Genomic DNA, 72,089 nt, shown 5'->3' with positions numbered 1-72,089 from the left:
TTGAGGTGACAGTTAAATTGAACGGACAGACTGCAAAATTGCCACTATATGTGGTAAAGGGAAATTACCCATCGCTACTGGGACGTGCGTGGCTAGAGAAAATCACACTGGACTGGCCTGCAGTCCACATGATGTCAAAAGGGGAGTCAGGTCTGACTGCAGTGTTAAACAAACATGCAGAACTCTTCAATGGGGAACTTGGGAGCATGAAAAAGATCAGCGTGAGACTGGACATTAAACCTGACAGCAAGCCGCAGTTTCACAAAGCCATACTTGTACCCTATGCAATTAGGCCAAAAGTTGAGGCTAACTTGGAGGCCTTAGTAGAGAATGGAGTCCTGGAGCCTGTGAGCATGAGCAAATGGGCCACACCCATTGTTCCTGTCCTGAAAACGGATGGATCTGTTCGAATCTGCGGGGATTTTAAAGTGACTATTAACCCGGTGCTGTCTGCGGAACAGTACCCTCTTCCCCTCATTGACGATCTTTTTACGGACCTGGCCGGAGGGCAAAAGTTCAGCAAAATAGACTTATGCCAGGCTTATCTACAAATGCATGTCGATGACAAATCAAAGGAGCTGCTGACAATTGTGACACACAAGGGGCTATACAGGTACTGCCACCTTCCGTTTGGAATTACGTCGGCCCCTGCTCTATTCCAAAGGGCAATGGATCAGATTTTGAGTGGACTGCCAGGAGTCCAGTGCTACCTGGACAACATCCTTGTCACTGGGACAAATGTTGAGGATCATCTTCTGAACTTGGATGCGACACTACAATGACTGAAAGAGTACGGACTCAGAGTTCGTAAAGACAAATGTGAATTCTTTCAGTCTTCAGTTGAGTACCTGGGGCATGTTATTAACGCTACTGGCCTGCATAAGGCGCCGTCAAAGGTCAAGGCGATCGTGGAGGCCCCAGCACCCCAGAATGTGAGCCAGTTATGTTCATTTCTGGGGCTACTTAACTACTATGGGAAGTTTATTCCAGACTTAGCAACATTGCTGAAGCCATTGCATCAGTTGCTATGTCAAGGCAAAACATGGAAATCGACTGAACTGTGCAACGAAGCTTTCGCCCAAGCAAAGAAAGCATTGCTGAAATCGGAGGTCCTGACACACTTCGACCCAAAGCTACCCATGCAGCTAGCATGTGATGCATCACCATATGGTGTGGGAGCAGTCATATCCCACATCATGCCTTCGGGTGAAGAGAAACCTATCGCCTTCGCATCACGCACCTTGAACAAGGCCGAGAGTAACTATGCGCAGATCGAGCGCGAGGCCTTGGGAATCGTTTTTGGAATTCGAAAATTTCATCAGTACCTGTTTCGGAAAAAGGTTCACACTCCTGATGGACCACCGTCCATTGACTTCAATCTTCGGGCCCCACACCGGAATTCCGTCTCTCGCTGCAAGCAGGATGCAAAGGTGGGCTTTACTGTTGTCAGGACACACATACGACATCAAATCTGTCACTGCAGTTCAGGTGCGAAGGTACACCTGCAATGATCCAGTCCTGTCTGAGGTAATGGATGATGTCATTCAAGGGAGAGCTGTAGGAGATTGTCCTAGTTTGAAACCTTACGTTTCAAAAAGAAATGAACTCGCCATCCAGGCAGGTTGTCTTCTTTGGGGACGCCATGTCATCATTCTGCCACCTCTGAGGGAACCTATACTGCAATAACTTCATACAGGCCACAGTGGGATGGTTCAGATAAAGGAAATGGCAAGAAGCTACTTCTGGTGGCCAGGTCTCGATGGGAATATTGAGGAGAAAGCCAAAACATGTTCCCCATGTCAAAGGGTCCGGAATGTTCCACAGCTGGCAACCCTACATCCCTGGGATTGGCCTGCAGAAGTGTGGCAGCGAGTACATGTGGACTTCGCCGATCCTTTCGAAGAGAAGATGTTTATGGTGGTTGTGGATGCTCGTAGCAAGTGGCCAGAGGTCGCTGTAATGAGGTCTACCACGGCAGAGAAAACAATTGAGAAACTTGGTGAGATGTTCAGCCGTTATGGCTCACCAGAACAACTCGTAAGTGACAACGGTCCACAATTTGTATCACAGGAGTTTGCAACCATCCTGCATGTGAATGGTGTCCAACACATCAGGCCTGCACCCTATCTTCCCTCTACTAACGGCCAGGCAGAAAGGTTCGTGCAAACTTTGAAGCATGCCTTGAAGGCATCGCAAAGTCAGGGCTCAATCCACCAACGTCTGAACAGCTTCCTGTTGTCCTACAGGAACGAGTCGCATGCCACAACCAAAACTTCCCCCACTTCGCTCATGATGAAGAGGCAGTTGCGGACAAGTTTTGACTTGCTCAAACCTCCAAGGGCAGAGCAGGTTGTCCATCGTCAACAACAAGCTCAAGTTGAAAAGAGAGAGAAAAGAGCCAAGGAGAGACGGTTTCATCCGGGAGAGCACGTCCTAGCTCGAAACTACAACACTGGACCGAAATGGGTTCCTGCTCTGGTGATCGCGCAGACAGGCCCTGTGCCTTACATGGTTGAGACTGCTGAGGATGTCGTCTGGAAAAGACACACAGATCAACTGTTGCTAGGAGCAGAGACAACCACAGAGGCTCCAATGGCTGGTTGGCCTGAACTGTTTCCGGATGATACCGCAAACCAGCATCCTTTGCCACAGTGCTCTTCTCCAACACAGGAAGTCAAAGAGACTGTTCCACCTGTGCAAACTCCTGACTTTCGACTGATGCAGGCACCTTCTCTATCTAGGCCTGTGTCAATGCCTACTGCTGTGGAAGCCAGCGATGACCGCCGGTATCCTGACAGAGAGCGGCGGCCTCCAAGACGCTTGGGTCTGTAGGCTTAGTGACTTACCCACAAGACTGGGGCAGAATAAACCCCAGGGTAAAGTCAGGGGTTGAGGCAGTCTACCTCTACCCCAGGTTAGTTGAGTGCATTGAAAGTAACTTACCTGTTAAGGAATAATGTGGACCTTCCATTTAAGAGGGGAGGAATAGGTTATGTATTGTGTGTTCTCCTCCCACCTGTGGTGGCGCTGTCACAGCAGATAAATGGTTGGGTGTTCTCTTGGTTAAGTTTAGCTCTCTTTGTTCGGAACTCTCCAGAACTTCCCTTTCCCTTCCAATAAAGCACTTCATGTTTGAACCTCTGAGTTCTGAGTTCTAATTGTGTCTAGGTAAAAAGGTACCGACACAGCAACACTGAACACAGGGCCCCCACTGAACACAGGCCCGCACTGAACACGGTGCCCCCACTGAACACAGGGCCCTCACTGAACACAGGGCCCACACTGAACACAGGGCCTACACTGAACACAGGCCCGCATTGAACACAGGGCCCACACTGAACACAGGGCCCGCTCTGAACACAGGGCCACCACTGAACACAGGGCCCCCACTGAACACAGGGCCCCCACTGAACACAGGGCCCACACTGAACACAGGGCCTACACTGAACACAGGCCCGCACTGAACACGGTGCCCCCACTGAACACAGGCCCTCACTGAACACAGGGCCCACACTGAACACAGGGCCCACACTGAACACAGGGCCGCACTGAACACAGGGCCCCCACTGAACACAGGGCCCCCACTGAACACAGGCCCGCACTGAACACGGTGCCCCCACTGAACACAGGGCCCTCACTGAACAAAGGGCCCTCACTGAACACAGGGCCCACACTGAACACAGGGCCCACACTGAACACAGGCCCGCACTGAACACAGTGCCCCCACTGAACACAGGGCCCACACTGAACACAGGGCCCGCACTGAACACAGTGCCCCCACTGAACACAGGGCCCACACTGAACACAGGGCCCGCACTGAACACAGTGCCCCCACTGAACACAGGGCCCACACTGAACACAGGGCCCACACTGAACACAGGCCTGCACTCAACACAGGGCCCCCACTGAACACAGGGCCCTCACTGAACACAGGCCCATACTGAACACAGGGCCCACACTGAACACAGGCCCGCACTCAACACAGGGCCCCCACTGAACACAGGGCCCTCACTGAACACAGTGCCCCCACTGAACACAGTGCCCCCACTGAACAGAGGGCCCACACTGAACACAGGGCCCCCACTGAACACAGGGCCCACACTGAACACAGGGCCTACACTGAACACAGGGCCCACACTGAACACGGTGCCCCCACTGAACACAGGCCCGCACTGAACACAGGGCCCTCACTGAACACAGGGCCCACTCTGAACACAGGCCCGCACTGAACACAGGCCCGCACTGAACACAGGGCCCTCACTGAACACAGGGCCCACACTGAACACAGGGCCCGCTCTGACAACAGGGCCTAGACTGAACCACAGGGCCCACACTGAACACAGGGCCCTCACTGAACACAGGGCCCACACTGAACACAGGGCCCACACTGAACACAGGGCCCACACTGAACACAGGGCCCACATTGAACACAGGCCCGCACTGAACACAGGGCCCACACTGAACACAGTGCCCCCACTGTACACAGTGCCCCCACTGAACACGGTGCCCCCACTGAACACAGGCACGCACTGAACACAGGGCCCACACTGAACACAGGGCCCACACTGAACACAGGGCCCACATTGAACACAGGCCCGCACTGAACACAGGGCCCACACTGAACACAGTGCCCCCACTGAACACAGGGCCCACACTGGACACAGGGCCCACACTGAACACGGTGCCCCCACTGAACACAGGGCCCTCACTGAACACAGGGCCCTCACTGAACACAGGGCCCTCACTGAACACAGGGCCCACACTGAACACAGGTCTGCACTGAACACAGGGCCCGCACTGAACACAGGCCTGCACTGAACACAGGGCCCCCACTGAACACAGGGCCCCCACTGAACACAGGCCCGCACTGAACACGGTGCCCCCACTGAACACAGGGCCCTCACTGAACAAAGGGCCCTCACTGAACACAGGGCCCACACTGAACACAGGGCCCACACTGAACACAGGCCCGCACTGAACACAGTGCCCCCACTGAACACAGGGCCCACACGGAACACAGAGCCCGCACTGAACACAGTGCCCCCACTGAACACAGGGCCCACACAGAACACAGGGCCCGCACTGAACACAGTGCCCCCACTGAACACAGGGCCCACACTGAACACAGGGCCCACACTGAACACAGGCCTGCACTCAACACAGGGCCCCCACTGAACACAGGGCCCTCACTGAACACAGGGCCCATACTGAACACAGGGCCCACACTGAACACAGGCCCGCACTCAACACAGGGCCCCCACTGAACACAGGGCCCTCACTGAACACAGTGCCCCCACTGAACACAGTGCCCCCACTGAACAGAGGGCCCACACTGAACACAGGGCCCCCACTGAACACAGGGCCCACACTGAACACAGGGCCTACACTGAACACAGGGCCCACACTGAACACGGAGCCCCCACTGAACACAGGCCCGCACTGAACACAGGGCCCTCACTGAACACAGGGCCCACTCTGAACACAGGCCCGCACTGAACACAGGCCCGCACTGAACACAGGGCCCTCACTGAACACAGGGCCCACACTGAACACAGGGCCCGCTCTGACAACAGGGCCTAGACTGAACCACAGGGCCCACACTGAACACAGGGCCCTCACTGAACACAGGGCCCACACTGAACACAGGGCCCACACTGAACACAGGGCCCACACTGAACACAGGGCCCACATTGAACACAGGCCCGCACTGAACACAGGGCCCACACTGAACACAGTGCCCCCACTGTACACAGTGCCCCCACTGAACACGGTGCCCCCACTGAACACAGGCACGCACTGAACACAGGGCCCACACTGAACACAGGGCCCACACTGAACACAGGGCCCACATTGAACACAGGCCCGCACTGAACACAGGGCCCACACTGAACACAGTGCCCCCACTGAACACAGGGCCCACACTGGACACAGGGCCCACACTGAACACGGTGCCCCCACTGAACACAGGGCCCTCACTGAACACAGGGCCCTCACTGAACACAGGGCCCTCACTGAATACAGGGCCCACACTGAACACAGGCCTGCACTGAACACAGGGCCCATACTGAACACAGGCCTGCACTGAACACAGGGCCCGCTCTGAACACAGGGCCCCCACTGAACACAGGGCCCACACTGGACACAGGGCCCACACTGAACACAGGGCCCCCACTGAACACAGGGCCCACACTGAACACAGGGCCCGCACTGAACACAGGGCCCCCACTGAACACAGGGCCCACACTGAACACAGGGCCCGCACTGAACACAGGGCCCCCACTGAACACAGGGCTCACACTGGACACAGGGCCCCCACTGAACACAGGGCCCACACTGAACACAGGCCCGCACTGAACACAGGCCCGCACTGAACACAGGGCCCACACTGAACACAGGGCCCGCACTGAACACAGTGCCCCCACTGAACACAGGGCCCCCACTGAACACAGTGCCCCCACTGAACACAGGGCCCACACTGAACACAGGCCCGCACTGAACACAGGCCCGCACTGAACACAGGGCCCACACTGAACACAGTGCCCCCACTGAACACAGGGCCCACACTGAACACAGGGCCCCCACTGAACACAGTGCCCCCACTGAACACAGGGCCCACACTGAACACAGGCCCGCACTGAACACAGGCCCGCACTGAACACAGGGCATACACTGAACACAGTGCCCCCACTGAACACAGGGCCCCCACTGAACACAGTGCCCCCACTGAACACAGGGCCCCCACTGAACACAGGGCCCCCACTGAACACAGGGCCCACACTGAACACAGGCCCGCACTGAACACAGGCCCGCACTGAACACAGGGCCCTCACTGAATACAGGGCCCGCTCTGAACACAGGCCCGCACTGAACACAGGGCCCACATTGAACACAGGACCCGCTCTGATCACAGGCCCGCACTGAACACAGGGCCCTCACTGAACACAGGGCCCACACTGAACACAGGGCCCGCTCTGAACACAGAGCCCACACTGAACACAGGGCCCACACTGAACACGGTGCCCCCACTGAACACAGGGCCCGCACTGAACACAGGGCCCGCACTGAAAGTGTAGAGAGAGGAGGTGCATGGGAGTTGGGGAAGGTGAGAGAGAGAAAATAGTGAGGGGGATGTGTAGAGAGAGGGTAAAGGGTAAGGAAGAGAGCGACAGGCAAAGAGGGGGAAATACAGGGGAATTGAACGGAAGGAGAGGGAGAGATTGGGAAGGGCGAGAGAGCCTGTTCTCGTGTTCGTCTCGGAGCAGTTTCATACTTAAAAATAAACATGCTTTGATTAACAAATATTGCACAGGCACCAGTGAGATTTGAACTCACGACCCACTGGTTTACAAAACCAGTGTTTTAACCTCTGAGCCATGGAGCCACCTGCGCTCGATTACTTCTCATTTCAGTTAGTGCTGTGTGTTTGAAGAATGAGGCAGGGCGCAGTTCACCACTCAGATTGTGTCTCATCCCCCGATACCTGCCTCAGGCTCTTCAATAGTCACCTCTCAACAACAATAGAGCAACTTTCACGTACTAAAACGTCCCAAGGCAACTCATTTACACTCTATCTCTCTCTCAGTCTCTCTGCCTCCTTCTTTCTATATTTCTCCCTCTTTGTGTCTCTACCACTCTCTCTCTATCTTTCTGTCACTCCCTTTCTACCTCTTTCTCTTTTTCTCTGTGTCTCTCTCACTTTCTCTCTCTTTCTCTCTCCCTCTCTGTTACTCTCTCTCTCTCCCCTTCGCCCTTCCTCAGTCTCATTGCTCTTCCTCCATCCGCCCTTCTCTCATCTATTCTCTCGCACTCTCCCCTTTCCCGCTCTCTCCCCTTCTCATTCTGTCTCTTCCCCCCTTCCACCTCTCTCCTTCCCCTCTCTCTATCTCCTTCCCTTTCTCCCCTTCCCTTCATTCTTCCCTTCCCTCCGCCTCTTCCCTTCTAACTCTGTCACTCCCTCTTCCCTCTATCTCCTTCCCTCCCCTTCTCTCTTCTCTCCCTTCCCACTTTGTCTCCCCTGTTTCCCCTCTCTCATTTCCCCCTCCTCCATCTGCCTCTCTCTCCCTTTCCCCTCACTCTATCTCGCCTTCCCGCTCTCGGCATCCCCCCTCTCCAACTTCCCCTTCCTCCATCCGCCTCTCTCCCTTTCCCCTCATTCTCCCTCCCTCTTCTTTCTCTTCTCACCCTCTCTCCTTTTTTCACACTGTCTCTCCGCTTCCCACCTCTCTCCTTCCAGCTCTCCACTTCCCCTCTCTCTATCTCCTTCCCTTTTCTCTCTCCCCTACACACTCTTTCTCCCCATTCTCCTCTCCCTTTCCTCCTTCTACTCTCCCCAAGAGGAAAGGACAGAGTGAGAGGGGGAAAGAGAGAAGAAAGGGGAGAGAGTAGGAGGAAGGGAAGTGGTGAGAGAGAGGGGAAAGTGCCGATAGTGGAGGTGAAGGGGAGTTGGGGAAGGTGAGAGAGAGGCGGAGGGAGAGAGAGGGTTCTTTGCAGCCGAGAACGAGAGTCCCGAAGGCTGTGTTGCCTGCCCGGTGCCAGGGTTAAGGACATCTCCTCTGGGCTAGAGAGAAACTTGGAGTCGGAGGGGGAGGATCCAGTACTCGTGGTCCATGTTGGTACCAACGACATAGATAGGACAAGGAAAGAGGTTCTGCTGAGGGAGTATGAGCAGCTAGGGGCCAAATTAAAAAAAAGAACCACAAGGGTAATAATCTCTTGATTACTACTTGAGCCACGAGCAAACTTGGCTAGGGTAAATAAAATCAGAGGGTTAAATGCGTGGCTCAAAGACTGGTGTGGGAGAAATGGGTTTGCTTCCTGGGACACTGGCACCAGTACTGGGACGGGAGAGAGCTGTTCCGTTGGGACGGGCTTCACTTGGCCAGTGCTGGGACTAGAATCCTGGCAAATTGAATAACTAGGGCTGTAGAGAGGGCTTTAAACTAATTAGTGGGTGGGAGGTTTCAAGAGAGCGAAAAATAAAAATGTCTGCGGAGACGGCAATAGAGCAAGGTAGCAGTGGGGGAATTAATAACCAGAGTGTGTCAGGAAGGGACAGAATGTATAAAGCTAAAGGTAAAGTAGCAAAGGGGGTAAAAGCAGGAATAAATTGACACAAAACATATTTAAAAGTTCTTTATCTGAATGCATGCAGCATTCGTAACAAAATAGACGAGTTGATGGTAGAAATAACTACACATGGTTATGATCTGGTGGCCATTACAGAAACATGGCTGCAAGGTGACCATGACTGGGAATGAAACATCCAGGGGTATTTGACAATTAGGAAGGACAGACAGGAATGAAAGGGAGGTGGGGTGGCTATGTTAATAAAGGATGAAATCACTGCAATAGTGAGAAATGATATTGGGTCAAAGGATCAGGATAGTGAAACAGTTTGGGTGGAGATAAGGAATAATAAGGGGAAAAAGTCACTAGTGGGCATAGTCTATCGGCCTCCTAACAGTTGCAACTCTATTGGTCGGAGTATAAATCAGGAAATAGTTGGGACTTGTAATAAGGGAACAGCTATAATCATGGGGGATTTTAACTTTCATATTGACTGGACAAATCAAATTTGGCAGGGCAGCTTGAGGAAGAGTTTATAGAGTGCATTAGGGATGGGTTCCTTGAGCAGTATGTTACTGAACCAACCAGGGGGCAGGCAATCTTAGATCTGGTCCTGTGTAATGAGACAGGATTAATAAAAAATGTCCCAGGAAAGGATCCCCTTGGAATGAGTGATCATAGCATGGTTAACTTCCAAATTAAGTTGGAGGGTGAGAGAGTTGGATCTCAAACCAGTGTATTAAGCTTAAATAAATGCGACTATGAAGGTATGAGAGCAGAGTTGACTAAAGTGGACTGGGAAAATAGATTAAGGTGTAAGACGGTACATGAGCAGTGGTGTACATTCAAGGAGATATTTCACAACTTTCAAGAAAAATATATTCCACTGAGGAAAAAGGGGCGTAAAAGAAAAGACAGCCATCCGTGGCTAAGTGAAGTAATAAAGGATAGTATCCAACTGAATACAAGGACATATAAAGTAGCCAAATCTAGTGGGAGGATAGAAGATAGGGTAGCATTTAAAAGCCAGCAAAGAATAACTAAAAGATTAATTAAGAAAGGGAAGATAGATTATGAACGTAAACTAGCAAAAAATATAAAAACAGATAGCAAGAGTTTCTACAGTTAAATAAAAAGAAAAAGGGTGGCTAAAATGAATGTTGGTCCCTTAGAGGAAGAGACCAGGAAATTAGTGGTGGGGAACATGGAGATGGCAAAAACGCTGAACAAATATTTTGTATCAGTCTTTACAGTAAAGGACACTAAAAATATCCCAACACTGGACAAACAGGGCGCTATAGAGGGGGGAGGAGCTAAACACGATTAAAATCACTAAGGAGGTGGTACTCGGTAAGATAATGGGACTAAAGGCGGATAAATCCCCTGGACCTGATGGCTTACATCCTAGGGTCTTGAGAGAAGTAGCGGTAGGGATTGCGGATGCATTGGTGGCAATTTTCCAAAAGTCCCTGGATTCAGGGAAGGTCCCTGCAGATTGGAAAACTGCTAATGTAACGCCCTTATTTAAAAAGGGAGGTAGACAAAAGGCTGGAAACTATAGACCAGTTAGCCTAACATCTGTGCTTGGTAAAATGTTGGAGTCCATTATTAAGGACGCAGTAACAGGACATTTGGATAAGCATAATTTAATCGGACAGAGTCAGCATGGTTTTATGAAGGGGAAGTCATGTTTGACAAATTTGCTCGAATTCTTTGAGGACGTAACAAATAGGGTGGATAAAGGGGAACCAGTGGATGTGGTGCATTTGGACTTCCAAAAGGCATTTGACAAGGTGCCACACAAAAGATTATTGCACAAGATGAAAAATCACAGGATTGGGCGTAATATACTGGCATGGGTGGAATACTGGCTATCTAACAGAAAACAGAAAGTGGGGATAAATGGTTCATTCTCGGGTTGGCAATCAGTAACTAGTGGTGTTCCGCAGGGGTCAGTGCTGGGACCCCAACTCTTCACAATCTATATTAACGATTTGGAGGAAGGGACCAAGTGCAACATATCCAAGTTTGCCGATGATACAAAGATGGGAGGGAAAGCAGTGAGTGAGGAGGACATAAAAAACCTGCAAAAGGACATAGACAGGCTAAGTGCGTGGGCAGAAATTTGGCAGATGAAATATAATATTGGGAAGTGTGAGGTTATGCCCTTTGGCAGAAAAAATCAAAGAGCAAGTTATTATCTAAATGGAGAGAAACTGCAAAGTGCTACAGTACAAAGGGACCTGGGGGTCCTGGTGCATGAATCACAGAAGGTTAGTATGCAGGTGCAGCAGGTGATCAGGAAGGCCAATGGAATCTTGCCTTTTATTGCAAGGGGAATGGAGTATAAAAGCAGGGAAGTCTTGCTTCAGTTATAAAGGGTACCGGTGAGGCCACACCTGGAATACTGCGTACAGTTTTGGTTTCCATATTTAAGAAAAGATATACTTGCTCTCGAGGCAGTTCCGAGAAGGTTCACTCGGTTGATTCCGGAGATGAGGGGGTTGACATATGAGGAAAGGTTGAGTAGGTTGGGCCTCTACTCATTAAAATTCAGAAGAATGAGAGGCGATCTTATCGAAACATAGAAGATTGTGAGGGGGCTTGATCGGGTGGATGCGGTGAGGATGTTTCCACTGATGGGTGAGACTAGAACTAGGGGGCATCATCTTAGAATAAGGGGCTGCCCTTTTAAAACTGAGATGAGGAGAAACTTCTTCGCTCAGAGGGTAGTAAATCTATGGAATTTGCTACCTCAGAGAGCTGTGGAAGCTGCGACATTAAATAAATTTAAAATGGAGATAAACAGTTCCCTAGCTGATAAGGGAATTAGGGGTTACGGGGAGCGGGCAGGGAAGTGGACGTGAGTCTAGGTTCAGATCAGCCATGATCCTATTGAACGGCGGAGAAGGCCCAAGGGGCCGTATGGCCTACTCCTGCTTCTTATGTTCTTATTAGGGTTAAATAGCAAGGGGGATGTGTAAAGAAGAGAGAGACAGGCAAAGAGGGGGAGTACAGGGGAATTGAACGGAAGGAGAGGGAGAGGTGGAGATTGGGAAGGAAGAGAGTGTCTGTTCTCGTGTTGGTCTCGGAGCTCCTTCATACTTAAAAGTAAACATATTGTGAATTAACAAATTTGCATAGGCACCCATGAGATTTGAATTCACGACCCCTGGTTTACAAGACCAGTACTCTTACCCCTGAGATATGGTGCCACGTGCATTGGGTTGCTTCTCATTCCAGTTAGTGCTGTGTGTTTGAAGAATGAGGCAGGGCGCAGTTCACCACTCAGATTGTGTCTCATCCCCCGATACCTGCCTCAGGCTCTTCAATAGTCACCTCTCAACAACAATAGAGCAACTTTCACGTACTAAAACGTCCCAAGGCAACTCAGTTACACTCTATCTCTCTCTCAGTCTCTCTGCCTCCTTCTTTCTATATTTCTCACTCTTTGTGTCTCTACCACTCTCTCTCTATCTTTCTGTCACTCTCTCTCACTCCCTCTTCACTCTATCTCCTTCCCTCCCCTTCTCTCTTCTCTCCCTTCCCACTTTGTCTCCCCTGTTCCCCCTCTCTCATTTCCCCCTCCTCCATCTGCCTCTCTCTCCCCTTCCTGCTCTCGGCATCCCCCCTCTCCAACTCCCCCTTCCTCCATCTGCCTCTCTCTCCCCTTCCCCTCGCTCTATCTCGCCTTCCCACTCTCAGCATCCCCCCTTCCTCCAACCGCCTCTCTCTCCCTTTCCCCTCGTTCTCTCTCCCTCTTCTTTCTCTTCTCTCCCTCTCTCCTCTTTTCACGCTGTCTCTCCGCTTCCCACCTCTCTCCTTCCAGCTCTCCACTTCCCCTCTCTCTATTTCCTTCCCTTTTCTCTCTCCCCTACACACTCTCTCTCAATTTCGCCTCTTCCCTCCCCATCCTCCTCTCCCTTTCCTCCTTCTAATCTCCCCAAGTGGAAAGGACAGAGTGAGAGGGGGAAAGAGAGAGGAAAGGGGAGAGAGTAGGAGGAAGGGAAGTGGTGAGAGAGAGGGGAAAATGTAGAGAGAGGAGGTGAATGGGAGATGGGGAAAGTGAGAGAGAGGCTGAGGGAGAGAGAGGGAAGATAGGTAGAGAGAGGGGTAAGGAAGAGAGAGACAGGCAAAGAGGGGGAGTACAGGGGAATTGAATGGAAGGAGAGGGAGAGATGGAGATTGGGAAGGGCGAGAGAGCCTGTTCTCGTGTTGGTCTCGGAGCTGTTTCGTACTTAAAAGAAAACATGCTGTTGTAGGAATGGTCAAATTCCTATCTAGAGATTGAGTCCGATGCAGGCAATCAATCAAAAAGGTTTTTAATTTCAAACTAACGAGTTTAGCAGATTGATGCAAGAGAACTATGAATACAGGTCTTAACAGGTCAGAAGCTCCACGAGGACTGCCTGGGCGGTCCTGTGGATGGCGTCATGACATCATCACGTTATTCCCGCGTTTGGGTGATCACGTGATTAGCGGCATGACATTTTGGCGTTTGCTTGCACTCTTACAGGGACCGCGCCCTGTACATGCAAACAGTATATACAATGGTACAGATTCAGTTTGTAGTGAACACATCATTAAAGGGAATTATGTACAGTTGTTCAGAGTCCCTCAGTGGCTCTGCCACATGTGCCCCCCCAGAATTGTCTTTAATGGAAAAAGTCAAACGGTTAGGGGGTCTGACAAGCCTGTCAGAACGACTCCTGTATTCCCGAAACAGAAGCTGTTGGATGGCGGGCAGTCTGCCAAGTGGTTGTACTTGCTCTGGCGCGACGACAGTGGGCTTCCGACCCCATCTCGGTGGCTGTGCGGTCTCGATGGGATGGTCAAGGTCCAGGTGTGCCGGCTTCAAACGGTCAACCGAAATGTGGTCCAGTTTACCACCGACATCCACCTTGAAGGTTTTGTCTCCTGCCTCTAACAAACAGAAAGGACCAGTGTATGGGGCCTTGAGCGGATCCCGGTGAGCATCATGGCAGATGAACACGTAATCAGCTTGTTTCAGCTCCACTGGAACGTGAGAGCCCTGAACCCCGTGATGCGATGTGGGAACCGACGCGAAACATCTGGCTGCTTCCTGGTGGCTGATAAGCTGGCGTGAGGCGGACCATGGCTCCGTTGGTGTTGACAGGAAATCCCCTGGCACTCGCAGCGGCTGACCATAAACGAGCTCTGCCACGGAAGCATGAAGATCTTCTTTGGGGGCTGTGCGAAGGCCCAACATGACCCATGGTAGCTTGTCTGCCCATCCAGCATCTTGGAGGCTGGCCCTCAGTGCGGCCTTAAGCGATCTGTGAAAACGTTCGCACAGACCGTTCACTTGTGGGTGCTAGGATGTGATGATGTGTAACTTGACACCAAGTCCTTGAGCCACCGCATTCCAGAGCTCAGAGGAAAACTGCGGGCCCCAGTCCGAAGAGATGTCAGCAGGCACCCCAAAACGGGTGACCCATGAAGGCCACGCCCGCCGAAGTAGTAGGTGACAGGGGAACCGCCTCTGGCCATCTGGTGGTGCGATCTACTATGGTCAGGATGTGCGTCAAACCATGGGAAGGTGGAAGTGCTCCTACCAGGTCCACATTGACGTGGTCAAACCGTCACTCAGGAACTGCAAAGGTGGCCAATGAAGCCTTGATGTGGCGCTGAACCTTAGCCTTTTGGAATAGAACGCAGGTGTTAGCCCAGTCGCGGACATCTTTATGCATGCCCCCACAAACGAACTTAGAAGACATTAGCTACTGAGACGCCTTCATTCCCGGGTGTGACAACCCATGTATGGCGTCAAACACCTTGCGGCGCCAGGCGACCGGCACAATAGGGCGAGGGCCCCAACAGAGACGTCACACAGCAACGTGGTACCAGCTGAATGGAACCTGACGTCGGCCAACTGGAGGCAAGTGGTGTTGGTGCGGTAAGCCTGCACTTCTGGGTCTGAGACTTGGTCTGCTGCCATGAGGACGTAGTCGATGCCCAGCTGGACCGCATGCACGGTCGCGCGGGAGATGCAATCTGCCACCAGGTTGTCTTTACCGGCCACGTGCTGAATGTCTGTGGTAAATTCAGAGATGCATGTCAGCTGACGTTGTTGTCGAGATGACCACGGTTCGGCGGTCTTGGCCATGGCAAACGTCAGTGGCTTGTGGTCGACGAAGGCTGTGAAAGGACGTCCTTCCAACAAGAACCGGAAATGGCGGATGGCCAGAAAAAGGGCTAGTAGCTCCCTGTCGAAAGTACTGTACGCCCGCTCGTTATGCCGCAGTTGACAGCTGAAGAATGCCAACGGCTGCCACGTCCCGTTCACCCACTGCTCCTGAACGGTGCCGATTGTGTAATCTGATGCGTCGGTGGTGAGGGCGATGGTGGCTCCTGGTAGCGGGTGTGCCAACATGGTCACGTTGGCTAAGGCATGCTTGGTGTTGATGAATGCCCGGTCCATGTCAACCGTCCAGCTTACCAGATCCTTGCCAGACTTGCCCTTGAGGGCCTCGTACAGGGGCTGCATGAATAGTGCTGCCTTAGGCACGAAACGGTGGTAAAAGTTTACCATGCCGAGGAATTCCTGTAGGGCCTTTGTGTTCTGCGGGCGTGGAAAGGAGGTCACCGCCTCTACCTTTGCTTGCAAAGGAACCGCTCCCTCTGAGGTAATGCGATGTCCCAGGAAATCGATTTGGTGCAGACCAAACTGACACTTGGCTGGGTTGATAATCAGGCCATGTTGGCTGAGGTGTCGAAAGAGGATGCGAAGGTGAGAGATGTGTTCCTCCTTATTTGGACTGGCAATGAGAATGTCGTCTAAGTAGGCGAAGAGGAACTTGAGGTCCCGCAGCATGGAGTCCATGGGCGCTGGAATGCCTGGGCAGCGTTCTTCAACCCAAACGGCATCCTTAAAAATTCAAAGAGAGCGAAAGGGGTGATGACTGCGGTCTTCTGGACATCTTGCGGATGCACCGGGACCTGGTGGTAGCCCCGGACAAGGTCAACCTTGGGAAAAACGGTGTTTCCTGCCAAATGGGCAGAGAAATCTTGGATGTGGGGGATCGGGTATCGATCAGGAGTGGTGGCGTTGTTTAGGCACCAATAGTCGCTGCAGGGCTGCCATCCACCGCCATGTTTCAGTACGATGTGAAGAGGCAAAGACCAGGGACTATTCGACATGCGAATAATCCCTAAATGCTCCATCGTTGCGAACTCCGCCTTCGCGACCGCTAGCTTGCCAGGTTCGAGGCGTCGGGCCCGCGCGTGGACCGGGGTGCCGGTGGTGCTGATGTGATGTTCCACACCATGTTTCGTGGCCGTGGAGGAGAACGTGGGCCTGGTCAGGTCTGGAAATTCGCCCAGCAGGTGAGCGAACTCATCCAGAGTCGGGAAAGAGCAGGAGACGGTGCGTGACATGGTGTTACTACGGTGGCAAGGGATAGAGTGAAACGTGGCCGCGTTGATCAGCCGCCGGTTCCTTACATCAACCAGGAGGCCGTTGGCGCACAGGAAATCTGCACCGAGAATGGCTTGCGAAACCTTGGCCGTAACGAATTCCCAGAAAAACCGTTGGCTGCCGAAACACACCTGGACCCACCGTCTACCGAAGGTCTGAATAGCACCGCCATTAATCGCTTCGAGGGGGAGGCCGTGCTTCCCAGCCTGTACATCAAGAGCTGACGCGGGTAGAATGCTGTACTGCGCCTCGGTGTCGCACAGGAACCGACGACCGGAGATGGCATCTGTGATGAAGAGCAGCTTGCCTGCATTGCCAATTGCCATCGCGGCCGCGGGGCGCACGTTAGACCCGTTCTTCATTGGACGGAGTTGTTTTTTTTGAGAGAAGCTGCAGGGAGGGTGGCAACATCTCGCCTTCGTGCCAAACCGCGCGTGGTAGAAGCACAGCCCCACGGGCTGAGGAGCTGGGGCGGCGGCTGTGGGGATGGGTGCCTTGTGGCAGCGCAGTGCTGTTGTGTAACTGCGAATATTTTGTCTGCTTCAGCAGCGAGCATTGCGCAGTCTTCGACCTCGGATCTCGCCAAGGCCGCTTGCACCTGCTCCAATAATTGGCTGAGGAATAACTCTCTGAAGAGAAAGCATTGCGGTTCGGAGCTGAGGAGTGTGAGCATCTGGCTCATCAGCTCGGAAGGTTTGGAGTCCCCGATCCCGGGCATAGCGAGCAGACGCCGGGCGTGCTCCGATTTCGTGAGCCCGAAAACCTGTAGCAACCGCGCCTTGAGGGTCTCATACTTGCGGTCAGTAGGTGGATTCTCGAGAAGACTGATGATCCACGAGGCAGCAGAGTCGTCGAGAGTGGAGACCACATATAAGTATCGGGTCTGATCACAACGATGCCTCTCAGGGCGAACTGGGCTTCAACTTGGATGAACCACGAGGTCGCTTGTTGCTCCCAGAACTGCGGTGCTTCAACAAAATGGCGTTTGCCTCCATGCTGTGTTCCTTTCGCGAAATCCGTTCACAAAAGTCATGGTCACCAATGTAGGAATGGCCAAATTCCTATCTAGAGATTGAGTCCAATGCAGGCAATCAATCAAAAAGGTTTTTAATGTCAAACTAATGAGTTTAAACAGATTGATGCAAGAGAACTATGAATACAGGTCTGAAGCACCACGAGGACTACCAGGGCGGTCCTGTGGATGGCATCATGATGTCATCACATTTTTCCCACCTTTGGGTGATCACATGATTAGCAGTATGACATCATAATGTTTGCTTGCGCTCTTAAAAGGACCATGTTCTGTACATGCAAACAGTATATACAATGGTACAGATTCAGTCTGTAGTTAACACATCACTAAAGGGAATTATATACAGTTGTTGGGAGTTCCTCAGTGGCTTTACCACACTGTGAATTAACAAATTTGCATAGGCACCAGTGAGATTTGAACTCACGACCGCCTGATTTACAAGACCAGTGCTCTAACCCCTGAGATATGGAGCCACATGCATGGGGTTATTTTTCATTCCAGTTAGTGCTGTGCGTTTGAAGAATGAGGCAGGGCGCAGTTCACCACTCAGATTGTGTCTCATCCCCCAATACCTGCCTCAGGCTCTTCAATAGTCACCTCTCAACAACAATAGAGCAACTTTCACGTACTAAAACGTCCCAAGGCAACTCAGTTACACTCTATCCCTCTCTGCCTCCTTTCTTCTATATTTCTCCCTCTTTGTGTCTCTACCACTCTCTCTCTATCTTTCTGTCACTCCCTTTCTACCTCTTTCTCTTTTTCTCCGTCACTCTCTCACTTTCTCTCTATTTCACTCTCTCTCTCCCCTTCGCCCTTCCTCAGTCTCATTGCTCTTCCTCCATCCACCGTTCTCTCATCTATTCACTCGCACTTTCCCACTCTCTCCCTGTCTCTTGCTCCCTTCCACCTCTCTCCTTCCCTCCCCCCTTCTAACTCTGTCACTCCCTCTTCTTCTCTCTTCTCTCCCTTCGTCTCTCCTCTCTCTCATTTTCCCCTCCTCCACCTGCCTCTCCCCTTCCCCTCGCCCTAATTTCACCTTCCCGCTCTCAGCATCCCCCCTCTCCAACTCCCACTTCCTCCATCCGCCTCTCTCTCTCCCTTTCCCCTCGTTCTCTTCTCTCCCTCTCTTCACGCTGTCTTACCGCTTCCCGCCTCCCATTTCCCCCTCCCCTACACACTCTCTCCCTTTCGCCTCTTCTCTCCCCATCCTCCTTCTACTCTCCCCAAGAGGAAAAGACAGAGTGAGAGGGGGAAAGAGAGAGGAAAGGGGAGAGAGAGCGGAAAGTGCAGAGAGAGGAGGTGAATGAGAGATGCAAAGAGGGGGAATTGAACAGAAGGAGAGGGAGAGGTGGAGATTGGGAATGGCGAGAGAGCCTGTTCTTGTGTTGGCCTCAGAGCTTTTTCATACTTAAAAGTAAACATGCTGTGAATTAACAAATTTGCAGAGGCCCCAGGGAGATTTGAATTCACAACCCCTGGTTTACAAGACCAGTGCTTTTGCCCCTGAGCTATGGAGCCACCTGTACTGGAGTGTTTCTCATTCCAGTTAGTGCTGTGTGTTTGAAGAATGAGGCAGGGCGCAGTTCACCACTCAGATTGTGTCTCATCCCCCGATACCTGCCTCAGGCTCTTCAATAGTCGCCTCTCAACAACAATAGAGCAAGTTTCACGTACTAAAACGTCCCAAGGCAACTCAGTTACACTCTATCTCTCTCTCAGTCTCTCTGCCTCCTTCTTTCTATATTTCTCCCTCTTTGTGTCTCTACCACTCTCTCTCTATCTTTCTGTCACTCTCTGTCCCTTTCTAGCTCTTTCTCTTTTTCTCTGTGGCGCTCTCACTTTCTCTCTCTTTCTCTCTCCCTCTCTGTTACTTTTACTCCAATTCCAATTCCAATTCAAATGCTTTATTGGCATGAAAGTTTACAGAGAACCATATTGCCAAAGCTTACATAGCAAAAAGGTACAGTTTTCCAACATTCTGTAGGTGTCAATCGATTTGACATTTGTTGGGTACATACAATATTACTTTTAAACAATATTAATTTTAAACAGTCTTTGTACTTCATTTGGTACGTTCAATATTAATTTTAAACAGTCTTAATTTTAAACAGTCCTCAGGTTGTGACATGTTGTTACATATTTGTCCCCAAGGTATGGTCTGCCTCCTTCTCCTAGGACTAATCTCAATTTTGACAGGTCATCCAATTCCTTGAAATCTGGGGTTGTTTGGCTTAGCTTGTTGAATAATATGTTTCTTGATGTGTTGAATTTTTCGCATTTTAGGAGGAAATGCATCTCTGTTTCAACCTCGCCGGCCAGACATTGATCGCATATTCTATTCTCTCTAGGCTGCCAGGATTTCTTGTATCTGCCTTTTTCAATTTCCAGTTGGTGGTCGCTTAGTCTGTACCTGGTGAGGGTCTGTCTCTGTTTTGTGTCTCTGATGGTCGTGAGGTAGTCTGCCAGTTTATATTCTCTTTTTAGGGCCCGGTAACATTCTAATCTGCTTTGGCTTTCGGTTATTTTGTTCCAATGTTTCAGGTAGGTTTCTTTGCATTTTTTAATGATTTGGTTCACTCGGATTGGTGTTTGGACGGCTGTGTTGGTCTGGGGCTGGTCAGGGTCCGGCTGGTTACTTAGTTTCAGTAGCAGCTGACTCAGGGGACTCTTTTCTGGGTTTAGCTCTTGCGTCTGAAAGGCTTTTACTCTCTCTCTCACCTTCGCCCTTCCTCAGTCTCATTGCTCTTCCTCCATCCGCCGTTCTCTCACCTATTCTCTCACACTCTCCACTTTCCCGCTCTCTCCCCTTCTCACTCTGTCTCTTGCCCCCTTCCACCTCTCTCCTTCTGTAGGGGGGCATCTTTTAACTGGTTTACGGTAATTTGCCTGGTCAGGCAGCTTTGCCCGCACCCTGACCAATTCCAACCTTTTACCTGGTTTACGGTAATTTACCTGGTCAGCAGCCTTTGCCTGCTACCCTTAAACCAATTCAAACAGCGGTTTCGAATCGCTACCCCACCTTCCAGTTCTGACTGAAGGACTTATAATTAATGATATATTAAAAGCAGACAACTGGTCTGGGTGTGAGAAAGTCAAACTTTGTTAACCTAAAGAAACTGTAATCAAATTTAAACTATACCACATGAACACAGTAATTACAGTAACATTGCTTAAATGGGGGAAGGCAGACAGCAAAAACGAGGGATTGATGGCTACAATGTTGATTAAACAATCTTAGCAATTTCCCCTAAATCACCCCCCCCTAACACCTGACTAGGTGGCCTTGCTGAGGAGTCAGAAACCCTGCTCACCTGTGATCCAGCGAAGTAAGAGAGAGAGATAGCTTCTCAGGAGCTATCTTTTATATCCTGCCAACTCCTGTTTGGCGCTGAAAAGGTCTGTGTGCAAAATTCGTGCCCAAAAGCTCCAATACACAAAAGAAAGCCATGACTGGCAGATTCAAAGTGAGCGATTTAATGTGTCTGCACTCTGGGGCCAAAGTGTACCCGCCCACATCCGGAGTTCACCTGGGCTAAAACAAAAGGGAATCCAACTGCCTTATTGTTTAGAATTGGGTGATTCAAAAACCCATTCATTCCTAAACTGTTGCATATCAAAAGTCCTTTTCCTGAGTTTAGATGTATCTATTGTGTGTAAGTGCTTTGAATGGGTTTGGATTTTCTGTGTAAATAGAAGCCAATTGTTCTGCGGTTTCGGTTCAAGTGGGCTAATCCCTTAAGTAAATAAACATCCTGCAGTTTCGTATAAACAAACCTTGCCTCTCCACAAAAGGGAAAATCCCTGGTTTGATTGACAGGTCTTTCACACAGACACATAACAAGCTGCACAAGCTGCTTTTCCAAGCCGCACTGTTCTTGGCCAATGCTTTCTGACGGCCATTTTAAAACCTTTTTGTGATTGACCAGGCTCAAGGGCACAAATTCAAATCAAATGTTCTGTCTTAATGTGTGCGAATATTTCCGCAGAACTCCTCGATTCCGGTGTTGTCCACGTGCTGCCCATCTCAGAGCAGTCTTTCGTGGCTCTGAGTATGCTTTAAAAACATTGATCCAACCCAGAGGCAATTCAAAACACATAATTCTTCAACCACGATGTGGACCAATATTTCCCGATCTTCAAGGAAAATAGGGGAATTTTGCGAACCCCTACACTTCCCCTCTCTGTATCTCCTTCCCTTCATTCTTCTCTTCCCTCCCCTTCTAACTCTGTCACTCCCTCTTGCCTCTATCTCCTTCCCTCCCCTTCTCTCTCTTCCCACTTTGTCTCCCCTGTTTCCCCTCTCTCATTTCCCCCTCCTCCATCTGCCTCCTTCTCCCCTTCCCCTCGCTCTATCTCACCTTGCCGCTCTCGGCATCCCCCCTCTCCAACTCCCACCTCTCTCTCCCTTTCCCCTCGTTCTCCTCTCTCTTCTTTCTCTCCTCACGCTGTCTTACCGCTTTCTGCCTCCCTCCTTCCAGCTGTCCACTTCCCCTCTCTCTATCTCTTTCCCTTCACCTCATCTCTCCCCATCCTCCTCCTTCTACTCTCCCCAAGAGGAAAGGACAGAGTGAGAGAGGAAAGGGGAGAGATGTGGTGAGAGCGAGGCAGGCAAAGAGGGGAGTACAGGGGAATTGATCGGAAGGAGGGAGAGAGATGGAGATTGGGAAGGGAGAGAGAGCCTGTTCTCGTGTTGGTCTCGGAGCTGTTTCACACTTAAAAGTAAACATGCTGTGAATTAACAAATTTGCAGAGGCACCAGTGAGATTTGAACTCACGACCCCTGGTTTAAATAAAACGACTGCTCGAACTCCTGAGCTATGGAGCCACCTGCACTGAATTGCTTCTCATTCCAGTTAGTGCTGTGTGTTTGAAGAATGAGGCAGGGCGCAGTTCACCACTCAGATTGTGTCTCATCCCCCGATACCTGCCTCAGGCTCTTCAATAGTCACCTCTCAACAACAATAGAGCAACTTTCACGTACTAAAACGTCCCAAGGCAACTCAGTTACACTCTATCTCTCTCTCAGTCTCTCTGCCTCCTTCTTTCTATATTTCTACCTCTTTGTGTCTCTACCACTCTCTCTCTATCTTTCTGTCACTCCCTTTCTATCTCTCTCTTTCTCTCTCACTCACTTTCCCTCTCTCTATTTCTCTTTCTCTTTCTCACTTTCGCTACCTCCTCTCTCTTTCTCTCTCCCTCTCTCCTCTTTGCTTCCCTCTTTCTCTCCCATTCCACCTCTCTCCTTCCATCTCTCCATCTCCTTCCCTGTCTCCCCTTTCCCCACAGTCTCTCTCCTTCCCTTTCCCCACACTCTCTCTCCTTCCCCTCTCTCTATCCCTTTCCCCACACTCTCTCACGTTCCCCTCTCTCTATCCATTTCCCCACACTCTCTCCCCTTCCCCTCTCTCTATCCCTTTCCCCACACTCTCTCTCCTTCCCCTCTCTCTATCCCTTTCCCCACACTCTCTCTCCTTCCCCTCTCTATCCCTTTCCCCACACTCTCTCTCCTTCCCCTCTCTCTATCCCTTTCCCCACACTCTCTCCCCTTCCCCTCTCTCTATCCCTTTCCCCACACTCTCTCCTTCCCCTCTCTCTATCCATTTCCCCACACTCTCTCTCCTTCCCCTCTCTCTATCCCTTTCCCCACACACTCTCTCCTTCCCCTCTATCCCTTTCCCCACACTCTCTCTCCTTCCCCTCTCTCTATCTCTTTCCCCACATTCTCTCTCCTTCCCCTCTCTATCCCTTTCCCCACACTCACTCTCCTTCCCCTCTCTCTATCCCTTTCCCCACACTCTCTCTCCTTCCCCTCTCTATCCCTTTCCCCACACTCTCTCTCCTTCCCCTCTCTCTATCCCTATCCCCACACTCTCTCCCCTTCCCCTCTCACTATCCCTTTCCCCACACTCTCTCTCCTTCGCCTCTCTCTATCACTTTCCCCACACTCTCTCTCCTTCCCCTCTCTCTATCCCTTTCCCCACACTCTCTCTCTTTCCCCTCTCTCTATCCCTTTCCACACACTCTCTCCCCTTCCCCTCTCTCTATCCCTTTCCCCACACTCTCTCTCCTTCCCCTCTCTCTATCTCTTTCCCCACACTCTCTCTCCTTCCCCTCTCTCTGTACCTTTCCCCACACTCTCTCTCCTTCCCCTCTCTCTATCCCTTTCCCCACACTCTCTCTCCTTCCCCTCACTCTATCCCTTTCCCCACACTCTCTCCCCTTCCCCTCTCTCTATCTCTTTCCCCACACTCTCTCCCCTTCCCCTCTCTCTATCCATTTCCCCACACTCTCTCCCCTTCCCCTCTCTCTATCCCTTTCCCCACACTCTCTCTCCTTCCCCTCTCTCTATCCCTTTCCCCACACTCTCTCTCCTTCCCCTCTCTATCCCTTTCCCCACACTCTCTCTCCTTCCCCTCTCTCTATCCCTTTCCCCACACTCTCTCCCCTTCCCCTCTCTCTATCCCTTTCCCCACACACTCTCCCCTTCCCCTCTCTCTATCCCTTTCCCCACACTCTCTCTCCTTCCCCTCTCTCTATCCCTTACCCCACACACTCTCTCCTTCCCCTCTCTCTATCCCTTTCCCAACTCTCTCCTTCCCCTCTCTCTATCTCTTTCCCCACATTCTCTCTCCTTCCCCTCTCTATCCCTTTCCCCACACTCACTCTCCTTCCCCTCTCTCTATCCCTTTCCCCACACTCTCTCTCCTTCCCCTCTCTATCCCTTTCCCCACACTCTCTCTCCTTCCCCTCTCCCTGTCCCTTTCCCCACACTCTCTCTCCTTTCCCTCTCTCTTACTCTTTCCCCACACTCTCTCTCCTTCCCCTCTCTCTATCCCTTTCCCCACACTCTCTCTCTTTCCCCTCTCTCTATCCCTTTCCCCACACTCTCTCCCCTTCCCCTCTCTCTATCCCTTTCCCCACACTCTCTCTCCTTCCCCTCTCTCTATCTCTTTCCCCACACTCTCTCTCCTTCCCCTCTTTCTATCCCTTTCCCCACACTCTCTCTCCTTCCCCTCTCTCTATCCCTTTCCCCACACTCTCTCTCCTTCCCCTCTCTCTATCCCTTTCCCCACACTCTCTCCCCTTCCCCTCTCTCTATCCCTTTCCCCACACTCTCTCCCCTTCCCCTCTCTCTATTCCTTTCCCCACACTCTCTCTCCTTCCCCTCTCTCTATCCCTTTCCCCACACTCTCTCTCCTTCCCCTCTCTCTATCTCTTTCCCCACACTCTCTCCCCTTCCCATCTCTCTATCCCTTTCCCCACACTCTCTCTCCTTCCCCTCTCTCTATCCCTTTCCCCACACTCTCTCTCTATCCCTTTCCCCACACTCTCTCTCCTTCCCCTCTCTCTATCTCTTTCCTCACGCTCTCTCTCCTTCCCTTCTCTCTATCCCTTTCCCCACACTCCCTCTCCTTCCCCTCTCTCTATCCCTTTCCCCACACTCTCTACCCTTCCCCTCTCTCCATCCCTTTCCCCACACTCTCTCCCCTTCCCATCTCTCTATCTCTTTCCCCACACTCTCTCCCTTCCCCTCTCTCTATCCCTTTCCCCACACTCACTCTCCTTCCCCTCTCTCTAGCTCTGGCCCTCTCTGCACTTCACCCACAGTCTCTCTCCTTCCCTTTACTCTCCCTCTCCCCATCCGCCTTCTTGTCTCCCCAAGAGGAAAGGACAGAGTGGGAGGGGGAATGGTAGAGAGAGGAGGTGAAGAAGGTGAGAGAAATGTGTAGCGAGAGGTGAAGGGGAGAACAGGGGATTTGAATGGAAGGAGAGGGGAAGGGGAGTGAGAGCCTGTTCTTGGGATGTTCTCTGAACTGTTTCATACTTAAAAGAAAACATGTGGTGGATTAATGGCGAGTTCAGAAACAAAAACTAACTTTGCACGGCCCCAGTGAGATTTGAACTCACGACCCCTCGTTTACAAGACTAGTGCTCTAACCCCTGAGCTATGGAGCCACTGATACAGGATTGCTCTCATTCCCGTTAGTGCAACAAAACATGGCTGATTACCTGACCATGATAAAGGATAGCAATTTGAGAAAAACCTTGAAAATGTACAGGCTCAGTGAACATAAACTGGCGATCGAAAAAGGTAGACACAGGCAGACCCGGCTACCAAGAGAGGACAGGATATGTTCTCATTGCAGTCAGAGTGTGGTGGAGACAGAGATGCACTTCCTCACAGCTTGTAGAAAATATCAGGGCATAAGGGAGAATTTCTACCCAAAATTCACAAAATATGCCCGGAATTCAGAAATTTGAATGATGACCAAAAACTCCCATACCTATTAGGGGAAGAGAGAAATTGTGTAACCTTAGCAGCACACTATGTTACAGCTTGCCATAAACAGAGGGACAACCACTAAATATAAGAAAAGAGTATATACAAATTATATATGAATGTATATTTATACACTCAGGGATATATCTGTTTCTACACTGTATGGATAGATCAGTGTTTATGTGTTCAACCATGAATGTTTTTCGATGCTTTGGCAACATAAGATGTACCTTGTCATCATGCCAATAAAGCGATTTGAATTGAATTGAATTGAACAGTGCTGTGCGTTTGAAGAATGAGGCAGGGCGCAGTTCACCACTCAGATTGTGTCTCATCCCCCGTTACCTGCCTCAGGCTCTTCAATAGTCACCTCACAACTACAATAGAGCAACTTTCCCATGCTAGAACGTCCCAAGGCAACTCAGTTACACATCTCTCTCTCAGTCTCTCTGCCTCCTTCTTTCTATATTTCTCCCTCTTTGTGTCTCTACCACTCTCTCTCTATCTTTCTCTCTATCTTTCTGTCACTCAATTCAATTCAATTCAATTCAAATCGCTTTATTGGCATGACAAGTTACATCTTATGTTGCCAAAGCATCGAAAAACATTCATGTTTGCTCACAAAAATACCGATCTATCCATACAGTGTATAAACAGATATATCCCTGAGTGTATAAATAGACTTTCATATAATTTATATATACTCTCTTATATTTAGTGGTTGTCCCTCTGTTTATGGCAAGCTGTAACATAGTGTGCCGCTAGTGTTACACAATTTCTCTCTTCCCCTAGTAGGTATGGGAGTTTTTGGTCGTCTCTGTCACTCCCTTTCTACCTCTTTCTCTTTTTTTCTGTGTCTCTCTCACTTTCTCTCTGTTTCTCACTCTCATTTTACCACTCTCTCTCTCACTTGTTCTCTCTCTCTCTCTCTCTCAGTTTCTCTCTCTCCTCTCTCTTTCTCTCTCTCAATGTCTCTGTCACTTTCTCTCTCTCTCTTTCTCTCAGTTTCTCTCTCTCCTCTCTCTTTCTCTCTCTCAATTTTTCTCTGTCACTTTCTCTCTCTCTTTCTCTCAGTTTCTCTCAATTTTTCTCTACCTCACTTTCTCTCTCTCTCTCTCACTTTCTCTCTCTCGCATTGACTATCTCAATTGCTCTCTCACTTGCTCTCCCTCTCTCACTTTCTCTCTTTTTCTCTCTCACACTCTCTTTCTCTCTCTCTCTCTCTGTTTCTCTCTCTCATTTTCTCTCTCTCTCACTTTCTCTCTTTCTTTTTCTCTCTCACACTCTCTTTCTCTCTCTCTGTTTCTCTCTCTCATTTTCTCTCTCTCTCACTTTCTCTCTATCTTTTTCTCTCTCACTTTCTCTCTCTCACTCTCACTTTCTCTCCCACTCAATTTCTCTCTCTCACTTTCGCTACCTCCTCTCTCTTTCTCTCTCTTTCACTCTCTCACTTTCTCTATCTCTCATTTTCTCTCCCTCCATCCCTTTCTCTATATCTCTCTTGTTCTCACTTTCTCATTCTCTCTCTCGCACACTTTCTCTCTCACTCACATTCTATCTCTCTTGCTTTATTACTCTCACTTTCTCTCTCACATTCTCTCTCTCTCTTTCTCTCCCTTTCTCTCTCTTACTTTCTCCCTCTCTCTGACTTGCACTCGCTCTCTCGCTTTCTCTCTCTCTCCCCTTCTCACTCTGTCTCTCTGCTTCGCTCTCTCTCCCCTTCCACCTCTCTCCTTCCCTCTCTTTATCTCCTTCCCTCCTTTTCTCTCTCCCCTCCCTTCCCAATCTGTCTCTCCCATTTCCCCTCTCTCATTTCCCCCTCCTCCATCCGCCTCTCTCTCCCCTTCCCCTCGCTCTCCCTCCCTCCTCTCTCTCTCTATTCTTTTCACTCTGTCTCTCCGCTTAACTCTCTCTCTCACATTCCGCCTCTCTCCTTCCATCTCTCCACTTCCCCTCCCTCTATTGCCTTCCCTCTCCACTTCACCCACACTCTCTCCCCTTCCCCTCCCTCTATCTCCTTCCCTCTCTCCACTTCACCCAGACTCTCTCCCCTTCCCCTCTCTCTATCCCTTTCCCCACACTCTCTCTCCTTCCCCTCTCTCTATCCCTTTCCCCACACACTCTCTCCTTCCCCTCTCTCTATTCCTTTCCCCACACTCTCTCTCCTTCCCTTCTCTCTATCCCTTTCCCCACACTCTCTCTCCTTCCCCTCTCTCTATCCCTTTCCCCACACTCTCTCTCCTTCCCCTCTCTCTATTCCTTTCCCCACACTCTCTCTCCTTCCCCTCTCTCTATCCCTTTCCCCACACTCTCTCTCTATCCCTTTCCCCACACTCTCTCTCCTTCCCCTCTCTCTATTCCTTTCCCCACACTCTCTCTCCTTCCCCTCTCTCCATCCCTTTCCCCATACTCTCTCTCCTTCCCCTCTCTCTATATCCCTTTCCCCACACTCTCTCTATCCCCACACTCTCTCTCCTTCCCCTCTCTCTATTCCTTTCCCCACACTCTCTCTCCTTCCCCTCTCTCTATCCCTTTCCCCACACTCTCTCTCCTTCCCCTCTCTCTATTCCTTTCCCCACACTCTCTCTCTATCCCTTTCCCCACACTCTCTCTCCTTCCCCTCTCTCTATTTCTTTCCCCACGCTCTCTCTCCTTCCCTTCTCTCTATCCCTTTCCCCACACTCTCTCCCCTTCCCCTCTCTCTATCCCTTTCCCCACACTCTCTCCCCTTCCCCTCTCTCTATTCCTTTCCCCACACTCTCTCTCCTTCCCCTCTCTCTATCTCTGGCCCTCTCTGCACTTCACCCACAGTCTCTCTCCTTCCCTTTACTCTCCCTCACCCCATCCGCCTTCTTGTCTCCCCAAGAGGAAAGGACAGAGTGGGAGGGGGAAGGGTAGAGAGAGGAGGTGAAGAAGGTGAGAGAGAGAGGGGAATGGGTAGAGAGAGGGTGAAGGGGAGAACATGGGATTTGAATGGAAGGAGAGGGGGAGGGGAGTGAGAGCCTGTTCTTGGGATGGTCTCTGAACTGTTTCATACTTAAAAGAAAACATGTGGTGGATTAATGGCGAGTTCAGAAACAGAAAATAACTTTGCACAGGCCCCAGTGAGATTTGAACTCACGACCCCTGGTTTACAAGACCAGTGCTCTGACCACTGAGCTATGGAGCCACTGATACAGGATTGCTCTCATTCCCGTTAGTGGAACACAACATGGCTGATTACCTGACCATGGTAAGGGATAGCAAACTGAGAAAAATCTTGACAATGTACAGACTTAGTGAACATAGCCTGGCGATCGAAAAAGGTAGACACAGGCAGACCCGGCTACCAAGAGAGGACAGGATATGTTCTCATTGCAGTCAGGGTGTGGTGGAGACAGAGATGCACTTCCTCACAGCTTGTTGAAAATATAAGGGCATAAGGGAGAATTTCTACCCAAAATTCACAAAAATATGCCCGGAATTCAGAAATTTGAATGATGACCTAAAACTCCCATACCTATTAGGGGAAGAGAGAAATTGTGTAACCTTAGCGGCACACTATGTTACAGCTTGCCATAAACAGAGGGACAACCACTAAATATAAGAAAAGAGTACATACAAATTAGATATGAATGTATATTTATACACTCAGGGATATATCTGTTTCTACACTGTATGGATAGATCAGTGTTTATGTGTTCAACCATGAATGTTTTTCGATGCTTTGGCAATGTAAGATGTACCTTGTCATCATGCCAATAAAGCGATTTGAATTGAATTGAATTGAAAAGTGCTGTGCATTTGAAGAATGAGGCAGGGCGCAGTTCACCACTCAGATTGTGTCTCATCCCCCGTTACCTGCCTCAGGCTCTTCAATAGTCACCTCACAACTACAATAGAGCAACTTTCCCATGCTAAAACGTCCCAAGGCAACTCAGTTACACTCTATCTCTCTCTCAGTCTCTCTGCCTCCTTCTTTCTATATTTCTCCCTCTTTGTGTCTCTACCACTCTCTCTCTATTTTTCTCTCTATCTTTCTGTCACTCAATTCAATTCAATTCAATTCAAATCGCTTTATTGGCATGACAAGTTACATCTTATGTTGCCAAAGCATCGAAAAACATTCATGTTTGCTCACAAAAATACCGATCTATCCATGCAGTGTATAAACAGATATATCCCTGATTGTATAAATATACTTTCATATAATTTATATATACTCTCTTCTTATATTTAGTGGTTGTCCCACTGTTTATGGCAAGCTGTAACATAGTGTGCCGCTAGTGTTACACAATTTCTCTCTTCCCCTAGTAGGTATGGGAGTTTTTGGTCGTCTCTGTCACTCCCTTTCTACCTCTTTCTCTTTTTCTCTGTGTCTCTCTCACTTTCTCTCTGTTTCTCACTCTCATTTTACCTCTCTCTCTCTCACTTGTTCTCTCTCTCTCTCTCTCTCAGTTTCTCTCTCTCCTCTCTCTTTCTCTCTCTCAATTTCTCTGTCAATTTCTCTCTCTCTCTTTCTCTCAGTTTCTCTCTCTCCTCTCTCTTTCTCTCTCTCAATTTTTCTCTGTCACTTTCTCTCTCTCTTTCTCTCAGTTTCTCTCAATTTTTCTCTACCTCACTTTCTCTCTCTCTCTCTCTCACTTTCTCTCTCTCGCATTGACTATCTCAATTGCTCTCTCACTTGCTCTCACTTTCTCTCTTTTTCTCTCTCACACTCTCTTTCTCTCTCTCTCTCTCTGTTTCTCTCTCTCATTTTCTCTCTCTCTCACTTTCTCTCTATCTTTTTCTCTCTCACTTTCTCTCTCTCACTCTCACTTTCTCTCCCACTCAATTTCTCTCTCTCACTTTCGCTACCTCCTCTCTCTTTCTCTCTCTTTCACTCTCTCACTTTCTCTATCTCTCATTTTCTCTCCCTCCATCCCTTTCTCTATATCTCTCTTGTTCTCACTTTCTCATTCTCTCTCTCGCACACTTTCTCTCTCACTCACATTCTATCTCTCTTGCTTTATTACTCTCACTTTCTCTATCACATTCTCTACCACTTTCTCTCTCCCCCTTCCTCACTCTCTCTCACTCTCTCTCTTTCTCTCTTGCTCTTTTTACTCTCTCTCACTTTCACTCTCACTTACTCTCTCACATTCTCTCTCTCTCTTTCTCTCTCTTTCTCTCTCTTACTTTCTCTCTCCCTCTCTCTGACTTGCACTCGCTCTCTCACTTTCTCTCTCTCTCCCCTTCTCACTCTGTCTCTCTGCTTCGCTCTCTCTCCCCTTCCACCTCTCTCCTTCCCTTTCTCTATCTCCTTCCCTCCTTTTCTCTCTGCTCTCCCTTCCCAATCTGTCTCTCCCATTTCCCCTCTCTCATTTCCCCCTCCTCCATCCGCCTCTCTCTCCCCTTCCCCTCGCTCTCCCTCCCTCCTCTCTTCTCCCTCTCTCTTCTTTTCACTCTGTCTCTCCGCTTAACTCTCTCTCTCCCATTCCGCCTCTCTCCTTCCATCTCTCCACTTCCCCTCCCTCTATTGCCTTCCCTCTCCACTTCTCCCACACTCTCTCCCCTTCCCCTCCCTCTATCTCCGTCCCTCGCTCCACTTCACCCGCACTCTCTCCACTTCCCCTCCCTCTATCTCCTTCCCTCTCTCCACTTCACCCACACTCTCTCCCCTTCCCCTCCCTCTATCTCCTTCCCTCTCTCCACTTCACCCACACTCTCTCCCCTTCCCCTCCCTCTATCTCCTTCCCTCTCTCCACTTCACCCACACTCTCTCCCCTTCCCCTCCCTCTATCTCCTTCCCTCTCTCCACTTCACCCACACTCTCTCCCCTTCCCCTCCCTCTATCTCCTTCCCTCTCTCCACTTCACCCACACTCTCCCCCTTTCCCTTTTCTCTCTCCCTCCTTCTACTCTCCCCAAGAGGAAAGGACAGAGTGAGAGGTGGAAAGAGAGAGGAAAGGGGAGAGAGTAGGAGGAAGGGAAGTGGTGAGAGAGCGGGGAAAGTGTAGAGAGAGGAGGTGAAGGGGAGGTGGGGAAGGTGAGAGAGAGGCGGAGGGAGAGAGAGAGTGAAGAGGGATGTATAGAGAGAGGGTGAAGGGGAGAGAGAGAGAGGGATAAGGAGGAGAGAGAGGCAAAGAGTGGGCGTTCAGGGGAATTGAACAGAATGAGAGGGGGAGGTGGAGATGGGGAAGGGAGAGAGAGCCTGTTCTCGTGTTGGGCTCGGAGCTATTTCATACTTAAAAGTAAACATGCTGTGAATTAACAGTGAGTTTAGAAACAGAAGCTAAATTTGTAGAGGTAGTGGGGAAAATGCTAGAGTCCATTATAAAAGATGTAATTGAATAGCACTTGGAAAACAGTGACAGGATCGGACAAAGTCAACATGGATTTACAAAAGGTAAATCATGCTTGACTAACCTTGACTAATCTACTGGAATTATTTGAGGATGTAACTGGTAGAATAGATAGGGGAGAACCAGTGGATGTGGTGCATTTGGACTTTCAGAAGGCTTTCGATAAGTTCCCACATAAGAGATTAGCATGTAAATGTAAGGCACATTGGATTGGGGCAAAGTACTGACTTGGATAGAGAACTGGTTGGCAGACAGAAAGCAAATAGTTGGAATAAACGGATCTTTTTCCGAGTGGCAGGCAGTGGCAAGTGGGGTACCGCAGGGGTCAGTCCTAGGAACCCAGCTATTCACAATATACATTAATGATCTAGACGAGGGAACTAGATGTAATATCTCCAAATTTGCAGATGACACAAAGCTAGGTGGGCGTGTGTGCTGTGAGGAGGATGCCGAGAAACTCCAGTATGATTTGGACAGGTTGGGTGATTGGGCAGATGTATGGCAGATGCAGTGTAATGTGGATAAATGCGAGGTTATCCACTCCGGTGATAAAAACAGGAAGGCAGATTATTATCTGAACGGCAATCGATTGGGAGAAGGGGAAGTGCAACGAGATCTGGGTGTCCTTGTGCACCAGTCACTGAAGCATGCAGGTGCAGCAGGCGGTTAAGAAGGCAAATGGTATGTTGGCCTTCGTAGTGAGAGGGTTCGAGTACAGGAGCAAAGATGTCTTGCTACAGTTGTACAGGGCCTTGGTGAGACCACACCTTGAGCATTGTGTGCAGTTTTGGTCGCTTTATCTGAGGAAGGATGCAATTGCCATGGAGGGAGTGCAGCGAAGATTTACCAGACTGATACCTGGGATGGCAGGAATGACGTATAAGGAGAGATTGGGTCGATTGGGCTTATACTCGCTGGAGTTTAGAAGAATGAGAGGGGACATCATTGAACTTATACATTTCTAACAGGACTAGAAAGACTAGATGCAGGAAGGATGTTCCTGATGGCCGGGGAGTCCAGAACCAGGGGTCACAGTCTAAAGATAAGGGGTAAGCCATTTAGGGCTGAGATGAGGAGGAATTTCTTCACCCAGAGAGTGGTGAACCTGTGGAATTCTCTACCACAGAAGGCAGTTGAGGCCAATTCATTAACTATATTCAAGAAGGAGTTAGATATATTTCTTAAGGCTAAAGGGATCTGGGGAGAAAGCAGGGACCGGGTACTGAGTTGGAAGATCAGCCATGATCTCATTGAATGGCGGAGCAGGCTCGAGGGGCCGAATGGCCTACTCCTGCTCCTATCTTCTATGTTTCTCCCTCTCTCTGTCCCATTCCGCTTCTCTCCTTCCATCTCTCCACTTCCCCTCTATCTCCCCTTCACCCACACACTCTCTCCTTCCCCTCTCTCTATCTCCTTCACTCTCTCCACTTCACCAACACTCTCTCTCCCCCACACCCTCTCTCTCCCTTTCGCCTCTGCTCTCCCCATCCTCCTTCTACTCTCCGCAAGAGGAAAGGACAGAGTCAGAGGTGGAAAGAGAGAGGGTAAGGTGAGAGAGTGAGCGGCAAAGAGGGGGATTACAGAGGAATTGAGCAGAAGGTAAGGGAGAGGTGGAGAGATTGGGAAGGGAGAGAGAGCCTGTTCTCGTGTTGGTCTCGGAGCTGTTTCATACTTAAAAGTAAACATGCTGTAAATTAACAAATTTGCATAGGCACCAGTGAGATTTGAACTCATGACCCCTGGTTTGACAAGACTCGGGCTCGAACTCCTGAGCTATGGAGCCATCTGTACTGGGTTGTTTCTCATTCCAGTTTGTGCTGTGTGTATGAAGAATGAGGCAGGGCGCAGTTCACCACTCAGATTGTGTCTCATACCCCGATACCTGCCTCAGGCTCTTCAATACTCACCTCTCAACTACAATAGAGCAACTTACATGTACTAAAACGTCCCATGGTAACTCAGTTACACTCTCGATAGCAAAATACTGCAGATCACAGAAACCCCACTGTGCAGATAGAGGCCATTTCGGCCCATCGAGCCTGCACCGACACATATCCCACCCGATCCCCGTAACCCCTACACCAACACATGTCCCACCCTATCCCCACGTCTTTAATCCCCCTAACACTAAGGGTCAATTTATCATAGCCAATCAACCTAACCGCACATCTTTGGACTGTGGGAGGAAACCGGAGCACTCGGAGGAAACCCACGCAAACACGGGGAGAATGTGCAAACTCCACACAGACGGTCACCTGAGGCCGGATTCGAACGCAGGTCTCTGGCGCTGGGAGGCAACAGTGCTAACCACCATGCCACCGTGCTGCTAGAAATCTGAAATAGCAACAGAAAAGGATGGAAAAACTGAGCAGGCCAGGCAACATCCTTGGAGAGAAATTATAGAGTCAACATTTCGGGTCCGCACTGAACACAGGGCTCACACAGAACACAAGGCCCGCATTGAACACAGGGGCCGTACTGAACACAGGGCCCGCACTGAACACAGGGCCCGCACTGAACACAGGGCCCGCGTTGCACACAGGGCCCTCACCGATAACAGGGCCGAGGCTGAACACAGGGCCCGAACTGAACACAGGGCCCGCTTTCTCTCCCCCTCCTCTCTTCTCTCCCTCTCTCCTCTTTTCACGCTGTCTAACCACTTCCCGCCTCCCTCCTTTCCAGCTGTCCATTTCACCTCTTTATCTCCTTCCCTTTTCTCTCTCCCCTACACACTCTCTCCCTTTCGCCTCTTCTCTCCCCATCCTCCTTCTACTCTCCCCAAGAGGAAAGGACAGAGTGAGAGGGGGAAAGAGAGAAAGTAGGAGGAAGGGAAGTGGTGAGAGAGAGGGGAAAGTGCAGAGAGAGGAGGTGAATGGGAGGTGAGAGAGAGGGAGATTTGAACGGAAGGAGAGGGAGAAGTGGCGATTGAGATTCTGATCTTGTGTTGGCCTCAGAGCTTTTTCATGTTTAAAAGTAAACATGCTGTAAATTAACAAATTTGCAGAAGCCCCAGTCAGATTTGAACTCACAACCCCTGGTTTACAAGACCAGTGTTCTAACCACTGAGCGACGGAGCCACCTGCAGAGGAGTGTTGCTCATTCCAGTTAGTGCTGTGTTTTTGAAGAATGAGGCAGGGCGCAGTTCACCACTCAGATTGTGTCTCATCCCCCGATATCTGCCTCTGGCTCTTCAATAGTCGCCTCTCAACAACAATAGAGCAACTTTCACGTACTAAAACGTCCCAAGGCAACTCAGTTACACTCATCTCTCTCTCAGTCTCTCTGCCTCCATCTTTCTATATTTCTCCCTCTCTGTGTCTCCAACACTCCCTCTATCTTTCTGTCACTCTCTGTCCCTTTCTAGCTCTTTCTCTTTTTCTCTGTGGCGCTCTCACTTTCTCTCTCTTTCTCTCTCCCTCTCTGTTACTTTTACTCTCTCTCCCCTTCGCCCTTCCTCAGTCTCATTGCTCTTCCTCCATCCGCCCTTCTCTCATCTATTCTCTCACACTCTCCACTTTCCCGCTCTCTCCCAATCTCACTCTGTCTCTTGCCCCCTTCCACCTCTCTCCTTCTGTAGGGGAGCATCTTTTAACTGGTTTACGGTAATTTGCCTGGTCAGGCAGCTTTGCCCGCACCCTGACCAATGCCAACCTTTTACCTGGTTTACGGTAATTTACCTGGTCAGCAGCCTTTGCCTGCTACCCTTAAACCAATTCAAACAGCGGTTTCGAATCGCTACCCCACCTTCTAGTTCTGACTGAAGGACTTATAATTAATGATATATTAAAAGCGGACAACTGGTCTGGGTGTGAGAAAGTCAAACTTTATTAAACTAAAGAAACTGTAATCAAATTTAAACTATACCACATGAACACAGTAATTACAGTAAAATTGCTTAAATGGGGGATGGCAGACGGCAAAAACGAGGGATTGATGGCTACAATGTTGATTAAACAATCTTAGCAATTTCCCTTAAATCACCCCCCCCCCCCAACTCCTGACTAGGTGGCCTTGCTGAGGAGTCAGAAACCCTGCTCACCTGTGGTCCAGCGAAGTAAGAGAGAGAGATCGCTTCTCAGGAGCTATCTTTTATATCCTGCCAACTCCTGTTTGGCACTGAAAAAGGTCTGTGTGCAAAATTCGCGCCCAAAAGTTCCAATACACAAAAGAAAGCCATGACTGGCTGATTCAAAGTGACTGATTTAATGTGTCTGCACTCTGGGGCTGAAGTGTACCCGCCCACATCCAGAGTTCACCTGGGCTAAAACAAAAGGGAATCCAACTGCCTTATTGTTTAGAATTGGGTGATTCAAAAACCCATTCATTCCTAAACTGTTGCATATCAAAAGTCCTTTTCCTGAGTTTAGATGTATCTATTGTGTGTAAGTGCTTTGAATGGGTTTGGATTTCTGTGTAAATAGAAGCCAATTGTTCTGCGGTTTCGGTTCAAGTGGGCTAATCCCGTAAGTAAATCAACATCCTGCTGTTTCGTATAAACAAACCTTGCCTCTCCACGAAAGGGAAACTCCCTGGTTTGATTGACAGGTCTTTCACACAGACACATTACAAGCTGTACCAGCTGCTTTTCCAAGCCGCACTGTTCTTGGCCAATGCTTTCTGACGGCCATTTGAAAACCTTTTTGTGATTGACCAGGCTCAAGGGCACAAATTCAAATCAAATGTACTGTCTTAATGTGTGCGAATATTTCCACAGAACTCCTCGATTCCGGTGTTGTCCATGTGCTGTCCATCTCAGAGCAGTCTTTCGTGGCTCTGAGTATGCTTTAAAAACATTGATCCAACCCAGCGGCATTTCAAAACACATAATTCTTCAACAACGATGTGGACCAATATTTCCCGATCTTCAAGGAAAATAGGGGAATTTTGCAAACCCCTACACTTCCTCTATCTCCTTCCCTCTCACCCCTTCCCTTCATTCTTCTCTTCCCTCCTAACTCTGTCACTCCCTCTTGCCTCTATCTCCTTCCCTTCCCTTCTCTCCCTTCCCCACTTTGTTCCCCTGTTTCATTTCCCCCTCCTCCTCCATCTGCCTCTCTCTCCCCTTCCCCTCGCTCTATCTCACCTTGCCGCTCTCGGCATCCCCCCTCTCCAACTCCCACTTCTGCCTCTCCCTCCCTTTCCCCTCACTCTTCTTGCCTCCCTGCTTCCAGCTGTCCACTTCCCCTCTCTCTCTCTCCTTCCCTTCATCTCTTCTCTCGCCATCCTCCTCCTTCTACTCTCCCCAAGAGGAAAGGACAGAGATGTGGTGAGAGAGAGGCAGGCAAAGAGAGGGAGTACAGGGGAATTGAACGGAAGAGGGAGAGGTGGAGATTGAGCCTTTTCTCGTGTTGGTCTTGGAGCTGTTTCACACTTAAAAGTAAACATGCTGTGAATTAACAAATTTGCAGAGGCACCAGTGAGATTTGAACTCACGACCCCTGGTTTACAAGACCAGTGCTCTAACCCCTGAGCTATGGAGCCACCTGCACTGGATTATTTCTCATTCCAGTTAGTGCTGTGCGTTTGAAGAATGAGGCAGGGCGCAGTTCACCACTCAGATTGTGTCTCATCCCCCGATACCTGCCTCAGGCTCTTCAATAGTCACCTCTCAACAACAATAGAGCAACTTTCACGTACTAAAACGTCCCAAGGCAACTCAGGTCCACTCTCTATCTCTCTCAGTCTCTCTGCCTCCTTCTTTCTATATTTCTCCCTCTTTGTGTCTCTACCACTCTCTCTCTATCTTTCTGTCACTCCCTTTCTATCTCTCTCTTTTTCTTTGTTTCTGTCTCACTCACTTTGCCTCTCTCTCCTCTCTGTCACATTCTCTCTCTCACTACCTACTCTCTCAATTCAATTCATTTCAATTCAAATGCTTTATTGGCATGAAAGTTTACAGAGAACCATATTGCCAAAGCTTACATAGCAAAAAGGTACAGTTTTCCAACATTCTGTAGGTGTCAATCGATTTGACATTTGTTGGGTACATACAATATTACTTTTAAACAATATTAATTTTAAACAGTCTTTGTACTTCATTTGGTACGTTCAATATTAATTTTAAACAGTCTTAATTTTAAACAGTCCTCAGGTTGTGACATGTTGTTACATATTTGGCCCCAAGGTATGGTCTGTCTCCTTCTCCTAGGACTAATCTCAATTTTGACAGGTCATCCAATTCCTTGAAATCTGGGGTTGTTTGGCTTAGCTTGTTGAATAATATGTTTCTTGATGTGTTGAATTTTTCGCATTTTAGGAGGAAATGCATTTCTGTTTCAACCTCGCCGGCCAGACATTGATCGCATATTCTATTCTCTCTAGGCTGCCAGGATTTCTTGTATCTGCCTTTTTCAATTTCCAGTTGGTGGTCGCTTAGTCTGTACCTGGTGAGGGTCTGTCTCTGTTTTGTGTCTCTGATGGTCGTGAGGTAGTCTGCCAGTTTATATTCTCCTTTTAGGGCCCGGTAACATTCTAATCTGCTTTGGCTTTCGGTTATTTTGTTCCAATGTTCCAGGTAGGTTCCTTTGCATTGTTTAATGATTTGGTTCACTCGGATTGGTGTTTGGACGGCTGTGTTGGTCTGGGGCTGGTCAGGGTCCGGCTGAGTACTTAGTTTCAGTAGCAGCTGACTCAGGGGACTCTTTTCTGGGTTTAGCTCTTGGGTCTGAAAGGCTTTGAAATGAAGGTTGTCTGGGGAGCTAGATTTGAGGTGATTTAGGAAGTTTAGTGCTCGTTTTTGGATGTTTATTATCAGTGGGTATCTGCCTAGTTCGGCTCTGCATGCATTTGTTGGCGTTTTTCTTTGGGTGCGAAGGATGCTTCAGCAGAATTCTGCATGTAGGGCTTCTATTGTGTGTTTTTCCCATTTAGTGTAGCTTTGGTGATTTAGCGGGCCCCATACTTCACTACCGTACAGTGCAATGGGCAGGATTATGCTGTCAAATATTTTGAGCCAGATTTTGATTGGGATTTGGATGTTGTAGAATTTTCTTTTTATTGCATATAGGGCTCTTCGGGCTTTTTCTTTTAGTGCATTCACTGCTATGCTGAAGCTCCCTGATGCTGTAATAGTTAGACCAAGGTAGGTGTAGCTCATAGTGTGTCCTATAGTGATATCACTGAGGGTAAACTGGTATTTGTTTTCCTGACATCTGGGCCTTTTTTGAAAAATCATGATGTTGGTTTTCTTTAGATTTACTGTTAGAGCCCTATTTTGGCAGTATTTGTCGAGTAGGTCTAGTTGTTGCAGTAATCCCTGTTCTGTGGGAGACAGCAGAACCAGGTCGTCCGCATAGAACAGGGATTTCACTTCTCCATCCAGGAGATGGAGACCTGGTGACTCGCTTTGCTCCAGCATGTCTGCTAATTCATTTATGTATATGTTGAACAGGGTTGGGCTCAAATTGCAGCCCTGCCGGACGCCTCTTCTCTGGGTGAAGAAATCGGTGCGTTTGTCTCCAATTTTGACCCCGCATTTGTTTTTCAGATACATTGATTTGATAAGGTCATAGACTTTGCCCCCTATTCCACACTGAAGAAGTTTATAATAGAGCCCTTCGTGCCATATAGAGTCAAAGGCTTTCTTGAAGTCGATGAAACAGGCAAATATTTTCCCATTTTTTGTTTGGTGTATATGTTTTTCAATGAGGGTGTGAAGGGTATAGATATGGTCGGCGGTGCGGTGTTTTGGAAGGAAGCCTATTTGGTTTTTTCTGAGGATATTATGTTTGTTAAGAAAATCAAGTAATCTACTATTTAGAATACTGCAGAATAACTTCCCTAGACAACTGTTGACACAGATGCCGCGGTAGTTATTTGGGTCTGATTTGTTTCCACTTTTATATATGGGGGAGATTAGTCCTTGGCACCAGATATCGGGAAAACAGCCTGAACGTAATATGATGTTGAATAATTTGAGTACCGCACCCTGCATCTCCATATTGCTGAACTTGAGCATTTCATTTTTGATGTTGTCTGGGCCACAGGCTTTCCTTAGGTGGAGAGATTTTGTTTTTGTGGCCAGTTCTTTCCATGTGATTGGGGAGTCTAGAGGGTTTTGGTTGTCTTTAATTGTTGCTTCTAATGTGTGGAGTTTTTCTGTGACCTGATGTTGACTTGGGTTTGTATCGTTTATTGGGATGTCTTTGTAGAGGTTTTCAAAATATGTTCTCCAGATGTCGCCATCTTGGATTGGTAATGCTTGCAATTGTGTTGTACTCAGGTTATTCCACATTTCCCAGAATTGTTTTGGATTGGTGGAGTTTTCAATTTCTTCGTGTATTTTGTGGGTATAGTTTTGTGTTTTGTTCCTAATGGTGTGTTTATATCTTTTGAGGGTTTCATTGTATCTAGTACGTAGGTCCGGATTGTTTGGTTGGTGATGCTTTTGGTTTGATATTTTTCTCAGGTCTTTTCTGGCATTTTTGCATTCGTGGTCAAACCATTTCTTATTTTTATTTTGTCTTTTGTTACGCTTCATCTTCTGTTTCACAAGGTCGGCTTTTACAGCTGCCTCATGGAAGATCATATTTATATCCTCTATGGCCATGTTTACACCATCTCTGGTGATCTCTTTCTCTCTCCTCTTTGCTTCCCTCTTTCTCTCCCATTCCGCCTCTCTCCTTCTCCTTCCCTGTCTCTCCTTTCCCCACAGTCTCTCTCCTTCCCCTCTCTCTATCCCTTTTCCCAAATTTCTCCCCTTCCCCTCTCTCTATCTCTTTCCCCACACTCTCTCTCCTTCCCCTCTCTCTATCCCTTTCCCCACACTCTCTCTCCTTCCCCTCTCTCTATCCCTTTCCCCACACTCTCTCTCCTTCCCCTCTCTCTATCTCTGGCCCTTCACCCACAGTCTCTCTCCTTCCCTTTACTCTCCCTCTCCCCATCCGCCTTCTTGTCTCCCCAAGAGGAAAGGACAGAGTGAGAAGGGGAAGGGTAGAGAGAGGAGGTGAAGAAGGTGAGAGAGAGAGGGGAATGTGTAGAGAGAGGGTGAAGGGGAGAACAGGGGATTTGAATGGAAGGAGAGGGGGAGGGGAGTGAGAACCTGTTCTTGGGATGGTCTCTGAACTGTTTCATACTTAAAAGAAAACATGCAGTGGATTAATGGCGAGTTCAGAAACAGAGCCTAAATTTACAGAGGCCCCAGTGAAATTTGAACTCACGATCCCTGGTATACAAGACCACTTCTCTAACCCCTGAGCTATGGACCCACCGATGCAGGATTGTTTCTCATTCCAGTTAGTGCAACACAACATGGCTGATTACCTGACCATGGAAAAGGATAGCAAACTGAGAAAAACCTTGACAATGCACAGACTTAGTGAACATAGCCTGGCGATCGAAAAAGGTAGACACAGGCAGACCCGGCTACCAAGAGAGGACAGGATATGTTCTCATTGCAGACAGGGTGTGCTGGAGACAGAGATGCACTTCCTCACAGCTTGTAGAAAATATCAGGGCATAAGGGAGAATTTCTACCCAAAATTCACAAAAATATGCCCGGAATTCAGAAATTTGAATGACGACCAAAATCTCCCATACCTACTAGGGGAAGGGAGAAATTGTGTAACCTTAGCGGCACACTATGTTACAGCTTGCCATAAACAGAGGGACAACCACTAAATATAAGAAAAGAGTATATACAAATTATATGAATGTATGTTTATACACTCAGGGATATATCTGTTTATACACTGTATGGATAGATCAGTGTTTATGTGTTCAACCATGAATGTTTTTCGATGCTCTGGCAACATAAGATGTACCTTGTCATCATGCCAATAAAGTGATTTGAATTGAATTGAATTGAATAGTGCCGTGTGTTTGAAGAATGAGGCAGGGCGCAGTTCACCACTCAGATTGTGTCTCATCCCCCGATACCTGCCTCAGGCTCTTCAATAGTCACATCACTACTACAATAGAGCAACTTTCCCATGCTAAAACGTCCCAAGGCAACTCAGTTACACTCTATCTCTCTCTCAGTCTCTCTGCCTCCTTCTTTCTATATTTCTCCCTCTTTGTGTCTCTACCACTCTCTCTCTATCTTTCTCTCTATCTTTCTGTCACTCTCTGTCACTCCCTTTCTACCTCTTTCTCTTTTTCTCTGTGTCTCTCACTTTCTCTCTGTTTCTCACTCTCATTTTACCTCTCTCTCCCTCACTTGTTCTCTCTCTCTCTCTCTCTCAGTTTCTCTCTCTCCTCTCTCTTTCTCTCTCTCAATTTCTCTGTCACTTTCTCTCTCTCTTTCTCTCAGTTTCTCTCAATTTTTCTCTACCTCACTTTCTCTATCTCTCGCTCACTTTCTCTCTCACTTTCTCTCTCTCGCATTGACTATCTCAATTGTTCTCTCACTTGCTCTCCCTCTCTCACTTTCTCTCTCTTTTTCGCTCTCACACTCTCTTTCTCTCTCTCTCTCTCTGTTTCTCTCTCTCATTTTCTCTCTCTCACTTTCTCTCTATCTTTTTCTCTCTCACTTTCTCTCTCTCACTTTCTCTCCCACTCAATTTCTCTCTCTCACTTTCGCTACCTCCTCTCTCTTTCTCTCTCTTTCACTCTCTCACTTTCTATCTCTCTCATTTTCTCTCCGTCCATCCCTTTCGCTCTATCTCTCTTGCTCTCACTTTCTCATTCTCTCTCTCGCACACTTTCTCTCTCACTCACATTCTATCTCTCTTGCTTTATTACTCTTACTTTCTCTATCACATTCTCTATCACTTTCTTTCTCTCCCTTTCTCACTCTGTCTCACTGTCTCTCTCTTTCTCTCTTGCTCTTTTTACACTCTCTCACTTTCACTCTCTCTTTCTCTCTCTCTCTCTCCTTCTCTGAGTTTCTCTCTCTTTCTTTAACACTCTCACTTTCTCTCTCACATTCTCTCTCTCACTTTCTCTTTTTCTCTCTCTTACTTTCTCTCTCCCTCTCTCTGACTTGCACTCGCTCTCTCACTTTCTCTCTCTCTCCCCTTCCCCTCGCTCTCCCTCCCTCCTCTCTTCTCCCTCTCTCTTCTTTTCACTCTGTCTCTCTGCTTAACTCTCTCTCCCATTCCGCCTCTCTCCTTCCATCTCTCCACTTCCTCTCCCTCTATTGCCTTCCCTCTCCACTTCACCCACACTCTCTCCCCTTCCCCTCCCTCTATCTCCTTCCCTCTCTCCACTTCACCCACACTCTCTCCCCTTCCCCTCCCTCTATCTCCGTCCCTCTCTCCACTTCACCCACACTCTCTCCCCTTCCCTTTTCTCTCTCCCTTCTTCTACTCTCCCCAAGAGGAAAGGACAGAGTGAGAGGGGGAAAGAGAGAGGAAAGGGGAGAGAGTAGGAGGAAGGGAAGTGCTGAGAGAGCGGGGAAAGTGTAGAGAGAGGAGGGGAAGGGGAGGTGGGGAAGGTGAGAGAGAGGCGGAGGGAGAGAGAGTGTGAAGAGGGATGTGTAGAGAGAGGGTGAAGGGGAGAGAGAGAGAGGGTTATGGAGGAGAGAGAGGCAAAGAGTGGGAGTTCAGGGGAATTGAACAGAAGGAGAGGGGGAGGTGGAGGTGGGGAAGGGAGAGAGAGCCTGTTCTCGGGTTGGGCTCGGAGCTGTTTCATACTTAAAAGTAAACATGCTGTGAATTAACAGTGAGTTTAGAAACAGAAGCTAAATTTGTAGAGGTAGTGGGGAAAATGCTAGAGTCCATTATAAAAGATGTAATTGAATAGCACTTGGAAAACAGTGACAGGATCGGACAAAGTCAACATGGATTTACAAAAGGTAAATCATGCTTGACTAATCTTGACTAATCTACTGGAATTATTTGAGGATGTAACTGGTAGAAAAGATAAGGGAGAACCAGTGGATGTGGTGTATTTGGACTTTCAGAAGGCTTTCGATAAGGTCCCGCATAAGAGATTAGCATGTAAATGTAAGGCACATGGGATTGGGGCAAAGTACTGACTTGGATAGAGAACTGGTTGGCAGACAGAAAGCAAAGAGTTGGAATAAACGGGTCGTTTTCCGAGTGGCAGGCAGTGACAAGTGGGGTACCGCAGGGATCAGTCCTAGGAACCCAGCTATTCACAATATATATTAATGATCTTGACGAGGGAACTAGATGTAATATCTCCAAGTTTGCAGATGACACAAAGCTAGGTGGGCGTGTGTGCTTTGAGGAGGATGCCGAGAAACTCCAGTATGATTTGGACAGGTTGGGTGATTGGGCAGATGTATGGCAGATGCAGTGTAATGTGGATAAATGTGAGGTTATCCACTACGGTGGTAAAAACAGGAAGGCAAATTATTATCTGAACGGCAATCGATTGGGAGAAGGGGAAGTGCAACGAGATCTGGGTGTCCTTGTGCACCAGTCACTGAAGGTAAGCATGCAGGTGCAGCAGGCGGTTAAGAAGGCAAATGGTATGTTGGCCTTCGTAGTGAGAGGGTTCGAGTACAGGAGCAAAGATGTCTTGCTACAGTTGTACAGGGCCTTGGTGAGACCACACCTTGAGCATTGTGTGCAGTTTTGGTCGCCTTATCTGAGGAAGGATGTTCTTGCCATGGAGGGAGTGCAGTGAAGATTTACCAGACTGATACCTGGGATGGCAGGAATGACGTATAAGGAGAGATTGGGTCGATTGGGCTTATACTTGCTGGAGTTTAGAAGAATGAGAGGTGGACCTCATTGAACTTATAAATTTCTAACAGGACTAGAAAGACTAGATGCAGGAAGGATGTTCCTGATGGTGGGGGAGTCCAGAACCAGGGGTCACAGTCTAAAGATAAGGGGTAAGCCATTTAGGGCTGAGATGCGGAGGAATTTCTTCACCCAGAGAGTGGTGAACCTGTGGAATTTTCTACCACAGAAGGCAGTTGAGGTCAATTCATTAACTATATTCAAGAAGGAGTTAGTTATATTTCTTAAGGCTAAAGGGATCTGGGGAGAAAGCAGGGACCGGGTACTGAGTTGGGAGATCAGCCATGATCTCATTGAATGGCGGAGCAGGCTCGAGGGGCCGAATGGCCTACTCCTGCTCCTATCTTCTATGCTTCTACCTCTCTCTGTCCCATTCCGCTTCTCTCCTTCCATCTCTCCACTTCCCCTCTATCTCCCCTTCACCCACACACTCTCTCCTTCCCCTCTCTCTATCTCCTTCACTCTCTCCACTTCACCAACACTATCTCTCCCCTACACCCTCTCTCTCCCTTTCGCCTCTTCTCTCCCCATCCTCCTTCTACTCTCCCCAAGAGGAAAGGACAGAGTGAGAGGGGGAAAGAGAAAGGAAAGGGGAAAGAGCAGGAGGAAGGGACGTGGTGAAATGGTAGAGAGAGGGGGTGAAGGTGAGAGAGGGGGAATATTCCGAGGGGGATGTGTAGAGAGAGGGTGAAGGGGAGAGAGAGAGTGGTAAGTGTGGTGTATGTAACCTGTTCCACCTTAAGTGAACTACCTTAAGAGATGTACTACTTTCTCTTGGCTGCTGTATACTGTAATACCGGTGGTGACCAGTTGTGTAGGGATTTGCTGGGCAGTTGAGCCCTGACCTCCGAATAGTAAAGACCTGTTAAAGTTATTCTTGTGGTCTGTGTCCAGTGATTTATAATAAGCATAACTGGGACACACAGACTTAACAGTGGCGACGAGTCCGATCTTACCCTGCGGCAGTTTTACATCCAAGGCAGCTTCGTCCTCAGAACGGGCGTCGAGAAGGGGCATCCGCCCTCATCATCCTGCTGAGCACCATCGCACGGGAGGCATCGAGAACACGGGTTAAAAAGAAAAATTCTGACCACGAAGCCCTCCATCAGCGACAGGCAGTGATCATCCCTTCTACCACGGTGGTGGGTAAGCCGATCAGCGCCACGAGCAGAAAGTCGGCCGCGTTGACTGTGGAGTGGGGGAGGGAAAACGGAGGAAAAAGGGCGGAGAACTCGACCACGGCCGGTGAAAAGGGCCGGGCTGCAATCGAGGCCGATGGGCGCAGCGACTGGGGCAGCTTAAGGCACGAGAGCCGCGGAGAACTCGAACGCAGCCGGTGTAAAGGACCAGGCTGCATGCGGGGCTGAGAGGCGCAACAGCAGGGGAAGCGTGAATGCCCACGGGAACCGCGGGGGAGTAAAGCAGCGTCGGGGAATTGAGAACCGCTGGGGAGGCGAGAACGGCAGCAGCATGGCAATCGCCATTGCAGCCAGCGGGGGAAGAAGGCAAACACAGGAATCCACCATTGTAGTCGGCGGGGGAAGAAGACGAGCGCGGGAAAGACCGCCAAGCGCGGGAAGCCGCCATTTAAGTAGGCGGGGGAAGAAGACAAGCGCAGGAAGCCGCCATTTTGAGAAAAAGAAAAATTTAAAATCTTGCAAGGATGCCTAAACATGGGAACATTAAAACCTTTGATAGCGATATCGAAGATTGGACCACGTATGTAGAACGCATGGAAGTTTATTGTAAAGCAAATAAGGTACCAGATGATGAGAAAGCACTAACCTTATTATGCTCAATGGGTGCAAAGACATACGGGCTATTGAAGCACCTTCTATCACCAGATAAACCGGCGGATCAGACTTTCGCGAATATTGTTACTGTCCTGAAAAATCATTTAAACCCCACGCCGCTGATGATAGCGGAACGATTTAAATTTTACAGAAGAACGCAGCTGAAAGACGAAAGCAACGCTGAATTTTTAATTGAACTGCATAAGCTATCAAAGTACTGTCAGTTTGGAACAGGACTAGCACATGCGCTGAGAGATAAATTTGTGTGTGGATTGTTAAAAGAAGGAACACAAAAGCGACTGCTTGAGGAGAATGATCTTACGCTTGATAAAGCTGTCACTATTGCAGCATCGCACGAAGCCGCAGCGAGAGGCACTGTGGAAATGCAGCTACGGTCACCGGAACTCAGCACCAATCAAATGGTCTTGGGTACAGTAAAATGTTATCGTTGTGGAAAGACAACGCACGATCAGAACCAGTGCTGGTTCAAAAATCAGGAATGCAGAAAATGTGGCAGGCTTGGTCACATAGCTAAAGTATGCCGGTCAGGAAAGAAGACCAGCAACAAAAAGTCACCACAGGAAAAGTACAGAAAGGTACACAAGGTGACAGAGAACAGTTCGAACGAACAGAAGTCAAATTCAGACTCCAGCAGTAATGAACTGGGTAGTCTAAGAGTACACAATGTTGGTAATGAAGCAGACCTCCAAACAATCTGGGTCACACTTCAGATAGCAGGAGTCCAAGTGAAGATGGAATTGGACACTGGATCGGCATTGACGGTCATGAATAAGCAAGATTACAAAAGGTTATTCCCACATATTCCCCTATGGGATACGGAGATTGTATTGAAAACATACACGGGGCGAAAAGTATACCCCATCGGGAAGATAGAGGTAAAGGTGGTCCACAAGGGCAAAGAAAGCCGAGGAATGGACTTATATGTGCTACCTGAGGGAGGTCCACCACTACTGGGACGGGAGTGGATTAGGAAAATAAATATGGACTGGCATTCCTTAAAAGCAATAACGGTAGATTCCGGTACAAAAGATGTCAAACCTAAACGATTGTCCAGAATATTGGACGATGCTAAAGAGGTGTTCCAACAGGGACTGGGAACACTGAGAGGAATTACGGCAAACATCAAGGTTGAAGAACATGCAAACCCGAACTTTTTTAAAGCCAGACCGGTACCTTATGCGATACGACCTGCTGTGGAAGCTGAGCTGGAAGGGCTAGAATGTTCAGGAGTACTGTCTAAGGTAGACTGGAGTGAGTGGGCCACGCCCATTGTCCCCGTCATGAAGCGTTCATCGAGCAACAAGCCGGGGGAACCGGGGAAGGTTCGCATCTGTGGAGATTTCAAGATCACTGTTAATCCGGTGCTTCACACGGTGCAGTATCCGCTTCCGCAGATTGAGGATATCTTCGCTTCGTTGTCTGGCGGGAAACACTTCAGCAAGATAGACCTGGCGCAGGTGTACTTACAGATGGAAGTTGAGGAAGAGTCACGCCAGTATCTCACGATCAACACACATAGAGGCTTGTACCGGTATAATAGACTGGTTTTTGGAGTGGAATCAGCTCCAGCAATTTGGCAGAGGGCCATGGAGCAGGTATTACAGGGAATTCCAGGCACACAATGTTACCTGGACGATATTCTGATTACAGGAGATGATGACGAGGAACACCTTGCAAATTTGGAACTGATGCTCACCAGATTGAAAGAATATGGACTTCGAGTTAATCGCCAGAAATGTGAATTCTTTCAGAAGCGGATCTCGTACTGTGGTCATGTCATTGACCAGGAGGGGCTTCATAATTCTCCTGACAAGATCGAAGCTGTTGTGAAGGCTCCCGCTCCGGATAATGTATCCCAGTTGAGGTCGTTCCTGGGGTTGATTAACTATTACCATAAGTTTCTGCCAAATTTATCCATGGTGCTGCACCCGCTGAACGCTCTTTTGCAGAAGGGAGTACCATGGAAGTGGAGCGAGGACTGTAAGAGGGCCTTTCGCAAAAGCAAGGCATTGATCACTGTAGTGTATGTAACCTGTTACACCTTAAGAGAACTTAAGCCTGGTCCACCTTAAGAAAGGTACTACTTTCTTTGGCTGCTGTATACGTAATACCGGTGGTGACCACACCGGTATATAAGCACAGTGTAATAATATTGTATTCAGTATAGTCCGACCTCCAACCAGTAAAGACCTGTTGAATTTACTCTTGTGGTCTGTGTAGTAATTCTCACTATAACACACAGACCTGACAATCACCTCAGAGGAAGTGTTGGCTCACTTCAACCCAACGCTGCCTATTCGTTTGGCTTGTGATGCTTCTCCATATGGTATTGGGGCAGTACTCTCACACAAGTTGCCAAATGGCCTGGAGAGGCCAGTTGCGTTCGCATCCAGATCATTGACCTCCACTGAGCGCAACTATGCTCAGATAGATAGGGAGGCTCTCAGCCTTGTGTGGGGAGTAAAGAAGTTTAATCATTACCTGCAGGGCCAAAAGTTTACGCTTCTGACAGACCACCAGCCGTTGGTATCCATTTTTAACCCTAAGAAGGGTGTTTCGGTGATGACAGCACAGAGACTCCAGAGATGGTCCCTTTTCCTAGGGGCACATCAATGTCAGATCGAATTCAAAGGTACAAAGCTGCATTGTAATGCTGATGGGCTGTCGTGCCTGCCACTACCTACAGAGGAGGAGGCACCGACGGTTGACCCTGTTGAGTTATTTCACTCGACCATCATCGAATGTTTACCAGTCACCAATGCAAGTATTGAAAGAGAAACCAGGAATGACCCGACACTGTCCCGGGTCTACGAAGTGACAGTGAAGGGATGGCCAGCACATGGTGATCCACTGTTACCGGCATTCTCAGCAAGACAAGAACAGCTGTCCGTCTGTCAAGGAACATTGATGTATGGAACAAGGGTGATTATTCCTCCTAAGTTAAGAGAGAGAGTTCTAAAGGAACTGCATGAAGGTCATCTGGAGGGAGTCAAGATGTAAAGCCTTGCTAGGGCTTATGTGTGGTGGCCGGGTATCGACCAACAGATAGAGGATCTGACGAAAAGCTGCACAGGGTGCCAAAAAGTGCAAAATGCACCCCCGATTGCACCGCTGCATCCATGGGAATGGCCTTCAACCCCATGGCAACGTGTACATATTGACTTTGCTGGTCCTTTCATGGACTCCATGTTTTTAATTGTGGTGGACGCACATTCTAAATGGCCAGAGGTGATTAAGATGACTACCACTACCTCGGAAAAGACGATCGCGGTGCTAAGAACGATATTTGCAAGAAATGGATTGCCAGAACAAATATGTTCAGAAAACGGACCGCAGTTCGTGTCAGAAGAATTCCAGAAATTCATGAAGAAGAATGGGTTGAAACATTATACCTCTGCCCCATATCATCCGGATACAAACGGGTTGGCCGAGAGATTTGTACAAACGTTCAAAAAAGCAATAAAGGCCATGAGCGAAGATCAGATTCCACTGCAACACAAGGTGGACAAATTCCTACTGGCATATCGAAACGCCACTCATGCAGTGACAAACCAAAGTCCTGCCATGATATTCTATAACAGGAGGTTGCGGTCCAGGTTGGACTTGTTAAAACCAAATGTGCGGAGGGAAGTTGAAAACAAACAGTTCCAGCATATAAATAACAAGACCACTCGGAGTTTCGAAATAGGACAACCAGTGTTAGCCCGGGACTATAAAAACGAGAAATGGCAATCTGGAACAATTCAGGCCAGACAAGGACCCCTGATGTACACGGTAGATATTGGTGAAAATGTAATACAGCGTCATGCTGACCAACTGGTAGAATCGAGAACAAGGGTCGAACCCAGGGTTACGGCAGAGACAACCGTGGAAGAAGTTAGTGAACCTGAAGCATCTACCTCAGAAGTGAATGTACCTGAGGATGATGTCCAATCCATAAGAGATCAACTAGATGAGTCACCCCAGCAACGAGAATCAGAGAACCCTGAAAGGCGTTATCCAACTTGAATCAGGAGGCCTCCTCAGAGACTGAATCTTTGAACTGTTTTGCATGAAGTTGTATAGATATATATCTATATGTTATTATGTTATGTTAAATGGGGATATAACTGTTAAGCTAAAAAGGGAGGATTGTGGTGTTTGTAACCTGTTCCACCTTAAGAGAACTACCTTAAGAGATGTACTACTTTTTCTTGGCTGCTGTATACTGTAATACCGGTGGTGACCACACCGGTATATAAACGTTGTGCAGGGATATGCTGGGCAGTTCAGCCCTGACCTCCGAATAGTAAAGACCTGTTAAAGTTATTCTTGTTGTCTGTGTCCAGTGATTTATAATAAGCATAACTGGGACACACAGACTTAACAGTAAGGAAGAGAGAAACAGGCAAAAAGGGGGAGTACAGGGGAATTGAATGGAAGGAGAGGGAAAGGTGGAGATTGGGAAGGGAGAGAGAGCCTGTTCTCGTGTTGGTCTCGGAGCTGTTTCATACGTAAAAGTAAACATGCTGTGAATTAACAAATTTGCACAGGCCCTAGTGAGATTTCAACTCACGACCCCTGGTTTACAAGACCAGTGCTCTAACCCCTGAGCTATGGAGCCACCTGCACTGGATTGCTTCTCACTCCAGTTAGTGCTGTGCGTTTGAAGAATGAGGCAGGGCACAGTTCACCACTCAGATTGTGTCCCATCCCCCGATACCTGCCTCAGGCTCTTCAATAGTCACCTCTCAACAACAATAGAGCAACATTCACGTACTAAAACGTCCCAAGGCAACGCAGTTACACTCTCAATAGCAAAATACTGCAGATGCTGGAAATGCAAAATAACAACAGAAAAGGATGGAAAAACTGAGCAGGCCAGGCAACATCCTTGGAGAGAAATTATAGAGTCAACGTTTCGGGTCGGCACTGAACACAGGGCTCACACAGAACACAAGGCCCGCACTGAACACAGGGCCCGCACTGAACACAGGGCCCACACTGAACACAGGGCCCCCACTGAACACAGGGCCCACACTGAACACAGGGCCTGCACTGAACAAAGGGCACTCACTGAACACAGAGCTCGCACTGAACACAAGGCCTGCACTGAACACAAGGCCTGCACTGAACAAAGGGGCCGTAATGAACACAAGGCCCACACTGAACACAGGGCCCACACTGAACACAGGGACCGCACTGATCACAGGGCCCGCACTGAAGACAGGGCCCGCACTGAAGACAGGGCCCGTACTGAACACAGGGCCCGCAGTGAACACAGTGCCCGTACTGAACACAGGGCCCGCACTGAACACAGTGCCCGCAGTGAACACAGGGCCCGCACTGAACATAGGGCGCTCACTGAACACAGAGCTCGCACTGAACACAGGGCCCGTGCTGAACACAGGGCCCGCAGTGAACACAGGGACCCCACTGAACACAGGGCGCGCACTGAACACAGGGCCCGCACTGAACACAGGACCCTCACTGAACACAGGCCCCGCACTGAACACAGGACCCGCACTGAACACAGGACCCGCACTGAACACAGGGGCCGTACTGAACACAGGGCCCGCAGTGAACACAGGGCCCCCACTGAACACATGGCCCGCACTAAACACAGGGCCCCCACTGAACACAGGGCCCGCACTGAACACAGGGCCCTCACTGAACACAGAGCTCGCACTGAACACAAGGTCCGTACTGAACACTGGGCCCGCAGTGAATACTGGGCCAACACGGAACACCGGGCCCGCACGGAAAACCGGGCCCGCACTGAACACAGGGCCTAGACTGAGTGCAGGGCCCGCACTGAACACAGGGCCCGCACTGAACACAGGGCCCGCACTGAGCACAGGGCCCGCACTGAACACAGGGCCCGCACTGAACACAGGGCCCGCACTGAACACAGGGCCCGCACTGAAAACAGGGCCCGCACTGAACACAGGGCCTGCAATGAACACAGGGCCCGCATTGAACACAGGGCCAGCGCTGAACACAGGGCCAGCGCTGAACAAAGGGCACTCACTGAACACAGAGCTCGCACTGAACACAAGGCCTGCACTGAACACAAGGCCTGCACTGAACAAAGGGGCCATAATGAACACAAGGCCCACACTGAACACAGGGCCCACACTGAACACAGGGACCGCACTGATCACAGGGCCCGCACTGAAGACAGGGCCTGCACTGAAGACAGGGCCCGTACTGAACACAGGGCCCGCAGTGAACACAGTGCCCGCACTGAACACAGGGCCCTCACTGAACACAGTGCCCGCAGTGAACACAGGGCCCGCACTGAACATAGGGCGCTCACTGAACACAGAGCTCGCACTGAACACAGGGCCCGTGCTGAACACAGGGCCCGCAGTGAACACAGGGCCCCCACTGAACACAGGGCCCGCACTGAACACAGGGCCCGCACTGAACACAGGGCCCTCACTGAACACAGGCCCCACACTGAACACAGGACCCGCACTGAACACAGGACCCGCACTGAACACAGGGGCCGTACTGAACACAGGGCCCGCAGTGAACACAGGGCCCCCACTGAACACATGGCCCGCACTAAACACAGGGCCCTCACTGAACACTGGGCCCGCACTGAGCACAGGGCCCTCACTGAACACAGAGCTCGCACTGAACACAAGGTCCGTACTGAACACTGGGCCCGCAGTGAACACTGGGCCAACACGGAACACCGGGCCCGCACTGAAAACCGGGCCCGCACTGAACACAGGGCCTAGACTGAACACAGGGCCCACACTGAGCACAGGGCCCGCACTGAACACAGGGCCCGCACTGAACACAGGGCCCGCACTGAACACAGGGCCTGCAATGAACACAGGGCCCGCATTGAACACAGGGCCAGCGCTGAACACAGGGCCAGCGCTGAACAGAGGGCCCGCACTGAACACAGGGATCGCACTGAACACAGGGCTCGCACTGAGCACAGGGCCCGCACTGAACACAGGGCCCGCACTGAAAACAGGGCCCGCACTGAACCCAGGGCCCGCACTGAACACAGGGCCCGCACTGAACACAGGGCCCTCACCGATAACAGGGCCCTCACTGAACACAGGGTCTAGACTGAACACAGGGCCCGCACTGAACACAGGGCCCGAACTGAACACAGGGCACTCACTGAACACAGGGCACTCAGTGAACACGGGGCACTCACTGAACACGGGGCACTCACTGAACACAGGGCCCGCACTGAACAGAGGGCCCACACTGAACAGAGGGCCCGCACTGAACACAGGGCACTCACGGAACACAGGGCCCGCACTGAGCACAGGGCCCGCACTGAACACAGGGCCCGCACTGAACACAGGGCCCGCACTGAACACAGAGCCCCCTTTCTCTCCCCCTCTCCCTCCCCTTCTCTCTCTCTCTCTCCCCTCACTCTCTCTCTCCCCTCTCTCTCACTCATTCTCTCTCTAACCCCCCCTCCCACTCTCTCTCTGTCACTCTCTCTCTCCCCCTCTCTGTCTCTCCCCCTCTCTCTCTCACCCCCCATGCTCTCGCTCCCCCTCTCCCTCTCTCCCCTGTAAAGTCCGCTCCTCAATAATACACAGACTTCGGGAGAACAGTTTAACAGGTACTTTACTGAACAAGAGGCAGGTTGAAACTGAAACTACAGAAGCCTGCTAGGGCCATTTATACAAGGGTGGTCACTGCTGGTACTGCAGCCTAAGACCAGTTATTCCCTTAAAGGTACATACACAACAATTCCTCCCCTATTGGATAAACAGTACATAACATTCATTTAACAACTAAATAATAACTAATTACAATTACAATTTTCTCAGTAATATATACATCAACTGAAATTGTAATTTATAAGTTCAGTCTTTGAGGAGGCTTCCTGATCCGGACTGGATAGTGCCTTTCTCGCGTATCCTGTTCTGGCGGTGGAGTCAATTCTGGCTCATTGTCATTGGTTGGTTCGTCAGCTTCCAATACCCCGGCTTCTGAGGTAGACACAATCTGTACTTCGGGCTCATTACCAGGTACACATGCTTGTGGTACAGGTTTGGCTTGTTCCTGTGACTCTAGAATCTGGTGAGCATGGCATCTCACGATGCTCTCTCCAACGTCCACTGTGTACATTAGTGGTCCCTGCTGTGTGCATATCGTGCCTGGCTGCCATTTTTCTGTTCGGTAGTCGCGGGCCAAGACTGGTTGCCCTATCTTGAAGCTCCTGGTTGGCTTCTCATTTATGTGCTGGAACTGCTTATCCCCAACATCTCGTCTTATGTTTGGTTTGAGCAAATCCAAGCGACATCTTAGTCTCCGGTTGAAAAACAGTACGGCTGGAGTTTGGTTGGTTACTGCATGTGTCGCATTCCGGTAAGCAAACAGGAAGTTATCCACCTTGTGTTACAGTGGTATGTCGTAAAACAAACCTCTCAGCCAATCCATTTGTGGCTGGATGATATGGGGCAGATGTGTAATGTTTCACCCCATTATTCTTCAACACAAACTGTGGGCCATTGTCGGAACAGATCTGTTCTGGCAAAACATTCCTGGCGAAGATGGTCCTTAGGACTGCAATAGTTTTCTCCGTGGTGGTGAAGGACATTTTAATGACCTCTGGCCATTTCAAATGGGCGTCCACAGCGATTAGAAACATTGAGTCCATAAATGGACCAGCGAAATCAATGTGTACCCGTTGCCATGGAGATGAGGGCTACTCCCATGGATGTAGCGGGGCCTGTGGTGGAGCGTTTTGGACCTTCTGGCATCCTGTGCATCTCTTGGTCATATCCTCGATTTCTTTATCGATTCCCGGCCACCACACAAACGCCCTGGCTAGGCTTTTCATTTTTACCCCTCCCAGATGACCCTCGTGAAGCTCATTGAGTACTCTATCTCTCAACTTGGGTGGAATTACCACTCGGGATCCGCACATCAAGGTTCCCTGGCACACTGACAGCTGTTCCCTCCTTGGCGAGAATGCTGGCAACAGTGAGTCGCCATATGCTGGCCATCCCTTCACCGTCAAATCATATACCCGAGAGAGTGTTGGGTCATTTCGGGTTTCCTTCTCAATACTTGCGTTTGTAACAGGCAAACATTCGACTATGGTCGCATGGAATATCTCCACAGGGTCCACTGCTGCTGCTTCTTCCGCCGTAGGCAACGGTAGGCACGACAGCCCATCAGCGTTTCCATGTTGTTTTGTACCTTTGTACTCTATGTCATACTGATGTGCCCCTAGAAAAAGTGACCATCTTTGCAGCCGTTGTGCCGTCATCACTGGAACGCCCTTCTTTGGATTAAAAATTGAGACCAGGGGTTGATGATCAGTCAGTAGGGTGAATTTCTGCCCGTGCAGATAGTGATTGAACGTCTTCACCCCCCACACCAGGCTGAGGGCCTCCCTGTCAATCTGGGCGTAGTTACGCTCGGCTGAGGTTAGCGAGTGCGATGCAAAGGCTATTGGCCTCTCTGAGCCGTCACGGAATTTGTGTAACAGCACCACTCCAATGCCATAGGGAGACGCATCACATGCCAACCGAATCGGTAGTGTTGGATTGTAGTGGGCCAATACTTCTTTGGAAGTGATTTGGCATTTACAGTCCTGAAAGGCATGCTTACACTCATCACTCCATTTCCATGTTACACCAGTTTGAAGGAGGGCATTCAGTGGGTGCAGAATTGTAGATAAATTTGGCAAGAACTTATGGTAATAGTTCACCAACCCGAGGAATGACCTCAGTTGCGACACATTTTCTGGTGCTGGAGCCTTGACTACAGCCTCAATCTTGTCCGGCGACTTATGCATCCCTTCCTCATCAATCATGTGGCCACAATACGAGATTTGTCTCTTGAAGAACTCGCATTTGGGATGGTTGGCTCGTAGCCCATATTCCTGCAATCTCGTGAGCACCTGTTCCAGGTTGGCAAGGTGTTCATTGTCATTTTCGCCCGTAACCAGGATGTCGTCCAAATAACACTGGGTCCCCGGGATCCCTTGCAGGACTTGTTCCATTGCCCTCTGCCACATAGCCGGGGTCGATGCTACCCCAAATACCAGTCGATTGTACTGGTAAAGGCCTTTGTGAGTGTTTATCGTGAGGTATTTCCGAGATGCTTCTTCCACCTCCATTTGTAGATATGCTTGAGCCAGGTCAATCTTTGTAAAGCGTTTCCCTCCAGATAGTGAGGCGAAAACATCTTCTATCCACGGAAGCGGATACTGTACTGTGTGCAGGACTGGGTTCACAGTCACCTTGAAGTCCCCACAGATGCGAACCTTCCTTGGCTCCCCAGGCGTGCTGCTCAATGCTGTCTTCATTACAGGAACGATGGGTGTGGCCCATTCGCTCCAGTCCACCTTAGACAGCACCCCCGAACGCTCCAGACTCTCCAGTTCAGCTTCCACAGCTGGGCGTATCGCGTATGGCCTTGAAAAATTTTGGGGTTGCTTTATCCTCAATCTTTATGGTTGCCTTTACTCCTTTTAGAGTCCCAAGTCCTTGTTGGAACACCTCTTCTGCATTAGATAGAATTTGTGACAGACGTCCAGGTGCAACGTCATCATCTTTTTTGTCAGTCACAGTTAGTGCCAGAATGGAATGCCAATCCAATTGTAGTCTTCGGATCCATTCACGTCCCAATAATGTTGGTCCTACATCTCGTAGTTGTAATGAAATCTGTTTGTCTTGATCCTGTATTCGTTTTGCACTCATGTATATTACCCTCCCCCACTGTGTATAGTTTCACTTCCTCTTTCCCGGCTAACCTGGGAGGTTCCAGGTCTTGGCTCTTGGCTCCGCCCCTGACTTCTCTTACATAAAGATCCCAGGATCTGTATGACTCATTCCTGTGAACCAGTCGGCGTGTTGAGATGTTAGCTCTGATCTTAGTGATTAAAAGCCAACTTGTTAAAGTCTATAACTTCTAGTTTTGTGGTTATTGAAGGCTCATTAGGGCCCATGAAAATACCAGATTGTCGGAAAAGCCCATCTGGTTCACTAATGTCCTTTAGCGAAGGAAATCTGCCGCCCTTACCCGGTCTGGCCGGTATGTGACTCCAGACCCACAGCAATGTGGTTGACTCTTAACTGCCCTCTGAAATGGCCTAGAAAGCCACTCAGTTGTAACAAATGTCTACGAGAAACAATAATGAGAATAAAAATGGACAGACCAAACGGCATCGACCTTGGCACCAGCTTCGGACACGACCAAGGCACAGACAGCCCAGTCGACCCTGCAAAGTCCTGCTCATTTTAACACCTGGGGATTTGTGTCAAAATTGGAAGAGCTGTCCCACAGACTAGTCAAGCAACATCCTGACATACTCACAGATTCAGACCTTTCAGCCAATATCCCAGACTCCTCCATCACCATTCTGGGTTATGTCCTGTCCCACCGGCAGGACAGACCCACCAGGGGTGGCGGTACAGCGGTATACAGTCAGGAAGGAGTGGCCCTGGGAGTCCTCAACAGACTCTGGGCCCCATGAAACCTCATGGCTTCAGGTCAAGCATGGGCAAGGAAACATCCTGCTGATTACCACCTACCACCCTCCCTCAGCTGATGAATCAGTACTCCTCCATGTTGAACACCACTTGGAAGAAGCACTGAGGGTAGCAAGGGCACAGAATGTCCTCTGGGTTGGGGACTTCAATGTCCATCACCAAGAGTGGCTCGGTATCACCACTACTGAGCGAGCTGGCAGAGTCCTGAAGGATATAACTGCCAGTCTGGGCCTGCGACAGGTGGTGAGAGAACCAGCACGAGGGAAAAACCTACTTGATCTCGTCCTCACCAACATAAGAAATAGGAGCAGGAGCGGGCCATTTGGCCCCTCGTTCTGCTCCACCATTCAATAAGATCATTGCTGATCTTCTACCTCATCTCCACTTTCCTGAGCTATCCCCATATCCCTTGATTCCCTTAATATTAAAAAATCTATCGATGTCTGTCTTGAATATACTCAATGACTGAGCCTCCACAGCCCCCTGGGGTAGAGAATTCCAAAAATTCACCACCCTCCGAGTGAAGAAATTTCTCCTCATCTCAGTCCTAAATGGCCGACCCCTTATTCTGAGACTGTGACCCCTGGTTCTAGACTCCCCAGCCAGGGGAAACATCCTCCCTGCATCTACCCTGTTAGGCCCTGTAAGAATTTTGTATATTTCAATGAGATCACCTCTCATTCTTCTAAACTCTAGAGAATATAGGCCTAGTCTACTCAACCTCTCCCCATAGGACAATCCCCCAATCCCAGGAACCAGTCTGGTGAACCTTCGCTGCACTCGCTCTATGGTAAGTATGTCCTTCCTTAGGTAAGGAGACCAACACTGTCCACAATACTCCAGGTGTGGTCTCACCAGGGCCCTATATAATTGCAGTAAGATGTCTTTACTCTTATACTCAAATTCTCTTGTAATAAAGGCCAACATACCATTTGCTTTCCTAATTGCTTGCTGTACCTGCATGTTAACTTTCAGTGATTCGTGTACAAGGACACCCAGGTCCCTCTGAACACCAACATTTCCCAATCGCTCACCATTTAAAAAATACTCTGCTTTTCTGTTTTTCCTACCAAAGTGGATAACTTCACATTTCTCCACATTATATTCCATTTGCCATGTTCTTGTCCACTCACTTATCCTGTCTATATTCCCTTGAAGCCTCCTTGCATCTTCCTCACAACTTACATTCCCACCCAGCTTTGTATCATCAGCAAACTTGGAGATATTACATTTGGTCCCCTCGTCCAAATCATTGATGTAGATTGTGAAAAGCTGAGGCCCAAACACTGATCCCTGCGGTGCCCCACTAGTTACAGCCTGCCAACCCGAAAATGACCCGTTTATTCCTACTCTCTGTTTTCTGTCCGTTAACCAATCCTCAGTCCATGCTAATATATTTCCCCCAATCCCATGAGCCCTAATTTTGTTTAATAACCTCTTGTGTGGCACCTTATCGAATGCCTTCTGAAAATCCAAATACACCACATCCACTGGTTAACCCTTATCTATTCTGCTCGTTACAACCTCAAGAAACTCTAACGGATTTATCAAACACGATTTCCCTTTCATAAATCCGTGCTGACTCTGCCCAATCCTATTATTATTTTCTAAGTGCCCCGTTACCACGTCCTTAATAATAGATTCGAGCAATTTCCCTACTATTGCTTTGTGGAACACCTCCGTTCAGTCCGTCAGGGTGACCCTGAGCTTCCGGTCGCCTGTCACTTTAATTCACCGCTCCATTCCCACTCGGACCTCACTGTCCTCCGCCTCTTGCATTGTTCCACGGAAGCTCAGGTAAACTCGAGGAACAGCACCTCATCTTCCGATTAGGCACTTTACCGCCTTCAGAACTCAATATCGAGTTCAACAATTTCAGATCATAACCTCGGCCCCCATTACATTTTTACTTATATTTATATCCACACCTTTGTTTTGGTTCCCCCCCCTCCCCCCGCCCGCCCCCTGCACTTTCCTTTTTTTTCTCTCTCCCACATGGCAGCTGTCTCCCATTCTGCCAGCACATTTCACACCTAATCTCGAGCCGTCTTTTGTCTCCACTAGTCCTATCACCATCGCGTCTCGTTTTGAATACCTCTTAATGTCTCTTCACTTCTCTTTTGTTCTCTCCCAGCCTGGCCTCTCAATCTATTTCATTTCCTGGGCCTTTCCAGTCTTGACAAAGAGGTTGACTCGAAACGTTGACTCTATTTCTCTCTTCACGGATGTTGCCTGGCCTGCTGAGTTTTTCCAGTATTTTCTGTTGTTACTTCGGATTTCCAGCATCCGCAGTATTTTGCTACCCCATACTATTGATGTCAGGCTAACTGGTCTGTAGTTCCCGGTTTTCTCTCTCCCTCCTTTCTTAAAGAATAGGGTTACATTTGCTACCTTCCAATCCACAGAAACTGGTCCAGAATCTGTGGAATTTTGGAAAATGACAACCAATGCATCCACTATCTCTATAGTCAACTCTTTCAAAACCCTAGGATGTAGGCCATCAGGTCCAGGGGATTTATTGGCTTTCAGTCCCATTAATCTCTCCAGTACTTTTTTTTACTAATACAAATTTCTTTCAGTTAGCGTTTTAGGTCGATGACCCTTCGTCAGAGCTGGAAAAAGTTGGAGATGGAGCAGGTTTTTAAGCAAGTGTACGGGCAGGGAAAGGGGGAGGGGAGGAAAGAACAAAAGGCAAGGTCTGTGATAGGGCGGAAGGCAGGAGAGATGTTGAGTCCGGCAGGCTGTAAAGTGCCCAATCGAAAGATGAGGTGCTGTTCCTCGAGCTTACGTTGAGCTTCATTGGAACAATGCAATAGCCCGAGGACAGAGAGATCAAAGTGGGAGTGGAACGGTGAATTAAAGTGACAGGCGATCGGAAGCTCGGGGTCACCCGTACGGACTGAATGGAGGTGTTCCGCAAAGTGGTCACCCAATCTGCGTTTGGTCTCCCCAATATAGAGGAGCCCGCATCGTGAGCAGCGAATACAGTACACTAGATTGTGAGAAGTACAAGTAAATCGCTGTTTCACCTGGAAGGGGTGTTTGGGACCCTGGACAGTGGGAAGGGGGGATGTAAAAGGGCAGGTGTTGCATCTCCTGTGCTTGCATGGGAAGGTGCTGAATGAAGACGAAGGGGTGCTGGGGGTGATAGAGGAGTGGACCAGGGTGTCGCGGAGGGAGCGTTGCCTTTGGAATGCTGAACGGGGAAATGAGGGGAAGATGTGTTTGGTAGTGGGATCACGCTGGATGTGGCGGAAAAGAAGAATACCCTCAGTCAACTAGTCCTGGGACTCAGTGAAGTAACTACTAACACTACTAACAATAACCAGCCCCAGGACAGTGACAGCGTAATACAAAGAATTCGACCCAACACAATCGTCGCTAAGCAAAAGGAAAAATTTCTGTCATACTGGGCAGAGACAACAAAAACCCAAAGCAAACTCAATTGCTACTTGGCCCTAAACAGGCAATACAACATAGCTGATTACCTGACCATGGTAAAAGATAGCAAACTGAGAAAAACCTTGACAATGTACAGACTTAGTGAACATAGCCTGGCGATCGAAAAAGGTAGACACAGGCAGACCCGGCTACCAAGAGAGGACAGGATATGTTCTCACTGCAGTCAGGGTGTGGTGGAGACAGAGATGCACTTCCTCACAGCTTGTCGAAAATATCAGGGCATAAGGGAGAATTTCTACCCAAAATTCACAAAAATATGCCCGGAATTCAGAAATTTGAACGACGACCAAAAACTCCCATACCTACTAGGGGAAGAGAGAAATTGTGTAACACTAGCGGCACACTATGTTACAGCTTGCCATAAACAGAGGGACAACCACGAAATATAAGAATAGAGTATATATAAATTATATGAAAATATATTTATACACTCAGGGATATATCTGTTTATACACTGTATGGATAGATCTGTATTTTTGTGAACAAACATGAATGTTTTCCGATGCTTTGGCAACATAAGATGTAACTTGTCATGCCAATAAAGCAATTTGAATTGAATTGAAAATTGAATTGAATTGATCCGTTGAAAGTGAAGGCTGGTGAGGTGAAAGGTAAGGACAAGGGGAACCCTATCATGGGAGAGAGATAAAGGTGAGATTGAGTACAGTGATACAAAGAGACACCAGCAGAGGGAGATAGATAAAGGTAAAAAGCTATAAAAGCGATCAAGCATGATCAGATGAGAGAAAAACCAGAAACTCTTTTTGCTGACTGTTACAAGAATGGGACAAAAAGTAACCTCATTTTCTACTCACTTCAGCCAGCGGCTTGGATCACAGCAATAAAATCACACTATACCAATGTTAAACTAGAAAATACCGCAAATGGGTCCATAATGAAAATTAACACACCAGGAGACAGTTCAACCACGACGGTCAACGCTTACAATACCGGAACAATATTAGTGCAAGGCAACCTCGACAGATTTGCAACGACCTTCAGGACACTGAAAAGATTAACTAAGGGGGGAAGGAACAGCCCCAGAGTGGCCCGCACTCCCCCCAACATTGACAACTTACCAGGAGAAAATCTGCCTGGTCAGGAGGTGAACGAGCCACACAGTTCAAACCAGACACTAACCCCGGGGAACCACAGCCACACGATACAACTGACAAACCCCAGCATAACTACCAGGGAGGAAGCCACACATAGTCCCCCTACCATTCCCAGCTCACCAAGAGAAGAGCAGCATAGCCAGGAAGTGAGTGAGCCTTCCAGGGCCGACCAGCCTAGCCAGGAAGTGAGTGAGCCTTCCAGGGCCGACCAGACACATACCCCGGGATCACACAGACAGATACAACCAAAAGATAAATTTAATCAATTAGAGATAGAGATGGTTAAACTTAAAGAGGAGTTCCTCAAAATGAATGACGAACAAAAGCAGGAGAGGGAGAGACACAAGAGAGAGCTGAGTCTACTTGAGAACCAGGTGAATCTACTTAGGAATCAGGTGAAAGAGCTGCAGGAAAAAGAAGAGAGCCATAGAGGAGAGATAACACCATTAGACCAGCAACCAGAGGCTAGAGATAAGACAAGACAGAGCCGGACGGAACGGCTGCACTCCCACACGGAACAAAAGCAACAGACACACAATACAAGGGGTGCCACACAGACCGACCAGCATACTGATTCGCAATCTTCCCCCACCACCGTGGAACCACAAGCGAGCTGCTCACAAGAGATACGCACACACCAGACACCCCAGCCCAGCACACACACTATGAGTCCAAGCGAAAGCCACCAGACAGTAAACACAAACAAGGCTGACATCGTAATACTCATAGACTCAAATGGGAAATTTCTATGGGAGAAAAAGCTTTTCCCTAGAAGTAAAGTAGAAAAGATCTGGTGCCCAACAACAAACAGAGCCATGGGATGGCTGACCAAAGCCAGATTAGGCTCCCCCCAACACATAATAATACACACGGGCACAAATGACCTAAAGGCCCAACAGAAAGAGGTAGCAACATCGCTCAGAGCAATGATTAGGAAGGCAAGCAGTACATTTCCAAACACTAGAATCACTGTTTCCACAATATTGCCGAGAACAGACTTCAACAACAACACAATTCATGAGATAAATGCCAGCATAGCAAGAGACTGCGAATCAAACCACAACGTACACCTGGCCAAACACCCCACCCTCGATGAGGAATGTCTTTACGACCACGTCCACATCCAAAGGCAAAGAATATCGATCTTTGCTAAAGCCCTGAAGGACGTGCTTTTAAACGGGTCCATACCCAGACTCCAAGAGGACCCCCCCCCCCGACCACCAGAGATCAGCGGGGCACATATCAGGAACACTACAAAGACCACCAACACACCAACCGAGACCAGAGAGGATCCCCATGCAAAACAACAATATCAGACCTGCACCACTCCTGCCCCACAGGGGAATAGGACCGCTCCCAGCCAGACAGAGGGAGAGATGCACAGGACGTATGCAATACCTCAGACAGAAACAATCCATTAAGAGACAATAAGCAGATGTGCAGCAGCATCTACTTCCGCCTTATGGATCAAGGACTAATTAATAGAAAGAACTGTAACCAAATTGTATTAACTTCTATAGACAACTGAAGTGATCTTTTTCTTCCCCACACTTAGACACGACAAACACGTACCACTCTTTAACCTATCATAGTAAAAGATCAAACTTAACATGAAATCCTTATATATTTCGACCTGGAATATCCAAGGTCTACGCTCTTCAGTGCGAGAAGTGAAGAGTAGGACCCCAGAGTTCATAGATGAAACTAAAGACCTAGATATTATCATTTTACAGGAAACTTGGTATAAAGGAAAAGGACACACTGGCTGTCCCCAAGTGTACACTGAGCTGGTGGTCCCCTCCAATAAATTACCAAGTGTAACCCAAGGCAGAGACTCCGGAGGCATACTGATCTGGTTTAAAACAGAACTTAAGAATTACATCAAATTTATAAAAAAGGGCGAAAACCATATGTGGCTCAAACTTGAGAGGGAGATTATCTCAAACACCCAAGATGTTTACATTTGCGCACTTTATATCCCCCCAATCGATTCCCCGTACTTTAAAGAGGACACCTTCTCCAACATGGAGGGGGAAATTACCCAATACCAGGCCCAGGGGAACGTGTTGATCTGTGGGGACCTCAATTCAAGAACGGGCGAAGAACCAGACTTCACCAATAATCAGGGAAACAATTACGTTTTCGGGAATAACCACTTTGACATCCCTTCCCTTCCATACAGGCATAACTGCGACAAGCAGTCAAATACCAACGGAAAGCAGCTACTACAGCTCTGTCGAAACCTGGGTCTGTACATTGTCAATGGTAGGTTCACAGGAGACCTCATAGGAAGATCGACCTATTGCTCACCTCTTGGCTGCAGCACAGTAGACTATATGATTACAGACTTGGACCCATCCTCTTTCAGAGCATTCACAGTCAAACCACAAACAACACAGTCAGATCACAGTCAAATTACTATGTTCCTCAAAAAGACAGAAACAAACAACATAGAAACACAACCCAGTAAACTGTACAACAAAAAATCGTACAGATGGGCCAAAAACGACACGGAAAAATACCAGAAAACAATTAGCAATGCATCAACTCAAGCTCTCTTAGACACCTTTCTGGATAACATATACACTCACAATAAAGAAGGCGTAAACCGGGCAGTTATTAAACTAAACAATATTTTTGATAATTTGGCAACAAATGCAAACTTGAAAGCTCGCAAGAACAAACCCAAAACAAAAAACTATGAAAAATGGTTTGACCGAGATTGCCATAACATGAGGAAAAAACTTAGAAAAATATCAAACCAAAAACACAGACATCCAGAAAACGAGGAATTATGCCTTACTTATTGTCAGACACTAACACAATACAGAAACACACTCAGAACCAAAAAAGAGCAATATATTAAGAATACACTCAGCTCCATGGAGGAATCCATTGATTCCAATTGTTTCTGGGAAAACTTGAAAACACTACACAAAAAACAACACGACGATTTGGCCATTCAAAATGGGGACACATGGGTAAACCACTTTGAAAAATTATACCAGAAAAACACACTAAGACCAGAGCAACATCAAATATGCAAAAAACTGGAAAAGCTAGAAATGGCCATAAAAGATAACCAAAACCCGCTAGACGCCATAATAACAGAAAAAGAACTTCTTGAAAAACTCAAGGACCTGCGACCAGGAAAAGCCTGTGGGACAGACGGCATACTAAACGAGATGATTAAACACACAGACAACAAAATGAAACTGGCTATCCTAAAACTCTTCAACTTGGTTCTGAGTGTCGGTTATTTCCCTGATATCTGGAACAAAGGACTCATAATGCCCATATACAAAAGTGGGGACAAAATCGACCCAAACAACTATCGAGGCATCTGTGTAAACAATAACCTGGGGAAGGTATTCTGTAGCATCATAAACAAAAGAGTTATAAACTTCCTTGAGGAGCACAATGTCTTGAGTAAAAGCCAAATTGGATTCCTGCCAAACTATAGAACATCCGATCATATCTTCACCCTACAGACCCTAATTGACAAACACGTTCACCATAACAAAAGCAAAATCTACGCATGCTTTGTAGATTTCCAGAAGGCTTTCGACTCCATCTGGCATGACGGTTTATTCCTGAAACTTATCGAAAGCGGGGTAGGAGGGAAAACATATGATGTAATTAAATCAATGTATACAAACAACAAATGTGCTGTTAAAATTGGAGACAAACAAACAAAATACTTCCCACAGGGGCGGGAGGTGACGCAGGGCTCGCCAATCTCACTGACACTCTTTAATATTTACATAAATGGATTGGCAAAACTACTTGAACAATCTACAGCACCCGGCCTCACCCTATATGAATCCAAGGTTAAATTCCTCCTCTATGCAGACGACCTGGTTCTGCTGTCACCAACTAAAGAGGGTCTACAGCAGAACCTGGACCTGCTGGAGTCGTACTGCCAGACTTGGGCCCTGACAATAAATCCCCAAAAAACCAAAGTCCTTCTGTTCCAGCAAAGGTCCAAGCATCAGGGACCCAAAATAAATACACAGTAGGAACAACCAAAATTGAACAAACCACTAACTACACATACTTGGGCTTAAAAATCAGTTCTACGGGAAACTTCAAACTGGCTGTGAATGATCTGAAAGAGAAAGCAAGAAGGGCTTTCTATGCCATCAAAAAATCAATCCAAATAGAAATCCCAATTAGCATTTGGCTCAAAATTTTCAAATCAGTAATTGAACCAATTGCACTCTATGGCAGTGAGGTATGGGGACCGCTAACTCAACAAGAATTCGCAAAATGGGACAAACACCCAATTGAGATCCTACATGCAGAATTCTGTAAAAGTATCCTCCGGACTCAAAGGAAAACAGTAAACAATGCATGCAGGGCGGAACTAGGCCAATATCCATTAATAATCACTATCCAAAAAAGAGCCACCAAATTTTGGAATCACCTACAAATGAGCAACCCCCAATGCTATCACTCCGACACCCTAAAATGCCAAGAGCTGACCATAAAGAAGAATACCCTCAGTCAACTAGTCCTCAACTCAGTGAAGTAACTACTAACAATACTAACAATAACCAGCCCCAGGACAGTGACAGGGTAACACAAAGAATTCGACACAACACAATCGTCGCTAAGCAAAAGGAAAAATATCTGACATATTGGGCAGAAACAACAAAAACCCAAAGCAAACTCAATTGCTACTTGGCCCTAAACAGACAATACAACATAGCTGATTACCTGACCATGGTAAAGGATAACAAACTGAGAAGAACCTTGACAAGGTACAGACTTAGCGAACATAGCCTAGCGATCGAAAAAGGCAGACACAGGCAGACCAGGCTGCCAAGAGAAGACAGGATATGCTCTCACTGCAGTCAGGGAGTAGTGGAGACAGAGATGCACTTCCTCACAGCCTGTGGAAAATATCAGGACATCAGGGAGAATTTCTACCAAAAATTCTCACAAATATGCCCTGAATTCAGAAATCTGAATGACAACCAAAAACTCCCATTCCTACTGGGAGAGGAGAGAAGCTGTGTAACACTGGCGGCACACTATGTTACAGCTTGCCATGAAAAGAGGGACAACCAGTAAACTAAGAAAAGAATATATATAAACAATGCGAATGTATATTTATACACTCAGGGATATACCTGTTTATACACTGTATGAATAGAACTGCGTTTATGTGCTCAACCATAAATGTATTTTGATGCTTTGGCAACATAAGATGTAACTTTTCATGCCAATAAAGCGATTTGAATTGAATTGAATTGAGCACAGTGATACAGAGAGACACCAGCAGAGGGAGATAGATAAAGGTGAGACTGAGTACTGTGATACAAAGAGACACCAGCAGAGGGAGTTAGATAAAGGTGAGACTGAGTACTGTGATACAAAGAGACACCAGCAGAGGGAGATAGATAAAGGTGAGACTGAGCACTGTGATACAGAGAGACACCAGCAGAGGGTGATAGACAAAGGTGAGACTGAGCACTGTGATACAAAGAGACACCAACAGAGGGTGATAGATAAAGGTGAGACTGAGTACAGTGATACAAAGAGACAGCAACAGAGGGAGATAGATAAAGGTGAGACTGAGCACTGTGATACAGAGAGACACCAACAGGGGGTGATAGATAAAGGTGAGACTGAGTACAGTGATACAAAGAGACACCAATAGAGGGTGATAGATAAAGGTGAGACTGAGCACTGTGATACAGAGAGACACCAGCAGAGGGAGTTAGATAAAGGTGAGACTGAGTGCAGTGATACAGCGAGACACCAGCAGAGGGAGTTAGATAAAGGTGAGACTGAGTACAGTGATACAGAGAGACACCAGCAGAGGGAGAGAGATAAAGATGCGACTGAGTCTTCTTCTGAGGCAGTCCCTCGGAACCGAGGATGACCTGTTTCCACATTAAAAATGAGTTCTCAGGTGACTGATGAGTCCAATGTGGGACCTACAGTCTCTGTCACAGGTGGGGCAGACGGTGGTTGAAGGGGCGGGTGGGTGGGGTGCTTGGGTTGACGTGCGCTCCTTGCGCTGCCTGCGCTTGGCTTCCGCTTGCTCCCGGCGAATAGACTCGAGGTATTCGGCACCTTCCCGGATGCCTCTCCCCCGCTTTGTGCGGTCTTGGGCCAGGGATTCTCAGGTGTCAGTGGGGATGTTACACTTTTTCCAAAGAGGCTTTGAGGCTGTCCATGAAGCATTTCCTCTGCCCACCTGGGGCTCTCTTGCCGTGTCGGAGCTCCGAGTAGAGTGTTTGTTTTGGGAGTCTCGTATCGGGCCTGCGGACAATGTGACCTGTCCATCGGAGCTGATTGTGCGTGGTCAAAGCTTCGATGTTGGGGATGTTGGCCTGAGCAAGAACACTGACGTTGGTGCGTCTATCCTGTCAATGGATTTGCAGGATCTTGCGGAGGCAGCATTGGTGGTACCTCTCCAGTGCTTTGAGGTGCCTGCTGTACATGGGCCATGTCTCTGAGGCATACAGGAAGGCGGGTTTCACTACTGCTCTGTAGACCATGAGCTTGGTGCCGGGTTTGAGGTCCTGGTCTTCAAACACTCTCTTCCTCAGGCGACCGAAGTCTGCACTGGCACACTGAAGGCGGTGTTGGACTTTATCATCGACGTCTGCCCTTGTTGACAGTAGGCTCCCGAGGTATGGAAAGTGGTCCACGTTGTCCAAGGCCTTGTCGTGGACAATGTGCGTGATTCTTTAGCGCAGTCAAGACCATCTACGGCCCAAGCACCCGAGGCCCTACCCCACTGCGGGCCAAGGATGGAGAGGTGCACATCAAGGACAGAGAGGCAGTCAGTGCCCGCTGGAAGGAGCACTTCTAAGATCTCCTTAACCGAGACTCTGTCTTGGATGCGAGTGTCCTCAGCTCCATCCCACAGCATGCTATCCGCCACCATCTCAGCACAATCCCAGCCCGGCATGAGGTTGAAAAGGCCATCCGACAACTGAAGAACAACAAGGCCTCAGGAGCAAATGGAATCCCCACCGAGGCACTAAAGCATGGCGGAGAAGCACTCCTGGTGCGAATTCATGAACGAATTTCTCTTATCTGGAAGGAGGAGAGCATGCCAGAGGATCTCAGAGATGCCGTAATTGAGACTGAGTAAAGTGAAAGAGAGAGACACCAGCAGAGGGAGAGAGATAAAGGTGACCCACCTTGTATCCCCCAGACTGACCTACCTGTGTACACTGCGGGATTTGTGTTCAGTGCGGGCCCTGTGTTCAGTGCGGTCCCTGTGTTCAGTGTGGGCCCTGTGTTCAGTGCGGGCCCTGTGCTCAGTGTGGGCCCTGTGTTCAGTGTGGGCCATGTATTCAGTGACGGCCCTGTGATCAGTGCGGTCCCTGTGTTCAGTGTGGTCCCTGTGTTCACTGCGGGCCCTGTGTTCAGTGCGGGCCCTGTGTTCAGTGCAGGCCCTGTGTTCAGTTTGGGTCCTGTTGGTCAAAATTCACAGGGCCGCACTGAACACAGGGCCCACACTGAATACAAGGCCCAGATTGAACACAGGGCCCAGATTGAAAACAGGGCCCACAATGAACACAGGACCGTGACTGAACACAGGGCCCGCACTGAACACAGGGCCCGCACTGAACACAGGGCCCGCAGTGAACACAGGGACCGCACTGAACACAGGGCCAGCACTGAACACAGGGCCCAAACTGAACACAGGGCCCACACTGAGCACAGGGCCCACACTGAACACAGGGCCCACACTGAACACAGGGCCCGCAGTGAACACAGGGACTGCACTGAACACAGGGCCAGCACTGAACACAGGGCCCAAACTGAACACAGGGCCCACACTGAGCACAGGGCCCACACCGAACACAGGGCCCCACTGAACACAGGGCCCCCACTGAACACATGTGGGCCCGCACTGAACACAGGGCCCCCACTGAACACAGGGCCCGCAATGAACACAGGACCCTCACTGAAGACCGGGCCCACACTGAACACAGGGCCCGCACTGAGCACAGGGCCCACACTGAACACCGGGCCTACACTGAACACAGGGCACGCACTGAACACAGGGCCCACACTGAACACAGGGCCGCACTGAACACAGGGCCCACACTGAACACAAGGCCCAGACTGAACACAGGACCTAGACTGAACACAGGGCCCACGCTGAACATAGGGCCGTGACTGAACACAGGGCCCGCACTGAACACAGGGCCTGCACTGAACACAGGGCCCGCACTGAACACAGGGCCGCACTGAACACAGGGCCCGCATTGGACACAGGGCCCGCACTGGACACAGGGCCCGCACTGAACACCGGGCCCACACTGAACACAGGGCCTGCACTGAACACAGGGCCGCACTGAACACAGGGCCCACGTTGAATTTTGAAAAACAGCTAATTATCCCTGAACATCACCTGTGCTTTCTTGATAGTCAGAAAATGTAAACATTCAAATTATTGACTTCTCTGTGGTACAGGGATAGAGATACAGAAAGAGAAAGAATAAGAGAGACAGAGTGAGAGAGAGAGAGGCAGAGAAAGAGAGAGGCAGAAAGAGGCAGAGAGAGAGAAAGAGAGAGAGTGAGTGAGAGAGACAGAGGGAGAGAGAGAGAGAGACAGACAGAGAGAGAGAGAGGCAGAAAGAGGCAGAGAGAGAGAAAGAGAGAGACAGAGTGAGTGAAAGAAAGAGGCAGAGAGAGAAGCAAAGAGAGACAGACAGAGGGACAGATATAGATAGAGCGAGAGAGATAGAGAGAGAGTGTGTGAGAGAGAGCGAGAGAGACACACAGAGAGACAGAGGGAGGGAAAGAGTCAGAAATTCAAGGCCCAGGAGCATTTCCCCAGCGGGGACTCTCTACGAACTATCTGACTGTGCGCGCTGTTTTAATGTGTCGATTCACCCAGAATCCAAACTATTCATTCCAAATTGATATTGTCGTCTAATGCGCTCGGAGAAAAACTGCAACTCGATTTATACGGCGCCAGTAACGTAGTGAATCGTCCCAAGGTGCTTCACAGGAGTGTTTATTGGCCACAGACTGACACCGAGACATATAAGCAGATATTGGGACAGGTGGTCAAAGAGGAAGGTTTTAAAGAGCGTCTTAAAGGAGGAGAGAGAGGGAGAGAGGACTAGAGAGAGAATTCCAGAGCTCACGGTCAAGGCAGTGATGGAGGAGTGAGGAGAGCTGGAGGAGGGAGGGCAGGAGGAGGGAGAACTGGAGGAGGGAGGGGAGGGCTGTAGGATGGAGGGGTTGGAGGAAGGAGGGAGGAGGCACGCTGGAGGAGGGAGGGGAGGAGGGCTGCGGTCGGGGGAGATTGCAGAGAAATGCGGGTCTGGGCGGTTAGTTGGATATGTGCAGAGTTTCACAGAGTGGGGTGTTGGAGGTTTGGAGGAGGGACGGTTCGAGTGGGACGGAGTGGAGGAGGAGATTGCAGAGTTCCGCTGGTCTAGGCTGTGACT

The 72,089-nt window shown here is 48.9% G+C and overlaps 4 non-coding genes across 4 annotated transcripts; all 4 read right to left on the bottom strand.

Annotated features, from left to right (window-relative positions):
- Positions 1–25,420: 25,420 nt before the first annotated feature.
- On the bottom strand, positions 25,421–25,493 carry trnat-ugu (transfer RNA threonine (anticodon UGU)). Its single transcript has one exon. It is a non-coding gene; the product is annotated as a tRNA-Thr (tRNA).
- A 3,421-nt stretch (positions 25,494–28,914) lies between these two features.
- trnat-ugu (transfer RNA threonine (anticodon UGU)) lies at positions 28,915–28,987 on the bottom strand. Its single transcript has one exon. It is a non-coding gene; the product is annotated as a tRNA-Thr (tRNA).
- An 8,561-nt stretch (positions 28,988–37,548) lies between these two features.
- On the bottom strand, positions 37,549–37,621 carry trnat-ugu (transfer RNA threonine (anticodon UGU)). The gene has a single exon. It is a non-coding gene; the product is annotated as a tRNA-Thr (tRNA).
- Positions 37,622–51,137: 13,516 nt separating this feature from the next.
- trnat-ugu (transfer RNA threonine (anticodon UGU)) lies at positions 51,138–51,210 on the bottom strand. The gene has a single exon. It is a non-coding gene; the product is annotated as a tRNA-Thr (tRNA).
- Positions 51,211–72,089: the final 20,879 nt, after the last annotated feature.

This window comes from Somniosus microcephalus, unplaced genomic scaffold, assembly GCF_052327205.1.
Source record: "Somniosus microcephalus isolate GS21.2 unplaced genomic scaffold, FLI_Smic_1.0 unresolved_chr2, whole genome shotgun sequence".
Taxonomy (NCBI): domain Eukaryota; kingdom Metazoa; phylum Chordata; class Chondrichthyes; order Squaliformes; family Somniosidae; genus Somniosus; species Somniosus microcephalus.
The sequence above is the reverse complement of the archived record's forward strand: the minus strand, read 5'-3'. Positions and strand labels throughout refer to the sequence as shown.